Source organism: Stegodyphus dumicola, chromosome X2 (genome assembly GCF_044657685.1).
Source record: "Stegodyphus dumicola isolate Sdum_Otavi_A_Nest chromosome X2, ASM4465768v1".
In the NCBI taxonomy this organism is placed as follows: Eukaryota; Metazoa; Arthropoda; class Arachnida; order Araneae; family Eresidae; genus Stegodyphus; species Stegodyphus dumicola.
The window spans coordinates 57653005-57725093 of record NC_140781.1 but is presented as its reverse complement, the minus strand read 5'-3'; the positions used below and the strand labels follow the sequence as shown (position 1 = coordinate 57725093).

The 72089-nt window shown below is 33.3% G+C and overlaps 1 protein-coding gene across 4 annotated transcripts; it reads left to right on the top strand.

Annotated features, from left to right (window-relative positions):
• The first annotated feature begins 25694 nt into the window (after positions 1 to 25694).
• LOC118204335 (resistance to inhibitors of cholinesterase protein 3-like) lies at positions 25695 to 66564 on the top strand. Of its 4 annotated transcripts, XR_015038929.1 has the most exons (9): positions 25695 to 25900; positions 41359 to 41465; positions 43172 to 43297; positions 54503 to 54671; positions 60420 to 60518; positions 60619 to 60684; positions 63090 to 63208; positions 63344 to 63481; positions 66407 to 66564. XR_015038929.1 is itself a non-coding variant. In XM_085809143.1 (7 exons), exons 1-6 carry the CDS (start codon positions 25756 to 25758, stop codon positions 60642 to 60644), a joined length of 618 nt encoding a protein of 205 aa, XP_085665269.1. In that variant the 5' UTR covers positions 25695 to 25755; the 3' UTR covers positions 60645 to 60684; positions 66407 to 66564. The 4 variants fall into 4 exon arrangements, 2 of the variants coding, with proteins under 2 accessions (XP_085665269.1, XP_085665268.1); XR_015038928.1 differs by having other exon boundaries at positions 63090 to 63481; XM_085809143.1 differs by lacking the exons at positions 41359 to 41465; positions 63090 to 63208; positions 63344 to 63481 and adding an exon at positions 41845 to 41897.
• The last annotated feature ends 5525 nt before the right edge of the window (positions 66565 to 72089 follow it).

Genomic DNA, 72089 nt, shown 5'->3' with positions numbered 1-72089 from the left:
ATAAACAGCCTAAAGTTAAAATAAGCGTATTGGAATTTGTAGATAATTTTATTATACTCTTGTGATAGATAGAAAAGTATGCTAGGTTTTTCATTTCCTAATTAATAAACACTTATCGGTTTATTTGATTTTGCTAAAATATTTCATATTAAAAAGAATTCAACTGTAAGGTAATTATTATTATTACTCATTAACCAGTTATTTATGTTTTAGATCTTTACTATCACTCCTCGTTTCCGTTTCCCTACTAGAATGTAAATGAGGTATAAAGCGATATTATTTAAAAGAAGGTTTTAGATTGCTTAGATAGAGGATGTTCTGCCTGCTGAAGGCCAAGCTACTAGTTTGCTAAACGTTCCTGTCTACGGCGTTAGTTAGTCTTGCCGACAGTGCTTTTCACGCCAGTATATGGGCCAACTTTTGCGTTAAATATACCTGCGTAGCCTTTTGGCTAAGTTCTACTTAGTTTAAAATTTGAAATTCTTATTTTGATTCTTATTCTTATTTTGATTAAGTGCTGGCTGAGTTTGCAAGCACCAGGAGTGCCTTCTGTTCTACATTTTTTTTTTAAATTTTAGTAGAAAGGTCTATATACGCTCTTCTTTCGTGTTTGTAATACTTTCTCCAAGATTTAGCGATAAATCTCTATACAGACATAGTTAAGAGTTTAGTTAGTATGCATGATAGCAAAACGAAATTAAACTCTATAACACTTAATCCCAAAACAAGAAAGCCAAGAGCAGCAAACAGTTCATGCTTTTCGCTATTAAATTCTCATCCTTTTAAAGTAGACCAAGTTGTTTCTTCTCATTTACCTTTTTATCTTTTTTTCCCTTTCCCTTCCATTCCCCAATGCAAATTTTCAGTCTGCTATCTCACTGCGTTTACATTTTTAAAATGGTTCATTTACAAATTTCATGGAAAAGTGTACTTGTTTTAAGGAAAAAAAAAAAAAAACAGAGAGAGAAAGAGAAAGAAAGATTGAAAGATTTATATTAAATTAATCAATTATCATGATTGAAGTTTTTACTTTTCCGTAGTCTTCACCAGAATGCAAATTAGTTGTGTGTATTTAACCTGAGGAGTTTGAATGTTTAGATTAGACCTTTACTGGCAGCAGTATCTTACTATTATTTACTATCGCTTAGCTCTCCCTAAGTTGTATTCCGGCTTCAGTTACTTATTAGCCAACGTTCAAAAATACGCGCCATTAAATATCTGAGTCAGCTCATTTAGTCTATTTTACTTTAATTTAACTTTTTGTTATGCTAATTTTAATATCCACATGTTGCGAAAGTTCTTATTTTAACCTTCTTTAGAAATGAAAAAAGAAAAGTCATTTGTTTCAGGCGAAGCGATAACTATCTCTTTAGTAAGGTCTGTAGGACTTTGACACAAGCTTCTAGATACAATAAAACCACGCCAAGATTAATGTTAATATGTGAGAAATGTGATGTTACGTTTATATGCCTATTCAAGGTAATCAGAAAGAATAAAATGTTTAGAAATTTTGTAAAAATTTGTGTAACAGCGCTTGGTTTGCACGAAAATGAATCTAAAAAGGAGCACGAAAGAAGCTGGATGGATTTTGGCAGAAAATAAATATTTTGTTCAAACTTCCATCAATCACTGTGGGATAATGGCAGTAATGATGACAATCAAATAGCATTGGAAAGGAGACCGAGCAGCTTCTTCCTTTAACGGAAACACTAATTAATTAATTTAATGGGCTTCTTGCATGTGAAACAAGCCATTATCTCTTTTCTGACTAGGATCGTTACTGTCGATATGGTACTATCGGTGAAATCTTGAAAATTAAACATTTATCCCCTGAAAAAAAATTCCTCCTGTATAGGATTCATTTTCACACAACAGAAGAAATAATTCTCTAGTTTCTTGACTTTTCTAAGTTTTCGAAATATGTATGGATTTTTGTCCGTTGCATTCAGGTTGTGTCAGAAAAATTGCGCGAATGGCTATAGACCCATAGTTACAGTTTAACAAATGAATGAGATAAGGTACGGAAATTATAATTTAGTCCCTGTATGCAGTACATATTTATAAAATACTGGATAAAGTAAGCTTCCCTCTTCCCCTTCTCAAAAAATGACTAAGCTAAAATTTGTTGATTAAATATACCTTTTTTGCTAAAGAACACTTATGTATTTAATAATAAATAACTAAAATAGCTGCTCTTAATTATTTATATTTTAACTAGCAACCTAATAATACAATAAATTTTAAGTGTTATAACATTAGGCATCTGTCAAATGCTCGTAGTCCTACGAATAATGCTTCCCACCTATAAACTCTCGTGATAATCTCTTAAATCCCCAAAGCACAGAATATCCTCAGGACGACCTATTAAGTCCCAAAGTTCTGAAACATATGGAAGATACCCTGAAGTAGTGGATTTTGAGATGTCCTGAGGACTTCGTAAATGGACATCCGGAATATGCCTTCTTTAAGAAGTTAAGTCCATGGATATGCGAAGATATCCTAAAGATGTTGATTCTCAACTGTAATGAAGACTTCGTCAGTTAACATCTTGAGGATGCCCAGACTGTTTTTCCTGAAGAGACCATCGTCAAATATTTTGAAGATTGTGATTCTCCCTTCTTTAGCAATTTTGGTTTTCTCCGATTTACAGACTTGAAAATATACACGTTTTAAATTTCCATATATATTTTGTTTTAAGATTTGCATATTAAACGCTACTTAGAAATAATACTGATATTCGAGTTAAGCTTGTTATTTATTTATTAATTATCTGCTTTACTTTTCACATTTTTATTCATTTATTACTAAATAGAGGGAAAATATAATCAATTAATTTCTTTCTGTAATAGTTATTAAACATGATATATATTTTGTACAATAAATTGTTTAAATTATTTATATAATTAATTTCATATTACAAATTATTATAAACTTTGGACAAATTACAAATCAACTCAAAATTTGTCAACTTCTACAGATCTAGAAATATTTTAGGAATCTGAAAAAAAAAATGGAGAATTTTTTAAAAACACTTTTCTTGAAATTAAAGGCAAAAAAAAAAAAAAAATACTTGTCAATCCCATACACTGTTATTATCATTGAATTGCAATCATGCGACATTTTGAGATCTTCAATGTCCCAGTTCCCTCTTACTGGCTTATTTTCTAGATCTGGTTGTTCTACGCTTGTCATACCCTTGTCAAAAACTTTTCCACTGCAGTTCTCAGATGTATTTCTGTTTTGCATATCACAGTCTGAAGATTCAGTCCTTTCAGACTTTTCATCCACAGGAAGATCGGAAACAATTTGTTCATTACTCAGTAATTCATTCCCATAATGTATACAGTTCACCTCGGTATTTTCAGCCGCTGGTACATGCCCATCCACCTTCATTTCCTGGGAACTAGTTCCGATGTTTGCACCAGGGTCGCAAATAGAATCCGATCCTTTACGAGCAGAAGTATCCGGGTTTAGAATCAAGTCCTTGTCTACAAAATCTGCACTATGAGACGCAGACCCAGTTTGCGAAGTGGGTGAATTTTCTTGCAGTACTGGAGCGCACTGCTTAAGCTGCACATCAGCTTCTCCCATCTCTGCATCACATGCACTTTCAGATGGTTCAACACCTGCTGTCTGCGACTTCGTAACTTCACTATCAGTTTTCACGAACTTAACAGTCGCATTTTCATTTTCTTCCACTTCAGGCACTTGAGAATCAAAAGCTTCTTCCCTGTCTTTTATTTCTTCATGTTTTCGTTCTTTTTCTTTAATCCCGTTAGATGTTTCATCCTTAATTTCTTGATCTTTATCAGACAATTCCTTCTTTTCCCCATCCTTTACTTCCTTCTTTTCCCCATCCTTTGATTCTTGAGATGCCACTTCTCTCATTTTCACATCGTCTTTTATGACTCCAGTTTCTTCTGTAAGCTCCACTTTTACCTGTTGGAGTTGCTCTCGTTGCTCTTGGCCGACATTTATTTCTTCTCGCCGGGCTTCCTTCTCTTCCAGTCCGGCTTTCATCTCTTTCAGGGCGGCTTTGATTTCAGCTTTCATCTCCTGATATCCGGCTTTCATTTCAGCTCTCATCTCTTGATATCCGGCTTTCATCTCAGCCCTCATCTCGGCTAAGAAGTCCATCAAAATCTTCGTTTTCTCCGCCATGGCTTTTTTTTTCTTCAGGCGGGTCGCTGACATTCACTCGCAAATCCCACTTCTGACACCAGTTGTTGCGTTTTTCTCTTCCTGACACCAGTTGTTGCGTTTTTCTCTTCCTGACACCAGTTGTTACGTTATTTTCTTCCTTCACGTTCGTACGGAGTTTGTAGTTTTGAAGTGAATAACGACGACACTTGATGAAGTAGCGAAACACACTTTATTTAGCCATTATTAATCAGGACAGCTCCAATAACACTTTTTACAGTCGTTGAAAATCTACTATAAACACGCTGGAACAATCAGCGACACAGCCTTCACACAGTCAGGCAATAACGGTGGAGATAGCTTCCTGCAAAGCACCCGACTCTGCTTTCCGGAGTACAGATCCCGACTCTGCTTGGTCGTTCTCGGAACTCCACGTGCTCTCGAGACTCTCCACGCTACAACTCGCGATGCACTCGACGACACATGAGCACAGCTCCCGACTCTTCGGTTCCGACTCTCGACTCAATCGTTCCCGGAGCTCAACACGCTCTCTCGAAGGTGCACTAACCGCGATACACTAACAGACTCCTTCGGTGCACTCGACGACCCACACGGCACTCGCTGCCCGGCTGTCAACTCGATCGACTCCGCAGGGATTGACTCGCTAGATGAGACGCCAACTCGATACTGACTCTCTCGCACTCTATGCGAGGCGGAAACACACTCGTCACTAACTCTCCGAATACCAGCAGGGTTTATATAGCTTTTGACTGGTGTTCGAGAAACGTTCTGTGCTAAACCGGTAAGAATTCGTTCCTGAAGGTTCTCCAACCGTCCATGGTATATCGCCGATTTTGTCGCCAAATGGGCGATTTCTCACCAAATGTGGCAACTTTGCCTTCCCTTGCCATTTTATGGCAACCTTAAAACTGCTATGTGGGGAAGCCATCTTACCGCGCCTGTACATTTCGTAACAATATGATTCTTCTATCTGGTTTCCTTATTCTGCTGAGATTTTTTTTTTTGCCAGTAGTGTATGCATAATCTCTCAATTAAATGCAATATTTTATGAACTAAGCAAATCAAGGAATTACATTTACAGTTCTTATCACAGCAGTAAAAAATTTTTTATGAGAAACAGTTAATAATTTTTGAAAATATTTAATTTCACTTTTTTTCCAACATGCTGCAATTCATTATATGGAGTTAATTCAGCTCTTTAAATAATTCAACTAATTTTTTAAGTTGCTCATATTAGTATTTTCATTTCGTGCCTTTTTGGCTGATAACACGTAACAGTTCAACGTTCAGATAGCTCCAAGAGCACTTGAAAATCGGTCTGTTGTGTTTTCTCAGTCATTTGTTTTTATATGGATTCATTTTTGTTTCCGTGTTTTTCGTTGATTGCTACGTGTTATTTCGATGACGACAGTTCAGGATATATATGAATCTAATTTTTTATTTCATATTTCATAAACATTCAGTGATAATGTTTATGAAATCAAAGGAAAGACAGAACACAAATTCAATGAGTATTTGAATAAATAAGGAGCCCTTTTGAAGTTATTAAACAAAATATTTAGAATGTACTGTTTTCGTAGTCTTTTTTTTTTTTTTAATTTTTATGTATTCCAAATTATGTAACAAGGATATAAATAATTAGAAAATAATAAGATGGTTGATTTGTAAGATATCTTATGATGAATAGCCAGTTATTTTAAATGTTGATCTTTACTATAACTTTTCCTTTCCGTATTCCCATGCGTCAGTTCGCAAGAAGATATAGTTCCGTGTAATCCGAGATAGCCAAAGAGGTAATCATGAGCCCAAGACACTACCTGCACGATGAAATGCGTTGGAGGGCTGTCGGAATGTCGCAAGCTGGCGCAAAACAATGCGCTGTTGCGAGAGAGCTGAATGCGCGTGTGATCAATGGGCTGTGGTGGAATCGTTACTTGTATGGTACACAGCTATCTGGAGAGTGAAATCATTCCACATCTGCATTGGACTGCCAGATCGCCGGACTTCAATCCTATAGAGATGTGTGGGACATATTGGGAAGGCGGATAGCAGGTTGCAGAATGTAAATTAAATTAGAATGCGTTTCAGCTTAGGTTTTTTAATCTTTAGGAAAGAGCTTTTGGCAGTCGGATCTGCTGTTAGTATTTTCGCCAGTTCTATTTCAAAGTGATATTCCGGTTTTGGCATTCTGGCTAGCCGATGATTTAAACTTGCACCACGGTAAAATACACTCACTTCCAAAAGTTAAACACGAAGATATTAAATGCAAAAAATCAACAAATACTGCTTTGATTGCCACAAAATTCGGCAGGAAAGTAGCATATATATTTATGCATAAAACAAAATCAATAATTATATACAGAAATGAAAACAATATTAAATTTTTGTATATTATCAGATAATGACATATTGGAGACTTAAACAGAAATATGTATAAAGTGAAAATAAATAGCATAAAATGAAGAAAAGGACACTAATAGGGTATGTGACGCCCCCTCATCTGTATACAAAGTTTACACCTTGTGACCATGCTTTCAATTAGGTGGTCAACCACCGCAGAATTAAGCAACCGCCATTCTTCTTGTAGAGCAGTTTCCAGCTCAATAAGAGTGGCTGGAGGTGGGAAACGTCAAGATACAGCACGGCCGAGAGCATCCTAAAGATTTTCAATGGGATTAAAGTCTGGCGAATATGCTAGCCATGCCATACGTGCAATCCCTTCACTCTCCAGGTAGTCATCGACGATGTCAGCTCTATGGGAACGTGCGTTATCGTCAATTAAAACAAAAGCAGGGCCAACTGCTGCAGAGTACAATCTCACAATGCAGGGCCAACTGCTGCAGAGTGCAATCTCACAATGAGTTCTAGGACTTCATCTAGATACCCGACGGCCGTCAAAGAATCCCGTTTAAAGATGTGCAGGTCGGTGCGGTATCCTAATGAAATCCCTGGCCACACCATAATGCTTCCGCCTCGGAATGCGTGATGTTCGGTGATGTTTTGGGACTGATTGCGTGTTCGTTGTTCACGCACTATCTTTATACGCTTCTCATCTGGCTCCAGAGCAAATCTTGACTCATAAGTAAACATGACATTGCCCCATTCAGACACATTCCAATTGACATGTTCCTGGCACCACTGTAATCGTGCCCCTCATGATTGGAAGAATAGAGAAACACAAACTCGAGGTACCCGCCCGTACAGTCCATTCATATGTAATCTTCGGCGTACAGTAGCTGCAGATATCGCCTTACCAATGGACGCTGTAACCATAGATGTCACACGTGTGGAAGTCGCTCTGCGATTCCGCTGGGCTACAACAGCGATATATCGATCTTCCGCGGGGGTTGTAACCCTTGGGCGACCGGCTACGGGCCTTCGGACAACTGTCTGTGTGGTTTGGAATTGTTTCCATAAACGTGAAATTACAGAATGATGAACTCTGAGGAAAAGAGCGACATCTGTGATCGACTGTTCTGCTTCAATACGCCCCACAGCACGCCAGGGCTCAGAATCTTCCATTCGTCTTCTGGAAGTCATAGAAACACGTATGTCTTGATGTACAAAATGTACGTACGAAAGTTTTAAACACCTTCTATCAGTACTTACAATCAACTTCTGTACCCATTCATAAAGCTGGCTTCTTATAAGACTTCCTTTTTTGCATATTTCTTGACATAAAAGCACGATTGGCTGTTACCTAACATATTTGCATACTTCCATCTACCTCTGCAGCGAATTGCATCCTCTTCAATTTTGATTGGCTTCCGGATATTAGCATTTTTCTCTCCGTGCTTAACTTTTGGAGGGTGAGTGTACTTAGAGCCAGCTTATTTTTTAGGCTATCTTACGTGCAGTCTTAGACTACGGATCAACGTTTTAATATTAATTGACTGTTATTACTTAATTTTAAATAGCCATGAGTGGTAATGTCTGTAGCACACTTTGTGTCTTTATGTTCAAATTAGATTAAAATACAGAGACTCTTCGCACATTTTTTAGACGATTTTGCTTTGCTGAAAAAAAAAATTCTGCTTGGATTTTTCTTAACTGCAACTGTTCTTTTAAAAGTATAAATTATCAACTGCTACTTGACAGCTCTGTTTTCATGTAAAATGTCGCTTTTTAAGGAGCAATGGATGGAAATCTATTTTTGTGTTCTTTCCGAAGAAACTTATTCGTATCTAGTTATTAAAAAACACGTTGCGGAAATCATAGTTTTACGGTAGATAATGTTCTCAACAACAAAGGGGGAAAAAACATCAAAATTTAGTTTCAAGTCGAAAAATTGTTTCGAATACATATCCAAGGAGAAAACGAAATGTTTCGAATGTTGCAAAAGTAAGATCTTTGATATTTAAAGAAAATCTGCCAAGTCAAAGGACACTTACAAAATCATTAAAATGCTCAGTGTCAACTGTAAGCAAAGTGATTAATGCTGATTTGAATCTTTAAAAGGCGAAAAAACATAATGTTCATTGTCTTTTTCTACGACATTATGCCGAACGCAGAACGTGCTGCAGAATTCTCTATAAGAAACATCTGTCCGGACAAAATTGAAAAAATTTTGGCACAATAGACACATTTTCGTTGAATAAAAAAAAAAGATCCATTTATTATCATCAAGAAGAAGAAAAAATTATAAAATTTGGTTCAAGGAATCGAAAATAAATTTATGATTTTTTCTGGTTTTTCATATAACGACAAATTAAAAATGAAGAGAGTAGAGAAAAAATGTTAAGATCAACTCCACATATTATCAAAAAACATATTTTATACCCAATTTTCAAATATGAAATACCTTATCTTTATTCACAGTGCGATCAATCAGTAGAACTTCATCAAGGCAAAGCAAGCAGCGACACGTCAGTTAATTTCCTGGAACAAATAGAACAGAGAACGGGCATGAAAGCTATACCCTTCACTCATATCCCTACTAAATCTCCTCATCTATCATCAATGTATTTTTCCTCTTTTGGGCTTTTAAAAAGCGGGTTGTTCAAACGTCGACCTACAACCTCCTTAGACCTTTGAAAGCTGTTCGAGAGCAATGGGATAAAATGTCTCTTCCGATACTACAAAAGACCTTGCAGTCTTGGAAATTATGCTCTATAAAGACAGCGAAGAATGAGGGTTATCAGGCAGAACATTTAAAACATAAAAATTTTAGGTAAAATATTTTTGTGATTATAATGAAAATTGTCTAAAAAGTGTGTGAACAGCCTTAGTAAAAGGTTATTTTAAACCTTCTTCATCGCTTTATGACATTTAAGACATAACAATAACTTGCTATCATGTCTAGTAGGGTCTGTAGGACATAACTTTAGTTTTCATTTGCAAGAGTAACTCTACAGATTTTACAGTGAAAACTCGGTTTAAATGTTTAATTCGTTCTGGAATGCGCAACCAATGCAACTTTACCCATAAAAATTAATGTAAAATGGATTAATTTGTTCTTGTACTGTAAATGATTGTTTATTCAAACTCTGCAACACTACGGTGTACACAAGTTTTGAAGCTAAAAACCTACGGAAATTATTAAATATAAAATAAGAAAGATAAATGAAATAACAGATAAGATAGATGAAGGCATTTAAATTTTACTGTAACTGTAGGTAGAAAAGTAGGCGATATATATGGAAAATAATGAGGAAGATATTATTTGATTGAATGAGAAATTTCCTAACATAAAACCATCAGGTAACTAACTATCTTTTGGAGGCGCCTTGTTTTATCTTTTCTTTGCCTCTAAGTACCACTCGGATTTGTTTGATACTTGCTAGGACTCTATTTCAATCAAAATTTGTCGTGATTAATTGTTATCTGCGTTTTAAATAGTTTCTAAAGTGAGACATACCAATGTTATTGAAAATACTTATGCTGTAGCTTGCCACGCCACTTTTTTTATCTCGGTGAATATCGTTACGCGAAAACTTTGTATCTTGGCCCATTCTGCCCAAATTTTGTAGATCGGAGAACTAAGAAATTTTTTTTCCTTCCTGTTTTCCTGAAGAAATTTCTTTCCCAATCATCTTTCGTTGCTGCTTCTGAAGTTGTTGTTGTTCTTCCTCTTTGAGCTCATTCTTAGGGTCTTCTAGTAACATCTCCACGTCTTGATTGTTAACTTCCCAGCCCATGGTTTTGCCTAAAGTATAAATAAAAAGAAAGTCGTACATTCTCAGTGTCTCCTCCCGCACCTCCAATCTGGCTCTAATTTCCTTCATGCATAATTCATGATCCTGTAAGTCACTTGCTACAAGTCTTTGTTAATAAGAAGCGAGGTTACAGGCGAAAACGCGGCAAAAACATCGCGGAGAAAACAACGTAAAGCGAAAACGTCGTGTAACAAAACATCGTGAAAGAAAAGAAAGCAAAGAGAAAACATTACAGTTCTAACACATACTACAAAACATCGTGACCGAAAATAAAGCAATTCAAAAATTTCGAAGTTTAAAAACATCGTAGACGAAAATATCGTAGTAAATAATAAAGCACTTACAAACCTGCGATATTATCTTTATAAGTCATCGCATAAAGATAACATCGCAGACATGAGTTTTTCAGAAAAATAGTTGTAAATGCATATTCGGGTAATCATTTGCAAGCGCAAGAAGGAATGTTATTGTCGTTTGTCGTATCCATGATAAAGCCAATTCAAGCAGTGTCGGGGTCGAAGAAGACAGCCCTGGCAATCTGCAAAATTTTATCATCCTAGAGGTTCGGTCTCTTAAACTACAGAGTCATTATGTTTTTTTTTATGTGGGAGATGTGAAAAATGAACAATACCCTTTCCCGGAATGGAACCTGGACCTCTCGAATACGCGGAGTGTGCTACCATTGCACTCCGAAGACATGTGGAAAGGAGGGAGAAAATACCTTATATACTCCCCCTTTTAAAGGGCGACAGGGGATTAGGGAATCCATTTGCCAAATCCTGGTGGTGAAGAATCATCATCCACCATCTTTTTAGTTCAAGCGACATTAGAGTCATTAGATTCTTTTGAAGCAGGAGACGGGAGGGAAAATGAGCAATGCTCTCTCCCGGACTCGAACCTGGACCTCTCGAGTACGGGCAGTGTGTACTACCGTTACATCCCGAAGGCATACTGAAAGGAGAGAAAAAATACCTTATAAAACAAGACCCAAATTTTTAGCAATTAGGTAAGGATGGCCGGACAATCAAGAATGTGTGCAGTTGTCAGTTCTGTGTCCGGGCAGTTATCCCAGGTCCTGTAGGTTTTCTTACCCTCTCTTTCAATTGTCAATTCTCTGTGGTGGCCAGTTCTAAGTCTGACAATTTTGACAATGTTTTTAGTTACAAGTCGATTTCCATTAATGTTACGGAGCTGGTGCTTTATTGGAATTGAAAGTTCTTTCAATCTGTATTTGGCCATGGCATTTGCTTCTGAAAGGGTGACATTAACATTATTATTATGATGAAGAAGGAATGAGGAATATTTTAACTTTTATATTTTTGAATTAAGTAATAAATGTTTACTGCAATATTAAGCAGGAAACTTACCAAAGTAGAACACGACGTTGTAAACTGGTCCGAGAAGTTGCAATGTGGTCTTGGTAACTTTCACGACGTCTTTATAACGTTGCGAAGACGCAAAATATTTGCCGTTGCATCTTGGCAATTTGCCGACGTTGCTGAAACGTCATGATATGACCGCTTTTAAACATGGTCGTTTTAGCATTTTTTTAGTTCATAAGCATTATTTTTAGAATGAAAAGACACTAAATCTGACCTTTCAAGAATCTGAAGTCATCATAAAATTTACTTTGCAATGTTTCATTACTTTATTTCATCTAAATATATTAATCTAAGGTAGATTCATCTAATGAAATGTAAATTTAATATAAATACTTTTGATTTATTAAATCTAATTAGTACTAAAAATACGTGCTAAATAATTGTTTAAAATTTTGTTAAAATAATTAACACTTAAAATATTTGTTATAAATATTATAACAAAATATTTTAAAATGAAACTAATCTATAAAGTAAGTCCTTAAGTTATGCATTTTATATACTTTAAAAAATCATATTTCCGAAATCAATGCAAATCACATGTTAGCAATTATTTCACTACTGAAGTATGACTTTATTTCTTATTTTTGAAATAAGGACGAATTCACGGCTGTCCAGTATAGTATATGGCAGAAGGAGAAGCAGACCTGTACATTATTTACTGGATGTTTATATAAACGAACATTTCGAGATTTGCGTGCTTTCGCTAGCTGCCAAATTCGAACAACTGCGCAATTAATTCAGATTCTAGCAGTTCTTTCAAGTAATTTGGTAAAGATGCCATCTGTAAGGCGTTTGAAAAGACTTACTTCATGTTTGAAATTGAATCAAGCAATGACTGATATAAATAATATTGCTTATATTAAAAAGCAAATGTAATCAAAGAACGCATTGTGAATCTTCTCATTGTTCTGTATCTACTTCAGCGAGTGAAATTATCGTGAGAATGCTGAATTTGTGCTTATTTTGTATGTGAGTATCTGCTCTACAAGAAGTGCTAATCGTGAATCTAGTGTTCTTGAAATAGTGTCTCTGTGGTCTATAGTGGTCTGTGGATTATAGTGTTCGTGAAATAGTGTCTCTGTGGAAATAGTGTCTGTCTCCAATCACTGTGGTTTCAGCGGTGGAATATTTGGATTAACTTGCTAGCTTTGTGCTTCGGTTATGACGTCCTGTTGGCTTTCAGAATTAATTCTTATAAAATCAAAAATAACATACAACGGTAAGCCACTTTCTGGTTTTGCTGAAAATGCAATAAATACAGAAGCAACAACAGTTCAAGCTGTTATGGTATGTTCATTATTTTCAAAATACAAAGAAATTATTGGACTGGTTCCAGTACTTAATATGACTGCTGAAGAAGAATTAGATATATGTATAATATAAGCAATTAATTAATTATTAAAATTAATAATAAGGCACATTCTATAGTATATTTCCTCTTGTACAGTATGCAGAAAAGATTAATGATTTTAAACAGTGTATGGAATGTATGATCGAAAAACTAGTGTTAAGGAAACATTAGCATTTCTATAAAATATTGTAATCTATAAGTATGTGATATTAAATTGTGTAATATTTAAAAACACTAAATATTTCTTATTGACTGCAAATTGCAGTTTTATGACTTTTCGTTTGGTATCTATTCTTCCAAACACTGTGTAATTCGCGTTTTTTTTAAATATTGCCGTTATGTGTGTTTATTAGATTATATCAATAAATAAATGTTGGAAATCAGGTTTTATTTTTTATTAAATTTAAGTATATTCTATTTTCTTCGCTTACTTTTTATGTGCTTCTGATAACAAAGAAATTCATAATAAATAGAAACAAAAAGTTTCATCATGTGCTCTTTAACGAGGAGCTTACTTTAAGCTTACTGTCGTATACTATATTATTTAAATTATTTCTGTACAGTAACAAAAGGAAAGTTATTGATTATAAAAGGTGTATGAAATCATCATTGCAATCTACCAATATTCTAAAATGTATAAACTAAAAATAAGTAAATATATTAACATATGATCGAAAGAAATGGTGTTAAGAAACATCAGCATTACTAATAAATACTGCCATCTATAATTATTGTACTTTTAATTGCTTACTTTTTGAAAAACATACATTTTTTTATTAATTGGAAATTTTAGTTCTGTTACCTTCCTTCTGCTATTTATACTTTCAAACACTACTAGTTCATTGTATTTCTTAAATAGTGCTGTCATGTATGTTGTTGTTAGGTTATGATTTCATTTTAGATATGAATGTGGGAAGTTATTAGATTTAGGTATATTTTTGATCACATTTATTAACTACTTCATACTGTCTTTCATTTGCATAGCTTGGAGTTATAGAAGTTAATGGTTATATGTTTTACTGTGAAACGAGTTGAAACGAAATACTTGAGTTCAGGTAAAATACTGATTATGTTACCTTAAGAACCGCTTCCTAATTTATCACGACAGGGGCAACTTTCAATGTCTCTGAGATTTAACAGAAATAAATGTGATAATGCTATTATCAGAAACGCTCTGTTTTTTTTTTTTACCCACATATGTATCTTTACTTTTATTTATGTCTAATTGAGTTTTATTTACTTAAAACCTACTATTAATGTTATATATTTATAATAACCACTTTCATAATTATTCTCACTTAAGGGAAAAAATCTGATGTGTACACCACATGACATCCTTGTACGGAATATTAAATTATACGCATTTTTTCTTGCATTTCATTTAAACTTATTGGATTGAATTAAATCTACTTCGCCGACAGCGCATAAACCACAATAGAATAAATGCATTCTTAAAAATTCACTCTAGTATTTGTTTACCATAGCGACACTCTGGCGCTAGATTCACTTAATAGTATTAATAATTATATAACAGTTAACTTATAATTATATAACGGAAACTAAGTTAACTGTTATATAATCCAATAATTATATAACAGTTAACTTATATATTTCGCTCATATTATAACTCATAATGCAAAAAATTTATATCATTTAAAGAGTAGAATTATCTAATCGTTGCCACTTGTTCTATTCAAATACTATAATAAAGCTAGAATAATGTATAAAAGAAATTAAGTAAACAAAACAAAAAAGAAACAGTTTTTCACAGACGATTGAGTATTTCTCATTTAATTAACTCAGTTCTCACTTCGCGAGAAGGCAAAATTACATAAAAACTCAAAATATCTATATTAAAAATTACGAAGTAAATCTTAAACACTTATTTCCTCGAAAAAATTCCAGAAACAATTAAGCATGATTTAATTGGCAATAATAAATGAATGCGTTATCTTTGTTGTTGCGAAGCTAAGTTTCTCTAGATTGGCAAGAAATCCACTAGTCTCCTGTTTCAAATGTAAACATCAATGGCCGCCATAAAAAAAAAAAGGCTTAGCGGCACTTAGACAACTTTAAAATTGTTGATAATTCTAAAAATATTGCATACAGATTTACTAAAGGCATAAAAACCTTAACCGGAAGATAAAAACAACATAATACAATCATTTTTAAAGCAAAAAATATATAATTTACAAACGTATAAGAGTAAAGAAACTGAGATCACTGAGCAGGGTAACAGGGATATATATATAAAAATATTTATATACGTTTGGTGCGGCCGATTGCAACCAAAATACGAGGTGCACATCTACATGTTAAAGCAGTCCTATATACAAAATTTCAACGTTCTGAGGCTACTCGTTTGTGAGTTATTCGAGATACGCATGTACACACGTACGTACATACGTTCGTACAGACGCCACGAAAAATTCTCTTCAGAATTAATTTTAAAGCAGTTTTATAATTTTTTGATGGAAAAGAGTATTTTATTCTGTCCTTACGTACAGATATCACGCAAAAACATCGTTAAATTGCATTCGATAGCGGTCAAAATGGATATTTTCGTTGAAATATGCTGCCTGAAACTTTTCGCGATTACAATACTTCCTTTTTACTTCGTAGAAGGAAGTAAAAAATGATGAAATCTTAAATAATCGTAACTTAGAATTTAAGTTATTTAAAAAATACAGTTTAAAGTACTGAAAATAATTAAGGCTATTACTAATTATGCATATTTAGTCTAAGAAAAAATTGTATTATCTTCTGGTTTTCAGGAATTAATAAAATATTTAAACTTTAGATAAATACAAGAAGTAAAAAATTTTCAAAAAGAAGAAAAATATACTAATTATTAAGCTTATTTTTCTGCATAAATCAACATGTAGCACAAGGACATAATAACGACATTTTCATAACTGTTGCGAAAGGGTGGAATTTTGCGAACATTTAGGCATCTTTAAGACGTCGTGATACGATGTTTTCACAGCCAAAATATCACCTGCGAAAGACGCAATAACGACGTCTATGCGCAAAAACCTAATCTGCAAAGACGTAATAAAGACGTCTTTGCAACGGTTGCAAAACAGTGGATGTTCGCGGACATCTGGGCGTCTTAAAGACGACATATTGCAACATTTTTGCAACGACATCCGCGACGAGTTTGCAACGTCTTTACGACGTTGTGTGCTACTTGGGTAAGAACTTAAAAACTGGAAATGAGTAGAAAATTAATGCTACTTACAGCATTTATCAGAATTTTATATCATAATTAATTAAACAATTTTAATAGAGGTAACCACTCATCTTTCTTTTTCTAATCTTTTTTAGAGTACACTTTTTCATAAAAAATTACCGATAAAACTTTGCGAAAAAGATTAATCAATTTGTAGGGTTTATATTTATTTTAACTAACATTTATTTTAAGTTTAAACTATCTTTCCTGTCAAGCCTTACTTTCCCCTGGAACTGCCAATGCCAGAATATGTAAATTTTAGTAGAACGCGCAAGGATTCAAATTATCAGCGGAAGTATTATGATTTAAATAGAGAGGAAACGAGTTCGGTGTGTGATATTCTTACTTCACGAGCGCGGAGGTAGTTAGCGAGAAATTGAAGAACCCCGCGTTTCGGCCTATGTGCTTGGCGGGAAGTAGTGTTAATCGTTCAAGTGAGCTTCAAGTCTGCTGAATTAGCAGCGGTATTGTAAAACGCGGTGAGTTAGTTATTTTAGAGACCCTCGTATTTAGAATCTTGTCTTTAGTTTCTTTTCAGGTTATTATTTTTATTTGACCGCCAAGTAGGCGCAGTCTGTGAGCGTCAAGAGCACGCAATTGTAATTTATTACGTTGAATAAAAAGGGACTTAAACCCTTCACAAGATTCTGTGTTTTATACAGTTTTCACAGTCACTTCTTGGTTGCGTGCAAGTTGGAGGCGCGCAACGTTACAAATTAATGAGCTTTATTAATTAACTATATAAATTTAAAATTCTGTTAACTGCTATACCTAGTATTATTCTTCTATTCATTTTTCAGTTTTTGAATACTTAAAATCCTTTCTTATTTTTTCAGCAAAAATTTATTAGTTGATTCAAAATATGAAATATGGAAGAAAAATATTCCTCATTCCTTCTTGTGCTCACAAATCATTATGCGAAATTTTAAGGACTGAAAACGCATGCCTGCGATGTTATCGCGCATTATTTTTTACCACGATATCTTCGACGACGATGTTTTTAACCTGCGAAGTTTTCGGATTGCTTTATTTTCTCCCCCGATATTTTGTACGACTAAGTTTTCGCTTTGCGCTGTTTTCTCAGCGATGATTTCGATGGATACCATGGGTAAGCAACAGTTCCGAAATCTCTGTGTAATAGGCTACTTCAAAATACCTTTCAAACCTTGGACATTGGTTGCCTAACTGTTGCAAGAAATTGGAGATCGACGTTCTTCCCTCGAATGTCACAACGGGTTTCATGGATGCCCGCACGTTATCTACCAGTAAGCCAACCCTTCCATTATGTTTATAGAAGCCGGTAGGGGGTCTGCGATGTGGATGAGGCAAGCTCAAATGTCGCTTGACTTCAGGCCTTTGATTCGGATTTTTACGGACGCCACTTGTAAGATCATGTCTTCTTTGCTATCATGCAAGTTGTCTGATCTTAGTAGTAAGCCTGGCGAGGCGTGAAGAGTAATAACACAGGGAAAAGGTGTAAATATCCCTTTTTGTTCTAAAACTCTTTGACAAAAATGCACTTATTTCGTGCTCACAAAACACCGACTACTTGCGGTGAGATCTTAAGGCAAATTTAACAATAAATTCGAAAACGTAAAGAGTAGACTACACAATTTACTCAGGCTGACTCAACAACCTACTCGGCGACAGACTTAATAAACGGCCGGAATGTGTAGCCCCAACTAAGATTATAGCTGGAAGACATATCAGCAACGTGCGCTAACTAGCGAAATCCCGTTCTGTCTGACATTCGCGTTTCGCCTGTTTAAATACTTTCTTTGCCTAACTTAATTTGCATCCTAGCGAGGAAATGCGAAGGGAAATAAGAAGTTCAGAAAAGACACTCAAATAAAAATAATTGGTTGTTCATTACTAAGGGAAACCCTATAAGCTCAATAAACCAATGTTTTATACAGGTACTTCAAGATAAATAGACGTTTCCATGATAAGAAATTAATTTGCTCCGCCATGTTTAGTGCATAAAAAAATTTAAATATTGCTACGATTTACTTCAACAATTATTATTGAAAATTTTAAATGCACATTAACCTCCAACTGGTGCCATAAGTCTCTTACTGAACAAACGGTATAGGGGTTATTTTGACACAACATTTCATTCAATTGCATAAACAATTAAAAACATAGTTTCTGAATTCTTTTTATTACCTTCTTTTCTGCCATTTTTTCATTAATCAGTAACTAATTTTAAATATAGTGTTTATGTACCGTCATTAAATCAACGCTTTCCATATTTAAGGACAAATATTCTTTTTGTCTGTCAATTTTTATTAATTTTAAGAAATGGGCCTAAACAAATTTATTCATTTAAAATCAACTCTATATAAATACAGTTCAAAAGAAGTATTAAATTAAATTACTATCATTTTATTTTCTACTCGATCTTAAAAGTGCTTATTTCTCGACTTTTAACCCTTTCCGGCACGCTACCTTTTAAAGTCGGAGTTTTGATTTAAAAAAAAAAATAAAAGTGGGCAGTCTAATTATGCTTAGAGGATTACGCAAGTAAAATTTTGTGAAGATAGCACTTATCGTTTTAATTCTGTGCGTGTGCCCAAAGTGGCACACTGATTGAATACAGCTTCGAAAAGAGTGCTGAAACGAGCATTGTTGTCAATGAACTGACCGATGAGATGCGGAGAAACAAAGAATACAGACTCTCAGTTGTCCTAGATTATCGGTGAACCCGGTCTGGGCACACCTAGAGTTCGCCGTTTAATTTTAGGCAAGATTTCAAGGAAAAAATTTTAAACTAATATAGAACAAGGAGTTTAGCATACAGCCAAAAAATAACATAGAAATTTCTTTTCAAACAATTTCTTTTATACCCTAAAACAAATCTGGAAGATTTCTTTGAAAAATGAGGGTCTTATAAAACTAAGCATGGCTAAAATATATGGACTGGTTTGTGTTGAGCTGTCATCTACTATAAATAAAGAAGGTTCAGAGAAGGGTTAAATACATTCCACGCGTACGAAGCTCGTCTGTAAAGGAAAAACAATATATTAGAAGTTCACAGATTTTGCATTCTATAACAGATTTCTTAAATCCTCAGATGGGAAGCACATCTTTGAAAATTTCTTTAAATTTTCTAATTAGTTTTATTATTTTATTCTTTCTCAAAATTCATTTAATTTAAAATCTCATTTCAGTACTCAAAACGACAATCTACGCTTTGCTTTTTAAGCATTATCCAGACATTTGTTTTGTAAAATTAAATTAAGAATTTAAAAAACCTTTCGTAAATGAGCGAAATAAAATATGTTTTCTTTAGTCTAGGAATATAGGTTGTACAAAGGGGGGGGCGATTACTACAAGACAATTCTTCAGTGGGTTGCTTATACCTATTTTTCAGAAGAATCCTTTTTTCTTGTCAAAAGATTCATCTCAATATTAATTTTTAATTCCTTTATTATAATCAACACGCATCTTATATCATTTATCTGCCGACCAGTAACGGGTGTCTAAATTCAACGAAATACCGATATTTCTACGCATGGTTCTAGTACCAACTGTTGAATAAGGGGGGGGTGAAATTTTAAGATTAAATTTAAAATAGGATTGTGAGATTATTTCTAGCCTTTGGAGTCTTATATTTGATCAAAAGACGTATATAAGAGATTTATTAGATTCAGTGGCATTAAAGGATAAATATGCAATGGAGTTCATGCCGGGGAATGTTCATATCAGTCTGGCCCAGAGCTCCCAGATGGCAGTCCTTCCGACTGACCGTTGGCTACGGAATTCATTTGCTCAATAATAGGATAGCTAGTTGTTGGAAAAAAAGAAAAAACGATCTGCGTAATTGGTTGTGGTGCTTTTCTCAACAACAGTCAACAAGAAACTGCTTTGAAATTGCGAATCATACAACCTAGATTATTTACCCTGATAAGCAAAGAGACCAAATTTCTGAAGAAATGTTAAACAACAAAAATACGTCTAAGAAACTCAAAAGATTGCGCAGGTTAAAATTCTTTAGTGGATTTTTTAAATGCAGAAAATGTATTGATATCTATGACAATATGGATTGAAAAAAAAAACGATTTCATTCAACGAACTTAGGAAAATTCAAAATCATAACTTTAATAAGTAATAACATTCTTCAGGAGATGGCATACAAAAGTGGCCGAAATCTTTCAGAAGCGAGACCTTCCTAGAATGGAATGAATAAGCAAATGCTATGGGGGCCACTAGGTTCTACGTTTCTCTATAAGCCACGATTATCATGTGGATAAATACGACGTGCTCCGGTTGTCTCAAGTGGTGTCTCTGCGGAGTCATTACGATAAAAACTCTGTAACTGTAGTCTGACTAACTGATATATTATCGCCGCGAATACCGCACAATTAGGAATACCGCACAAATTACGGGACTACAGTTCCGAGCCGCAAGTTTGTCAGGCTCGGAACTGTAGTCCCGTAAAGCGCCATTCACACTGGAGTTTATCTGAGCTAACGGAGTCAGTTTCGTGTGTCGACTAGCTCCGCTACACCTGCAGTTCAGATTCTTCAACTCGCTGCCCTATGGGGAAAATTGGTTTTAGAGATGGGTCGACTGTGTCAGTTGTCTCCGTTAGCTGAGATAAACCCCAATCTGAACGGCCCTGAGATGGTTGTCCGTATCCGTACAAGAATAGCCGATATAACTCGCATAGCGCGGCGTTTCCGGCGCGTGATAATAAATCCCAGTGGGCACATGACAGTAAAGAAGTCCAGACGGGCAAACTAAATGTCAAAAATGAGAGGAAAGGGAGGTAACTATGCATCATAAGCCAAAACAAAGAAAAAAATCCAACATGTGGAAACGACCGCAAAGAGTAGTGAGAAAGTGAAACTGGACTGCATGTTTGTGTTGAGCGTAAAATAAAAACAAATGCAAATCCTGACAGTCATAAAACTGAAATACGAACTTCCATCTGAAAATTATGCACGCATGCATGTATTAGAAAATATATCTGTTATACAAATACGATATACATATGAATATATACAAATAATATTAAACACAATACAAATAATAGGAAACACAATAAAAAATTAGCATAAATAGAAATTGCGTGAAGTGACAGTACAAATATAATGCTAAGTAGGGAAACTTGAGTCACTGGTGAGGTGGGCCGCGAGCGGTCTTATATTTGATTCTTCTGCAAGAATAACGTAGTCGAGAATATTTAGAAATATAATCATTATTATGTTCTGATTACGTTATGTTCACAATTTCTGAAAAAAGTCGTTCATCTTATGTAGGTACTCTACGACAGTTTCAATTTGCAGATCCTTATGAAGTGCGTTATTAGAAACAAGGAAGTGAGCATTTGTCATTACTCTAAGTAACGTATTCTGGATGATCTGCAGTTTCTTAAGATCCTTTTTTCGGACTGAAGCCCAGGCTGGCCATGCATATGCAAATATGGGCCTAATGATGGCAATATAAATGTGTCTTTTACAGCGCAGATCCAATTTAGAGTTTATATTAAGCAACGTTGTCAATCTTTGAATAACTCCCAGAGTTTTTCCTCGTACGTACTTTATATGTTCTTGAAGTTTTCAGTGTACTTAATTCCAAGGTAAGTCACTTTGGTGACTATTGAAACTTCAATGCTGAAGAGTTTTAGTTTAGTGGACGGAGGCGTTCTAGAATTTTGCTCTTGCTTGTGATAAATTAATGCTGATAAGTTTTAGCTACTATGAATAGTTAAGACTTATCAGCATTAATTGCAACTCTCCATTTTGTGCACCAATGCTCAAGGTGCGGCATGAAACTCTGGAGCTTAACTGCGAGATCCTGACTAGCCGACTTCACAGCAACCGCTGTGATGTCGTCGTAGCACCCAAGGAAGAAATTATGATCTGTGCTTGTTTTAGGTATGCCTGCCACATAGAATAGATAGATAATGGGCCCTAAATTCGAACCTTGAGGTACACCTGCATGAATCATCTTACTCTCGGTGGAGACTTTTCCAATATTGACAAAGAATCTATGTCCCATAAAGAACAAGTCTAGAAGAAGTATGAGATGTTTACTAAAGTTAAGACTGATGAGCTTGAAAATTAGCCACTCATGCCAGGCGCGATCGAAAGCTGAATGGGTTATGTGATGAAGGGAGGCAAAATGGGAGTGGGAGTGACTGTTGTCACGTGAACTTCTGTCAGCTGTCTGATTGGTTCATAAAGTCCTAAAAGGAGATGAACTGCATACGAAACAAAACTCAAATAAAATAAAGGAATAAATATACAAGTTGGACAAAATGGTTAAGTCTTGGATTATTTACAGTATGTACTGTCCAGAATGTTATAATTTCGTTCTGCAGGGTATTCACAGGGTATTAAATAGTTCAATAAAAAGTAATAAATATGCAAGTATGACATAATAGTTATGTCCTGAATTATTTGCAGTATGTACAGTCCAGAAGGTTTTAATTTCGTGCTGTAGGTTATTAACAGAATATTAAATAGTCCAATCTGTGGAAATCGTTGTCGATAAGTAGAGGAACTACAAGTCAGGTTATAAGATCTAGTCCATTTAGTCTACATAAACTAATCTATATCTTACTAATGAACCTGGCGAATTCTCGCCCAGGCGTGAAGTAATACCAGCACAGAAGAAGGGTGAAAATAACTCTTTATTATTTCCAACTATGAATAAAAAAGGCACGTTTTTCGTGCTTTACAGTAACACCGACAACTTGCTGTGGAACTTAACACTATTACACAAATCAATTCAAGTCTAAAAAGATTAGTGCTGGATTAGCACGTTAAGTTACGGCTACCTTAGACTGACTCGACAAACCTAACGGGCGTGACAATTATTCAAAATGGCTAAGGAGCGTATGAGCGTAAAAGCAAGATCAGAAACGAAACGTGTGCTGGCTAGCAAAAACACTCTTCGAATAAACTTCAAAATTCACCTGTTTAAATACTCACTTAACTTTAAATTTAAATCTTGGCAAGGAAATGCGAGGGTAATTTGAGGAGTTCAGGAAAGATAACAAAAATTTGAATAATTGGTTAAATAACTTCTGAGAACCCCTACAAGGTGACCTTGAAGAAGCTAAGAGATAGGAAGATGCGGTATATATGCAATAAGTCTATTTGTAGGCAATGTGGAAATGGGAAGGTTTACAGAGCCTTCCATTAATTTAGAATGGGTGAGCAAAAATGGAGTGAGATTAATTGCAGAAGAAATTTTCTATCGTGAAAGTGAAATTATTAAGGCAATGAAACAAAAACAAGAAACAAATTAAAAGTACAGTTGATAAAAAATTAAGAGAAATTAATTTAGAATAAAAATAAAGTTTACTCATTAAATTATAAAAGCAAAACAGTGGCGTAGCTAGAGGGGGGCATCTGTCCCCGGGCGCAGAATCCAAGGGGCGCCAAACTGATGTTACGACATTTTAGAATTAAATGTTTTCCATCCTTGGCAAGCAGTAGGGGGCGCGAAATTTTCAGTTGTCCCTGGGCGCTGAAAACCCTAGCTACGACTCTGAAGCAAAAACAAGTTAATTAAGTGTTTTTAAAAACGCGCAGGTCATCTAGTGTTATTTGATTCATTTTAGTTATATAATCTAGAGTAGGAATACTTTAGTTCCTTTTATGAATATTATTGTAGAATTTCTTAGCTAATTTTGTCATATAGTTTTTAATTTATGACACTTTGAACTCCTTGTGTATTGCGTTGTTACCAAGGGACCACATTCGTAATCTCCCTCAGTGTAGCCTTTTGCATATTTTGAAATTTATCAATATATATCTGATTGGCAAATTCCCATACAAGACAGACATGAGAAATTATAGGTCGTAACATGGTCTTATAAATGAGTAACTTTTAACTTTTATTTTCTATAGATAGAAAGGAGTTCTAGGAAATTAAGGGGTTATTTAGCACCTCGGAACTTGAAAGTTACGCGTGCATTGTGGAGCTTCCATTTCAACTTTCGGTCAAGAGTAATACCAATGTATTTAATGTGCTTAGCTCACAGGATTGCAATATCATACATATCGATGTTCTGCTCGATCTTTCTTCTTCTCGCGAGTAGACCTGTTTCCGATTTTTACACATTAATGAGGATTTTCCATTTCTGAAGCCGTAACTCTAGTGCATGAATATAGATTTGAATTGACTGAATGGCTGTATACAGGGGTGCATTTTTTGCAAGCATCTTAGTGTCATCTGCTAACATAGCTAGTGTCGTCTATGGGGTTTGTAGCGATCTCGTGAGCCACTCAACTTTCGCAAATTTAAAAGTGTTGGAATTCTTGAACCCAGCGCAAGGGAGCCCTTTTGCGGTAGTGGGAGAGAATTCGCATTAAAATAGACCCAGGATCGAATCCCACTCGTGCGTGGCAGCACTTTTCACAGTTGTTAATAGATGGCGACACGAGCAAAAACTACCGGGTCTCAAGCACCACGTGCTCGCTAAAGGTTTGTGGTATGTCGTTCGCCTAAATTATGAAATATATCGGTCCAAGTAAAGAACTATGGGGCACACCTGCTTGGATATGCCGTCTTGTGAGGTATATGCTTTTATAATGAACGATATAACTTCTATCATGGAGACAGAATCTGGAGATGTTTATGATGCATTTTGGGAAACCAACGTGATTAGTTTCTAAAACAGTCAATTAAACCAAACATGATCGAAAGCTTTCGATATATCGAAAGAAAAAAAAAAAAAGAACTCCACTGCTTTTTGGTGTCTTTCAAATCTTCAGCCGTTAGTCTGTAACACCGTAGAGCTGATGCTTTTTTTTGGAAGCCATGCTGCTGTGACACAATGATCTTGTTATAATCCAGAAATGCAATAATTCTTTCCAGCATAACAGCTTCTGCAATCTTGCTCAAAGTTGAAAGCAGGCTTACTAGTAGATATGATGCAAGATCAGCTAGAGGTTTTCCAGGCTTAGGAATAGGAGTAATGAGTGCGATCTTCCATTTCTCAGAGAATTACCTCAGCTGCAACATGGAATTCATGATATTTGTGAATCTGAAAAGCCTCAAGTGTCCGTCTGGCGAATCATCTTATTGTGGATCCTATCAACTTCCATTTTGTTGCTGATCCTATTTTGATTTTGTTTTCTCGGCACGAGTAACTTCATATGGTTTAATAAGAGGAATGTTGTTTGTGTATGTTTGTGAAAAATATTGTGTGTTTGTATAATTAACTGTGCATACTATGTCTGCATTTGAAATATTTTTGGTGCAAAACTAACAAGCGTAGTTCTAACTATTTCTTTTTTAAAAAAAACAATAATCGCTTGTAGCTGAAAACCAATTTGCACGCGAGCTATATTCCAAGTATTGTAGGTTGCGCCTGTAGAAGACTTTCTCTGCAGTAGTAAAGCCCGGTCAGATTCCAGCAGTGCTCGAATTCTGATTCGTTACAGCTCTGCCTTTCGCCATTCCTTATTCCCATACGAAAGAGGCTACGGTAAACAAGTGTTTTCGCTTACCGGCATGGCTGTCGTAGATAGCGGGTCGAAGCGAAATTTGACAGTATTAGCTGTTGTAGTAGCCTGTTTTGCTGTATTATGGCCTAAAGTATTTTATCCTATGATTTATTCGATACTCATGCCATCGGGCAATGAGGAAGATATTCCAGGTATTAGATTTTGTATGTCTATTCTGACTTCATTATTCGTTGTTATAAAAGTTTACACATTCGCACCCAACACGGACAAAATATATCGGAGCAGTTGCGTACAAAATAATGGAAGGAAAACAAGTCAGGTTCTTATTAATCAGTTTTTACTTGATTTCTTAACGTTATGCTTCTGTTGATGAAGATAATTTTTTGCAGTATGCTGTTGTTACTGGAGTGTTTCTGGTTTAAACTTAAAATTTAATAATTTCAGATTTTGTATGTTTGTCATAATTTTCTGTGAAATAATTGATGGAACAGAAGGTCTGCTTACCTTCCATTCATCTGTAGTTATAATCGAAAAACAGGATATTCCCAAAATAGTAGCTACATTCTTTGTTTTTAAATACAGATCTTGGAGGTATACTTCTCACTCCATCATTTCTCAAAATAATTTAAGAAATTTTTCAAATAGTTGCAACACAAAGAAGAGGAGAGTTATGTAAGTGCAAAATATAATTATTTAAATGATCCCTTTAAGGAATTTTATGCTTATTTATTAAATTTAAAGAATAAGATGTGTTTCAAAGAATTGTATGCTTATTTGAATATAGCAAAGCACAAGGGAAGAGAGAAGTAATTTTTTTTTTGAAAATTTTCTGAATAAATCTGGCTAACATTTACATTACAAGGGAAGAAAACTCAAAACAATACATGCAGTTCTATATACATTCACCTGGTTTTAAACTTCTGTGTCCAGTAGTTTTATCAATTCAACCTCTGATATGCCCCCATAAAGAAAAGAAGAATAAGTAAAATTTTCATTATACTTTAGTAAGGTAAATTCAGAGATTTTTGCATTATTTATGCAAAATCTTATGAAATATTGGGAACTAGTTTTGTGAAGCTCTACATAAAGTTAATAAGTTCTGTTTAACTCAGTACGAAATTGTTTAAACTGACAACTTGGCAAAACCCCTTTATGAAGCATTTTTAATCTGACAAACTAGTTCTTAAAATTGAATTGTAATTTTTATTTAAGCAGTTTATCACTATTTAGATTAGTAGCTCTGTTTAGATGATTAACCAGCGTTTGATTTATGCAAGGGCAAATAGGACACTTCAGAAGGGACCTCTTTTCTGTAATTTAATTATTTAAAATTTGTAAGAATTTTTGGTACTATTTGGTTTTGAGGGCCGTAAAAAATCGTTGAACTATTCTTGATGCCAGAGTTGCCAAAAATAATTGTGGCAACCCTAATGGAAGAAAGGAAGTATAATAGTAAATAAATATCTAAGATTGATGTTTTAATTTAGTTTAAAAGTTAATTTCATTTAATACTTTTTTATTATTATAATTTATATAAAAAAAGGCTAAACATGACTGAATGGAAGCATAAGAGTAAATAACTATTTCAGATCATTATTATAATTTATATAAAAATTGCTAAATATAACTGAATGGATGGATGCCTGCATCGCTATTTCACTACCGAGTTATCACTAAAGCATAATTTCATCTCGTTGGTTGTTCAAACGTAATTTTCTATAATGAATGATGCCTTTTCTTTGAAAATATTCTCTGTAAAATGCAGAACTGCCCACTTATTTGTTTGCTGCTTTTTACAAAGGTAAAAACAATTGCATTTTTGTCAATTTTCTTTTACTTTTAAAGTGAAAATAGGTTGATGTGTACATAGATAAAGTCAAGGGTGTGCACAGTGCCATTTTTATGCAATTCTGGGATTTTTTTTAAGTGAAAATAGGTCGATGTGTACGTGGATACTGAGTATGTGCAAGCGCTTCAAGCAGTGGGTGATTCTGCACTTACCCAAAATTCTATTGCAGACTTTTTGTCATGGGCAATTTCCAAATTGGTAAAGTCATAGAATATCAAAAAAGGATTTAAAAATTAAACTAGTATTTGAATGACGTCATAAGAAATATAGAACTATATAAACTTACGCAATCTAAAATCAGCGCATACACTAGATTTGGCGCTTTTGTGCATACAATTTCACTGCAATTTTTTTATGGTCCTCAAAACGAAATGGTACCAAATTTTTTAGGTTATTCTCATTTCTCAGTTTCATCTAAGAAAACAAAAACATGATTTAAAATTTATTAACTGATGTTCTAAATAATATATAATAAACTGAAATTAAGAAAACGGTAAAAATTTACTCTATGGTACCACTTAGAGAATTGTTTCTTTTTTGACTCCAAGATCAGCGGCAGGAAGGATCGGCACCAATTTCGAGATGGCCGCTACACAAAACCAAAATAAGTCGAAGACTTACACAAACTCAGTGCCCATGTACACATTGACCTATTTTAACTTGCAAAATATCAGAGAAATGCACAAACTAAACATTGCGCACTGCCTTAACTTTGTCCATGTGTACATCCCTATACGTTTTCACTTAAACAGAATCAGGAAGCTAAAACAAAGTTAAAACTATCATGGTAACCAGAGAAAAAAAATTGCTGCTGTCTTAACATACAGAGATGAACAAATAACCAAAAATACACAATCAGAGAGGAATAAATAACTAAAAATACATATTTCCTAACATAAAAACATTAAACAACAAATCTTTTAACAAAAATTAACACACAGGGATAAATAAATAAATGAAACATCAATTTTTTAAAATGCTTTTTTTTTCACGTGCATGCGTTTAGGCTTCCCACCACCATCTCCTCCATCCTCCAGGTAAGCAATTCAATTAAATTTTTCATCAATTCGCCTCATTGATATCTGACCAGCTTTCATGGAAAAATCAGATGTCTTTCGTCCATCATCCAACTCATACAAAAACCTCAAATTCACAATTTCATCATAATCCAACCCATCAACATTCATCCTCTTAGTCACGTCAGACATACTCAAATGATGGTACCCACAGTAAAGTAATAGCAAGTTCAAAATTACAAGACCATACCACACACATCGATTGAAAAGAATGGTAAGAAGCAAAACCACTCCATATGAAAGAGTTACTATTACAAAAAATAGCCAAAATCTAAATTTATCACAACACGTTTGGCGATATTCACAGAAATAACCCCTTTTTAATGACAAAAACTAAAAAGAAAAACATGAATATTTAGATTATTTCATGAAATACTTTATAGAATGCATGCAAGTGAAACATATTGTGATGAAAAAGATTCATGTAAGGAGGTCTGTAAGCAGCTTTTCTCCATGTTCCAGTTTTTTAATTTGTCTCTGCAGCGAATGAGATTTTGATGAAATTTGGCATAAATGTGCATTTATAATAGTGAGAGATGTGCCATTCAAAAATTATTTTATGTAAAATTGATTATCAGTAATGCTCAAATTGCAAAGATGTCCAAAATCCATGTTATGATTTAAACCTGAAAACTAGTCTAATATGGGGTATGGTCTCCTCTCACAGCTACACAGGTTGAACAGTGGGATGGCATACTGGACAGGAGAGGTTGATAAGTCCTTGTGAAAGTCAATCGAACTCTTGCAGCAAGGTAGTTTTGAACTCTCGGATAGCGAGATGAAATTGTCTTCCCAAGAGCATCCCAGACATGCTTTACATGATTAAAGACAGAAGATCTTGCTGGCCCAATCTCTGCTATGAATGTCTCTACTTTCTAGATAATCATCAACCAGTTAAGCTGTATGTGGACAAGCTTTGTTGGCCATTAACAAGAAACCAGAACCATCTGCACTCCTGAAAAGTTGAATATAGGGTTCTAAGATCTCTCCTATGTACCTCATTGTATTGGGCCAGTCCATAATTCCGTGTGCATTTTTTGGTAAATTTTTAAATAATATTGAAAAAAACACAATTTAACATTTTAATCAATTATATATTTTCCTCCATTATCTACAATGTCTCGCCATCTTACAGGCAGCTGTTTTATGCCATTGCTGTAGAAAGACTCTGGTTTTTATGTAAAAAAAACTTGAAAGTTCATTGTGTACATCCTGTTTAGAATTTAATTTTTTTCCAGTAAAAAATTTTGTAAGGCACGAAATAAGTGAAAAATCACTCGTGGCAATATTTGGGGAGTAAGCAGGATGTGGCAAAAGCTCCCAGTTAAATTCACTAATTTTTTGCAGCATTGTTCGAGCCGTATGCAGTGTAGCATTATCGTGATGAAACAACACTTTCTTGATATTCACTAATCATGGACGTTTTTTGATCAATTCTGAGTTTAAATGGCAAAGTTATTTACTATAAATTTCTGAATTAATCGTTTGATTTGGTTCTAACAGTTCAAAACGTCCTGAACGGGGTTCATCATCAATGCTGCTTTTTCCAACTTTAAATTTTTTAAACCATTTCTGGGCAGTCTTTACACTAATAGTGTGTTCACCATGTACACTATTAATTTTTATCGCTGCAAACCTGGCAGATTCACCTGAGGAAATTTTAAAATGTAGCACAGCGCGTCTGTACTGATTATCTATATTCATCTTCTATGGGTACTAAAATGTGTTTAATATTTATGAAAGTTGGTGAGGAACTGAATAATATGTTAGTCAAACGATGACAAGTTTCAACAGGTTCAAAATCGTATTGTTTTAGTAAATGTGTCATAGTGAATTCCACGCATACTCTTAATGCGCACGAACTTGTAGACTGACCCAATAGTTGGAGAGCTTTTCTTAAATGTGTGTTGGGGTGTATGGCAATCTAATGTGATGGCTGCCCAAACTGTTACACCTCCACCACCTTAATGATCTTTTTTCTTGATGAGGGAGGGACCATATCATGTTCCAGGCTCTCTCCAGGTATATTTATGCCACCGAGGATCAGTGTTTAAACAGAACTCGGATCTTGAAAAGCATGGTGCTACACTGAAAATCTGGTCCAAGGCATACATTGTCTGCACTATGCTAAATGCTGTCATGTGTGCTGCAGTAAATGAGACACAAACAGCAGCTCTTTTGGCATCTTATCTCATGAAGCCTTCAGGTAACTGTGAATCATGAAACTCGGCCTCCATTGGAAGCATACTGCTTATATGAGACGTGTGAAGTGTTGTGTAGGAGTCCTCTGTCACCACATTGAATGTGCCAAATAATGGTCCTCATTAGTCGTAGATCCCACGTGACCTTTTCCAGGTTTCCTTCAATATGGATCCAGTGTCCTAAAACTGTTTCCACAACTTGCAGAGGATACTGGGCTCTGTAGTCCCCCACGCTTGTATTTGGCCTGCCTCCAATCTGCCATCTGTTCATCTTATCCATATGTTTGAGGCTATTTATTGTACCTGATACCTTATAAAATTTATCCAGCTCTTGTGAGAAACATGGCAAATAATGTGAAGGAGTATGAGCCCACAAATTGGCGAGAACCCCTCATATGCTCCACTATATCCCCTTCATGATTTTAGCTCAGCAGATGCATACGCTTACATACTAGAATATTTGCATAATTCTTCGGTGGCATAATTAGTACCTTTGGTTCAATACCTTTCGTAAAAATAAGCAGAATTTGCAAATTCTCTTAATATTGCACGCAAGTGTACTTGCATTTGATTTGTGAATTTTCCTAGCAGTTCCGATTTTTCTCTAGTTCAAAATTTAATTAATATTTGTTTAGCACATTGCTTTTGATTTACCAAACATTTATTCAGGTTTTTTTACTCGAAAATTTAGTTATTTTAGCAGATTGTTGATTTTTTCTTACTAAGAATTCTCTTTATTATTCTTTTAAAATGTTTATAATTGTTATTTTGGGATTATGCTGGAGCAGGTTATGGCTTGATGATTAAATTTAAAAATTTGTTTTGTTACACTTTTAAAGCACTTTGAGTATTTTAATTTTATCTGAATTATTTTAATTGGCATTTTCTTTTTTTTAAATTTTTTTTTAGCCATCATCTTCATATAATTCAGAAACGTGGCTCCATTGAAAACTCTTCACCTGTCCTTTGAAAATGACCAAGGAGTTTTCAGCAGTTTTTTTATATTTTACACCAGTTTTATTAATTTCATTGAATTGTTTTTGTTTCAGTTTTGAATATTTAATTTTAATTTTCATGTGTGTATTTTGTGTTAAAAAGGATTGCTCACCTTTGATCTAATTTTGATTTAATTATTAAATCTTGACTTATCTTGATTTTTTATTTAATTATTAGGTTAATCTTTGAATTATGGTAACTCGGCGATTTTTTGGCAAAAATTTGGCGACCAACCCTGCTACAGCAACCTACTAGTTTTTGTTTGGACGCCATTTTGTTTTCACGAAGTAAAGGCATTTTTTCCCCCCTTCCCTTTCAACATTTTTTTCCAACAATCTGCTAGCCAAATTACGCTTATGCTAGAAATTTTATGGAACAAAAGTGCTTAATCATGACGAAGATTAGGTGCGAAATTGGAAGAAAGTGCAGAATCGCGTTTTTAAGAATTGCACATACATGGTATCCATGTACACGTCGACCTATTTTCACTTTAAAAAAATCGCAGAATTGCACAAAAATGGCATCTCTTGACTTTATCCATGTACACTGCTAAAGTCCTAGCTAGTAACCTTTATCGTCTTACCAAAATGTCGCCAAACTACCTGTTACCATATTCCAAAGATTAGCCAATTATTATATATATATATGTTACCGTGAAAGACCGAAATTGGAGAATGTCGACTTTCACCGGAGAATATCAACATTCACCAAATACGTCGGTGAAAGACCGAATATTTCACTACATTCTTGTATATTCGGACCCTCACCGGTGTACGTCGATAATCACAGATGTGCTCTTGTGAAAGTCGAAAAGAGAAGTCATAAAGTGCCATAATAGTTTAAGTTGTTGCAATAAATAAGATTTGAATCACGTAATTTAGTAAGTTTTTTATTACTGTTATTTTATTTTCTCATTTAGAACGTACTGTATAATTAAGTAAGTTTTTAACTTCTATTATTTTCCTTTCTCATTTTGGCCCACCAGCGGCTGAGCGGTAAAGACGCTGAACACTGGTAGTTCGGTCCGAGGTTCGAATCCCGCGAACGGGCGGGCTGCATGGGCGTTTTTGTGCTTTTCCCCATGTGTAACGTGTATACAAGCCAGTTTCCCTTAGAAAGTCCTCCACGAAGGCATCCCCCCTTTAGGCAGATAGCCCTCGTGTGCTTTGCCAAAATTAAATAATCCTTAATCCTTTCTCATTTTGAATGTATTGTGTGTTTTAGGTTCTCATGTTCAAGTTTCAAGTGCGTTTATTCGCGACTGAATTACGGAGAAGAAAATATAATATTGTTATGTGTTCAAAATTCACCATTAGTATATGGTAAATGTCGATATTGACCGGTGTAAGTCGAAAATAAGAGTATTTGGAAAATATTTCGGACGTACACCAAGAGACTATGTGAATGTTGACATTCACCAGATTTTGGTGTTTTACTGTAACATACATATATATATATATATGTGTAAATAAAGACATAAAGTAAGAAATTTAGAACTAATGTATCACTAGACAAAAATTTTAAATCTTATAAATGCAACAAAGAATTTAATAAATGTAAAAACCAAAACATTTAAACAATCAATACCCCAATTAAAAAAAAAATTCTCAAAGAAATTAAAAAGAAGAAAACAGAAGAGTAATTCAATCAACTTCAGTGCCACTTCATCAGGGGAAAGGAATACTGAAATCAATTGAAATCTCTCTTCTACAAAAATCCTTGCTTTTCTATGATGAACCATTTCAGTGTATTTTAATTATAATAGTTCACCCGAAAATTCTGGCTCTTTCCCAAAGCAAGGATAAAAATTCAATTAGAACTTGTACTTTAAACAAAGAGAATTATATTTTGTTTAAGGAATTGAAAATAAAAGTGATTAATTAAAATACTTTATTGAAAAAATAAATCAAAATTTTACCTTTAAACATAAATCACATAATCCAAACTATTTTAAGCTTTAGTGAAATTATAAATTTAGGTGAAAAAACTGAATTAAAACTCACAATAAGTAATTAAAAACTTTGAGCATTTTCATGGGACTTTAATGGCAGCAAGTAATATTGTGACTGTAGTGATTTACAGTTTTGCCGTTTTGGCTTCATTGGCAAAAATAAAAAAATCTTGGCGAGAACGTAATCGCTCAGTAGGCTAAAATTTGGAACATAAGATGGAATTTTGAAACCAAAAGAAAAACTTTTAAATGTATAATGATTTTTTTTAAATTTTGACAAATTAAAAAATTACAATATTAACAGAGAGAAATTAAAGTAAATTTTAACTCTTTTAAAACAAAAATGGGAATAACGAGCCATGAAAATACTAGACATATTTATTTTGTTTTTAAAAAAATTGTTTTGTAATTTTTTACAGTACAAAGTCCATAATCCGGACTCGTCAACGATTCCAGATTAAGGGTTTTTCCGGATTATGGATCATCAATTTAAATCTGGTAGAATGGCATACAGAAATTGTAAAATTAAAAATATGAAACCGTAACTTATGAAATAAAGAACATTTAAAAAAAAAAAAAAAAAAAAGCTTAATATTTATTTGTTTACTTTATTAAACATTTCTTTCAATGTAATTTGTTTAAGTTGCTTCATTTTTTGTGCTAAAAGCGCATGTGTAAACATTAAACGAAACGCGCATGCATAAAGCATACAAAAAAAAAAGTTTGTGGCTTTGAGATCCGGATTATAGATCATTCCGGATAATGGACGTCCGGATTACAGACTTTGTACTGTATATATATATATATATATATATATATATATATTTATAAAATTTCTTGTGAAAGTTTATAAAGTTTCTTTAAGAATATCTCTCTGTATATATATTTTATTATTGTGCAAAAGAGCAGCTACAGTGAAATACAGGGCAATTCCCGCAGTTCTTTTTAAAATATGCCCACCAGCGGCTGAGTAGTAAAGTTGCCGAGTACCAGTAGTTCAACCCAGGCAAAAATCTTGTTAAATAGAGTGGCTGCATGGGAATTTTGAGGGTTTTGGCAGCTAGCTGTTATGCAAATTGCTATGATCCAAATAACCTAACCTTTTAAATATATTTCTTAGGATTTTGTTGTATTTATAATATGATATGGAATCTAAAATAGTTTGAAAATATGTTATTTTTTAAAAAGCATGTTACCAAATGCTTTAATATTAGAATTACGGCAACGGTCATATTGACCGTATCTCCATTTTACTTAAACATAACTTTTTTAATTCTTTATGACTTTGGTATTTTTTTTTACTTTTCCTGAAAACTTACGAATATTATATATTTTTGTCCATCTTAAGTAATTATTTTTGCCAATATTATTGTTTGTACCTAAAACTATGGCTGTTGGTCATTTTGACCGTATCCAGAAAATTGTATATTGCTTGTTATTTTTTGTGACCTTTTTCAGCTATTTCTGGTTTGCTGATAGATAAACAAGTGTACTTTTGATAAGAAAGATCGCATATTTCACAGAAGTGGGTGGAAGGGGAGGGGGAATAAAAATACCTGTTTGGAATTTTCGTGTGCCACATGTTTGCGTATTTCCCTTGTGTTAGAAAGGTTATTTTTCAGTAGACACAAATGTACTTTACTTCATTTGGATAGTTTTGTTGTTCTGACCTGTTTACCATGTTGCATAGAAGCATTGGTAGAAAATATATAACGAAGGAAGAGATGCAGAGTTTCTTAAGGTCTTTCTGATTATAATCCTGCTACAGAAATTCTGACTCTATTTTTTCTAGCTACTCGTGAAGTTTTGTGTGATTTCTTTTTCTTTTTTACGATCGCTATCCACCGCACAAAAACAGGTTTGAGTATGTTCCTATTTTGTATCATTTTTACATTAAAATCCAGCTAGATTATTATTCTACAATAGCCTCAAAATGCTGTGGGCATGCTGTATTTAATATTTAAACCTTCATGTGATGTCATTATTTAATTTTATGGTACAGTTCCATAATTGGAACTGTGCGAAACCACAGCAAAAATATGTGCACAAAAGTGCCAAATCTATCAGACATGCCCTTTTAATCACAAACTGCTTCTGAAGTTAGATTTCTGTAAATGCGTGCAAGTTTAGATAGTTATGAGTTTTCAAGTTGCCTACTGGAAAGAATCCTGTAATGAGAAGAAAAGATTAAAAACACAAAACTGGTTTGGAAGATCGAGTAGTCCCTTCCTTACAGCCATGAGGTTCATCTGCTTTTGGTGTCAGACGATATCTGTCAATTTTTTATGAAATCCAACTGATGATAGAATATTACATGTGTGAGGCCTGTGCCACAGGTTTATTTGTTTGGCCTACATTGAAAATCGTGACATGTGACAAGATTATTGAGTTAAATGAAAACCTTTTCATTTGAAGAAAGAACAGTGTTGGGTGTTTTCAGTCACAGTGGGTTTTTGGCAGGTTGTGCAGAGAATCAAATTGATGTTTTTTAGTCACTGTTCCAAAAATTGACAAAAACCTTTTTTGAATATCACAACAGAAAATACTACTAGTATTGATTCTGGTTGCTGGAAAGGATATCAGTTGGATGAACTGTGATATACCTGAAAGTGCTATCATACACAGAGAGTAGAGCTGCTATTAAGCAGTGCTAAATGGTATAATAAATAGCATCAGAGCAGTGCTTGACAGCACCTCGATTGTTATTTGTTCAAATTTATAGGGAGATATTCACCCCCCCAAAAAAAAACTGAAATTTTCCCTGCAGTTTTGGAAAAGCTCATAAATTTTATGCCTTCCGTTTAATTTCATTTATGTTTAGCCAGTTTATTTTTTTATTATTATTTATTTATTTTATGAATTGTTATAAAAAAGTCTTCCCCCCTCCCTCCATTTATAGGCATTGACCACTTTTAAGGCCAGAAGTGGCGGTCTCTTTAATATTGAGGCACCTAATAGGTGGGCCACCGTTGCGTCCTATGAAGGAATCGGCAAATTACATCTATGCTTTCTGTGAGATTCGAATCTGGGTCCTTCAGTCAGTCACTAACCACTTTTTCATCTGGGTGGTGTAATCAAGGAAAAGTAATACATGAAATTTACCTTTCATTTAAATTAAAATAATATTCTTAAATAGCCATTTACTATTAAGTTCCTTTCCTTGCGTTATGGTTACTGTATTATTTTCATCATCCAATGATGCCAATAATAGTTTGGTAATTGTTTACTGTCTCAATAACAGAAGTATGCCGTTTTATATATGCTGCTAAAATTGTCCATCTTACTATTGTGTTAGCATTACTATATTCATGTAAATTTATTTATAATAGTTGCGTCAATTTGTACACTGTTTATTCTGGCCAAACATTAGATTTTTTTCATTAATATTATACTGAAATTAGAAGTGTTAATAATCATCCAAGTGCCTTGAGTGAAACAAAGAGTTGGATATTTTTCATTTTAAATCAAAAGCTAGAAACTATAGTTCTTAGAAATAGAGGAACATGTTAAACATTGAGCTTAACTGAAAACTAGTAGATCTCTTGGGTACTTATGGAAAATCCTTTCGACCACTTTTGCCTATTAAAGAAAAGATGTCAAACTACATGAATTTTTGTCAAAAATGGAAGTCTTCAAACACACTGGGTTTGGTGTAACCTTGATTACATGTGTTAGTTATTATTCTTGAATAAAGAATCCTTTCTTTTCCCTCTGTCGTGCATTTTCGAAAAAAAAAAAATGGTTAAAATTTGGGACCTGCCTACTACAGAAGAACATGCGGTTGAATATTTCCAAAGTTATGGAATCTTACCGGCCTCAAAAAAATGTGTTAATGGCCACGAAATGGTGCCTAGCAAAAATAATTGCTTTTACAGTATATCTCCTTATTAAAAAATAATGGGAATTTTTAACGAAAAATTAAATATGCATAAAGGATAGTATAATAAATTTGGAAAAAAAAATAAGACTAGAACGTTTTTTATTGTATTTGTAATTTTTTTTTTTTTTTTTGGCACGATTGACGCCATCTCTTGTGGTTGATGAGATTTTCTCGTAAGTACCAATCTCTTGCATCTAATAGTTTATTGAATTATGAATTCGTATTTCTTGAAAAAATTTAATAGTGATAATCCAGTACCATTCATGTAAGAAAACAGGAGCCCTTTTGGTTTATAGTTTATAATATAGCATAAATATTGCTTTTCTATGCACTAGAAAAGCAATAAGTTTGTAATTAAGACACAATAACACGCCGAACAAACACCAATTTGCGGTTTTGCAGCTGAGGATGGTGGTTCGGTAAAACCATCAAAACTAGTCCTGTGGAAATTTTGTGGATGAGGCGCTGATTTTTGTTGTTTGTCTTCTGAATAAGTTTGTACTCATTTTCTTCTGTTGAACTGGAACTGAACGTCTTCAATTCATCATCTTATGTATCTTTATTAATGCTTATGTGTGACTGAGACCAGTTTAGCATTCTTATATGTAAGTACTTCTCATAGTTTTATTTTTATCCCTTAAATTCAATCAAGAATATCCATATTTTAAGCAGAATTAACCTAGTAATGTTTTCAAACTTCTCAGTAATTTTCATATTAAATAAATTTTTTATGAAAGGATGCATTGGTAAATTCATAAGTTGTAACATTATTGCTTTTTATTGTTACCAGGTCATACAGCATATGGTAAAATACTTTATAACTGACTACCTTGCAATTTTACAATCACTGTATCAATTGGGAAAATTTATTGCATTTTATTTGGTAAAGAATCCAACAAATAGCAACTTAAATCTACTTAAAACATCAGTATTTTTCAAAAAATTTTTAAATATATGGAACCGAGCTCATTTTTGGCCCTTTAAAGTAATATATTTACTTTGTAAACTATAATTTCTTTGGAATTCGATACAATTTAAATTTGTTATGCATATATGTAGAATAATTTAGAAAGAATGAATTTTGCACATTGGTGTAAAATAGGTATGTGTACTAGAGGAATCGATCGGTTATCTATTGATAATAGCAGATGTCTTCAGTGAATGGGGCAGGAGTTAAAAAATATAGATAGATTGGTAACAACAAGGTTTGGCTAATTTTTGGATTATGGTAACTTGGCGAAACTTTGGCGACCAACCCTGCTACAGCAACCTGCTAGTTTTGTTTTGGACGCTATTTTGTTTTCACGAAAGTAAAGGCATGTTTTTTTTTTCCTCAACATTTTTTCCAACAATCTGCTAGCCGAATTATGCTTATACTAGAACTTTTATGGAACAAAAGTGTTTAATCATGACGAAGATAAAGTGCGAAATTGGGAGAAAGTGCAGAATCGCCCAATGCTTGCCGCGATTTTAAGAATTGCACATACGCGTTATCCATGTACACGTCGACCTATTTTCACTTAAAAAAACATCCCAGAATTGCACAAAAATGGCATTGCGCACACTCTTGACTTTATCCATGTACACTGCTAAAGTCCTAGCTAGTAACCTTTATCGCCTTACCAAAATGTCGTCAAACTACCTGTTACCATATTCCAAAGATTAGCCCAGGGTTTAAATTCAACTGGAGCTTAGCTCCAGTAGTTCTCAGATTTTTTATCAAATAGTAATCCCTGTTTGGAGACAATTGGATATTTTGTTGCATAACAAGGATTTTCAGATTACTGCACTAATACTCTGACCTTTGCATTAAAAGACCATATGAGAGAAATGTCTTGAATCTCTCATATTGTCTGGTTGTATGTTTTGACTTAAGGTTAACAATCGGAAATTTGCAAATTTTGGGAATACAAGTAAATCTATGTTATTTCTGATTTCCTTAGGTAATCACTAAAAATAATGTGCACATTGGGCAGAAAATATTCCTACCAGGTGAACTGCTTATGGAAATTAATTTTTTGGCACACTTTGCGGCTGCATAATAATCTTCCAGCTCTTAGTCTAGTGCTGCATTGATGCTATGTTAATTACTCTTTTAAAATGCTCAATTTAGTATAATATTTCAGACTTCATGCAACTATCATGAGTACTTTTCTCTAAATACTGGCATTATTATCAAAAAAACTTCACAGTGACTATGAAATGACTGTGATTGTTTACTTTTGAAAGATTGTATCACATCAGCTACATGCAACCTCATGGCTGTAAGTTTTAAAAAAAATAGTAAGCAAAAACATTGTCTATCTTGACAAAAGAGCTTGTCTATGCATGTTTAAATGTATATTGCTTACTGCAAAAATGGATAGGCAAATTTTGAAAATTGGCACTCATATTAACTGGGCTAGGAAGGTGTACATCTTGAAATGATTTTTTTTTTCCCAAAATTTAATTTAGTCATTATTATTATCATTTAATTTTGAAACCATAAACTTTTATTACATTCCAAATTTTTGCACATACATTTTCTTAATGAGCAGAATAATAATCCTAGAATTTTGCTGTTTGCACATTGGATAGAATGGGAGAAACATTATTCCAATTCTCTAACGTAATTGATTTGAATTTGGGAGTTTTCTAAAAATTATCCATTATATTTTTAATTTCAACACCTAAAAATGTATTTGTACTAAACGTTTTTAACTTTTATGAGCTTTAAAACAAATTCTTTGCCCTATTTTTTAAAGTGAGAATAATAAAAAAAAGTATTTAATTAGGTGATTTTTCTACATTTTTTTTTTTTTTTTTTTTTTCCAAATATGAAGCATTATGCTGTAGAATCATTAGGTTTTTCTGAAGCAGGAGATGGAAAAAATGTGCAGTGCCCTCTCCGGGACTTAAACCCTGGATCTCTCAAATACGCATCGATTATGCTTCCAATAACACCACAAAGGCATACAGAAAGGAGGGATAAAATACCTTATAATGTTTTGAACGAGCAGGAAATTACTTTTCCGTATTGCAACCTGATGGCGTTGATATTCACATTATAAGACATCATATATTCACTTTTTCTTTCTAATTGTAAGAAAGCATTTCCAAGATGGTAAGGACTTTATGTGTATCTGCCATTTTCTTCTGACATTGGTTCTTTTGTAAGTTTGGTGCATTTGTACGGCAGCTGCATTCTGTGTATTCATTTTAACTTTTGGAGTTGTTGATAAATATTTTAATATTAATTCTTATATATATTAATTTATGTTTATATTGGTATTTATATTTTTTAATACATTGTGAGTAAATAATTTGCAATACATTCCAATAATTTGATCACATTTAAACAGTGAAATAGGTTTTGGCACAAATTAACTATATGCAAAAGCTATTTCAAAAGTCTGTTATCTTAATTGTAAGATAATGTTATACAGGATATGCATAACATTATCTTCTATCTAATATTATTATTAAGAGAATTACATTATATTCTCCTAATCTAATCTCTTCTTGAATATTTTTACTTTTGATTTAATATGCATAGGAGTTGAATCACAGTGAAAACAATATAAAATGTTATTTATTATTTTTAAATTGCATATATTTTTTTAAATATTATAGCTCTGTTTTTGATATTTTTGTAGTGGTAATTGGAAAAAAAGTATATGGTTGTAACAGTATTTTTTATTTCGCTTTTTTAATTAGAAATTCAAGATAGTATCAAAAAGCTTCATAAGATGTTGCATCCACAGATGAGAGAAGCAATGGGTGAAGCTCGACCATTCGACAAAGAGCAAAAGGATAAAAATAGGGTTTATTTCCTTTTTTTTTTTTTTTTTCTTAACTATCTAAATGATTCCTCTCTTTTTTATGTTTAGAAACATATTAGCATCGTTATGAAAATTTTTTGAAGCATAAAGATACATTCATAAATTAATACTTAATATAATAATTGAATATGTTTATCATTAATGAATATGATTTCAAGCATGAAATGTAGTAGAATGATTCATGGTCGTTTTTAAAATGCTGAAACTATTTAGCTGTTAGATTTTCTGTTATATATTAAGAATTTAAATTTACTTTTGAAAAGCATATTTTTTATAAGTCTTCAAATTTAAGAGGCTTATATGTCTTCATTAAGTGCATGCTTTATTTTATTGTATTTTGATATCTGGTTCTCTTTTGTAGTTCTCTCAAAAAGGCATGTTATGTCTATGTTCTTAAATGCTATGCATCTAATGGTATATTTATTTTCATTTTTATTCTTTTATTGCTTATTATTGGTGCATTAAATCACAGAAATATTATGTATTAAAAATGATTTTTTAAAGACAAGCATATTGTTAAGTATTTTAAATATTTGTAACACTACTTTATCTGTGATTTATTTTCTATTAATAGTTTATTTTTGAAAAAAAAGTCAGTATTCTGATGTTAGATGTTGCTTTTATACATTTTAAAAGTTAATCCCTCCCATTTTTGCTCCTGTAATTATATGTTATTATATCTGAACCAAGAAAATTAAATGTGGTTGTAGAATTAGCTAAAAAGTGTTTTATTACCAGTAATTAATTATAAATGAGTTTATAATTAATTACATCTTTAGAAAAAGAAAGGATTATTTTTTTTTAATCTTGTATTTTATTTCTCCTTCCAAATTATAATCAGCTCTTTCACTTAAGAAGCTCTATAGAAGAATAATGCTCTCTCTACCCACTGACAAATGTTGCAAAATTTCTATCTATCAATTTTAACTCCAATTTCTCTTTTCATCTTAAAAATATAATGACTTTGCAAATCTTAATTCATGTGTTACATTTAGCTACCTGGTTGATCCTGCCAGTAATCATATGCTTGTTTCAAAGATTAAGCAATGCATGTCTAAGTACATGCTGTATTAAATATGTTACATTTTATGGAACCTATGTAAGGTATTAATTTTTCTTTAAATATGTTCAATCCTGGTATTTTATTAAAAAAAAATCTAGGCACAGAGAATGTTAAGGGCATATTTATATATTAATAAGGAAGGTAATTGCGTATTAATTTGAAAACATCCAAATTTAATCCTTTACTATTTCAATTCAAAAGCTCTTTGCTTGTTTTGTTCCTTTTGATAGAAAGAGCTTACTTTTAATTCTTATTTGAAGCTATTTTACTTTATATTTTTATCATAAATCTAGTCTGGCTTTTTTGGGGGGATGTACAGTGAATTTTGGGGGGGGGTGTACAGTGTTTTTTGGATGATGATAATGTACAGTGAATAAGTCAATCTGGAGTTCTGTATCTTTCTCATGATTATTCATTTTTTTAAATAAATGTACATATTTTCTGTATTTTACATGTAATCGAATGTAAATAGTAAAAATGAAAATAAGGACCTGAGGACACTGAAATGAGAGGAATGCAGAATTCTTTAATGTATAACATAAAACTATTCTTTAATTTATTCTTTAATGTCTATAATGTGTAACATTGCTTTCTTTATTGATCCAACCTTTTATGTTTTTTGCAGATTTTCCTTCATCCTTTCATGAGGCATTCTGCTAAGCCTCAGTCAAAAGGTGCTGGTGCTGTAAATTTGGTGGTCCCAGTATATACGATTGCAATAATATTGTTTTTTATGTATTCATTGTTCAAAGTAAGTGTAGCCTACATGTTTTAGTTTTTGTGTTTGCTATTTTAATTCATCACACAATACATACATGGTGATATTATAATATATATAGAGAGAGAGAGGTTATGTGTCTTAAATATCTGGAAACATTTTATGTCTGTTTGGTTCAGCATCTCTAATCTGATATTTGAGTATTTTACTGCAAGTAAAAAATCTGCATAATATTTCAGAAATTTAATTTTCTTTAAGTTTTATTCTAACAGGGTTCATAGCGGTCCTTATAAGTGCTTATAAGTCCTTATATTTGAAAATAAAATATAAAGGCCCTTAAAGGTGCTTACTTTTTCTTTAAAGCCCTTATTTTTTTGTTTTTTAGTGCTTATTTTTTGCTTTTAGAGCTTTTTTTTTAATGAATGCGCTATTTTTCCCCCCGTACCAAAGCCGAAACTAAATAAACAACTTTTCTTCCTAATATGGAATGTCAGATGGTGAGTCATACTCCCGGAAATAGCTTTTCCCCCTTTCTCTGCATTAACATAACCTTTGGTGTGCACAAAGAGTACAGACAGGTGCCCGTCCTTCTATTGGTCAAAGAATTGCGAAAGCAGTGAAAATTCCGCTACATTCGGCATTCTTTTCCTCCCACCCAAATACTATACACGTTTGAATTTCTTTCAAGATCTTAAAAATTTGCATTTTCGTTTCGCTTGGTCAGTTCATGTTCATGTTTATTATGATCGTTATGCTTATATTATGAGCATATGTATGAATGTTTATAATAACATAGTTGCAGTAACTGCTGAAGTATAGTAAACTTACAAAAATGGTTCTGTTTTAACACAGATTAGCTTTCTAAGGAATAATATTCGGAATGGCTTAAATAAAGGGAAAGTAATCGAATAGTCAAAATAATTTAATTTTTTTGGCCAATATATTATACAGTACGAAGGTTGAGAGGTCTCGCTTTTCTCCGCAAAATCTTGAATATTGAAACCGTTACAGTTCGCTGCAAAACAAGCAACGGACTTTTTTTTTTTTTTTTTTTTTTTGTCACTTTGGATTGAATAGGACTAAAAGTTCTGCTGTCTACCAACCCAAGCGAAGAATGATTCTATTCCGAAAATTTAACGCCATCTTTTGAAAATTAGAATGAAAAATACCCCAGTTATTTAGTTCTTTATTCTCCCAATACCGGCAGTTGTTGATTCCGATTGCGTAATATCACATAGGGAAGAATTACGGCGCACATATTGTGCAATAATGTTTGCAGAGATAATTAATTTTGATGTTCAGTCCGAGATTTGTTTATGAACACTTAAAAGAGTTTTACTGTGCTTGCTAAGCAGAATATTTTTTACTTTCGTTGGTTTATTTTTATATGATGCACATATTGAAATGTCAAAAGCATTTATTTAGCAAAAAAATCTAAAGAGCGGCTACAGTATACCCCCCTTCCGCTCCTTCAAGTTACGCTCGACTGTCCGAATATTCGCCAATTTCCAAGTGTGCGGGTTAGTTAACCTTTTACTGTTAAAGATGACTGCATACTGCATGAAGCCAATTTCTGTCTTCTGATTTCAGAAATGTTCCTCTTTTTTACTTAAATTACTTTGCTTGCAATATCTGTTAAAAGAAAACTGATATACAATGAAAATTTAGAAATTGTTCAGAATTTAGATTTAAATTATTTAAATATCAATATGAGTGGAAAAATAAATTGTATTTATTATTAGGTTCCAAGCGAATACAATAAATATACCTTATTATTATTTATTTTCTCTATTTTGAACTGAAATTTCATCATTAAATCTTGTAATATAGTTTAGTTCTTCATAGTTTTTTTATTCTCTCATTGTAAACAAGTTCTGTAAATTGAACTATTATTTAAATCTAAAAACAGAAAAAAAGTAATTTATTTTGTATGGTTGAGGTAATGCTTGTTGTCTCTTAATAAGTACTTCATTTCTCATATTTTAAATTACAAGTCTAATTTTTAAGGTTATGCAGTTGTGTATGATGTAATTAGACAGGTGCTTATTTTTTTTCTTAAAATGTGCTTGAACAGTGCTTATAGGTGCTTATTTTTTTTAACTAAAATGTGGCTATGAACCCTGTCTAAGGTTTGTCCTAACTCTAATTGTAATTGTGAGAATATATTAAGTAGTTTCAAAAGTGTGTTGCATTGTAAAGTAGTGCAAACTTTTAATAGGAATATGGTAATTAATTCCCGCAATATTTAGGTGGTAGTATGGAACATTGTTAATAACAAACTGTCCATAGCAAATTGCTGTGAACTTATGCACCATCCCAATAATAAACTTTTTACCCTTTTTACCCTGTGAGACAAAATTTTCAGAATTTATGTGATAATTATGTCTGTCTGCGCAGTTTCATTGGTGGATTAATTATAATGCACATTTAAAAATTAACTCACACACAGTTATAACTGACATAAAATATTCTATGTCAATGGCCATAACCACATTTAAACACAAATATAAAAGTACAGGAGCTTTCAGACAATCCATCTGCTTCATTAGCAGGACTGAAATGGATGCCTTCAACATGACTGTCATCTTTTACCAGTTTCCACAGGATTGCTGTTCTCAGATTTGTAGTCCAGTTGTACGAAAGACTGCAGAGAAGATCTGTGTCACAACATGGCTTAGTTGTGATTTCAGTTGCTTAATTTCAGGGCTGTTTTTGTGCTGAGGTTTGGTAATGATTTTGTCTTTGTCCCATTCAGTTATTGGTTGTAGATGCTCAGTGAAATAATTGACTAAATATGAACTGTTTTCATTGATGAACGGGTTGCTAGAGCTTGCAGATATCTTTTTTATGTTTTGCAGTTCTTGTGGATAGTTTTTTTGGATGTTAATATACTGAGTTTCTGTGTGTGTATCTTTATGTGAATTGTGGTAGTATACTGGGAATGGTGTGCTTTGACTTGTGATTTTTAAGCGTTGAGATTTATTTAACCCAGACTTTGTGATAATTAAAGTCCCCCTGGGTTGGTTGAGGGGAGTCATGCCCTCTCAGATAACCTCTGAAGGTTAGGCCATTTTACACCATGTAAGGCAGCATTGAGTTAGCCAGGTCTGGGAGCCCCTTCCTCTGGTGAACTGAACTGAACCCCTGAAGCAGTGGTGACTCCACTATTTGTGCACATGAGCATGTGAGCCACCAAAGAAATAAATTTATTAACAAAGAAAATAAAATATTATTTTTATAGATTTTTGTCATTTTATAGGGTGAGTTTCTCCCCTCTTTTTAAATATTTAGCTTGCATATTGTATTGTAGGTTACTACACCACAGAGCTCTTGGTTTTTCTTTTGTTGCAGGTGTGATTGAAGAAATGCTGTTAAAAACCAATTTAAGGTGTCGGAGGAGCCACTGACACAATTTCATTCGCACACATGCGAGAACTCGCATAATCTTCAGTTATCTCTTCCAAATTCTCCCTTGGTATGCTTCATTTAGTTGGTTAATTCATTTTTCCATTTTCTGACCTTTTTCTTTATCATTTATCGATGTATATTTTTTACGAACTAGCATAAACAGGTATGGCACTTAAAATTGTTGTTTCAGAACTAATCAATTACATTTTTAAACATTGCCTTTGTAAAGAAAAATTTAAATTACTCAGGCCAACACCTTTGATGAACCTTATTCAGGTGACAGAATGTAAGACTATAGATTTCAAAAGGGAATTTAAGCCTGATTTATATGAGAAAGTTCATGGATTTGTGGATGTGAATCAACTGACAGGCTATTTGGTTTTCCATGTCTCCTGTTTCCAAAGCAGGATGGTGATTCAAGTTGGGTGAGTTATGATGTTACTGATTTATGACATCTAACTCAGAAAATAAAAAAGCATGAATGCTCACAGTCATATTTAAACTTTATCTTAGAATTTAATTTGCTAGGAAAGGTGGATATTTACCAACAACTTAACAGTGCACTTTGTTCAAATATTAAAAGTTGCAATGAGGAGATTTCCAAAAAACCTTATGTTTTTAAAAAATATTGATTGCATTCTGTTGTGTGGTACATTTGAGTTTGCACTTGGAGGACATGATGAATGTGATGATTCATTAAATGCAAGAATTTTCAGAAGTCTTATCAACTTCTGAGCAGAACTTGGTTCGTCTCTTAAAGACCATCTCACTAATGTCACTATTTTTAGAGGAATACCAAAAGGAATTCAGAATAATTTATTAAATTGCATGTTCTCTATTAATCAGATCCATGTAAAAAATGAGATTTCGAAAGCGGGTTTTATTTCTGTAATAGCAAATGAAACTACTGATGTGACATCCATTTTCTAATTGATTGTCGTTTTTCGATATGTTGTAAGTAACATATGACAATTTAAGATGTTTTTAGGAATTTGCAAATCTACTTTGCCGTGGTACAAAATGTGTCACTGAATTTTTTTTAAATGGCTATTTTAAGCTTTGGCCACTGCTAAGGTTAGAAGCAGTGGTCATTTTATTATGGAGGACCAAAAAGGCAACCACTGTTGCCTCCTATGAAGGGACACAATTTACATCCATTCCTTCACCGAGGTTCAAACCTGTGCCCTTCAGTTCAGCAGTCATATTAACTAACCACTTTTCTGTCTGGGCATAGTTGAATGATAGTTTGTAAAAAGTAGTAAACTAAACTTAAAAATGAATATTGCAGTGCTATCATAAAGTAATCATAAATATGTATAAATATATAATATCATAAATATATATCATAAAGTATCAGTAAGCTTGATGAGTGGTCATCATGCGGTGTTCAAGCTTTGATTCGATATACCTACTAGAATGCATAATTTGTGCATTGCTACACACACCAACACACTTTGATTGTTGGGCAAGCGACTAGTTAGGATCAGCCAGTTCGAGCATTTTTTCCGATCTTAGTGATATTCCTAAATTTTTCAGTAACTCTCCACTGAGAATTTGCTGTTCTAAAGGAAACAGAGAAAAGGATATCTTATGGTTCAGCTACTAGATGGAATTTTAAAAGTTGAATCATCAATACAGTGTATGAATGTATGCAATAGTCAATATAGTATATGGAAAAAATAGAGTGTTATGCCACATGTCGATGTGCTGTACGACCAGCTTTGGAAAATACTTAACTCGTTAGAAAGCAAGTAAATGTTTTCCAGTAGTCGTTAGAAAAAGAAAGGAAGAGAACGGACATAGTGACAGAGGAGATACTGGAATCATATGAAAGTTAAGAAAAAAGAAGAGGGAATATTCATATAAATAAAACTCTAGGAGCTAAAGATATATGTGATATTATCATGAATCAAGTGAAAGAGAGATTTTGTTTTATCTGTCACTACTAAGCTCTTTCTCTCCTTAAAGCTACAAAGCTCCAGTAGTACAAGAAAAAGTTTCCAACTCACAAGTAAACCTTCTCTCCTTTGATACCAGTTTTCGGAAACCCATATATTTTCTCAAAGCTTGTGTCATAAGTAGGAAAATCTTAGGGGCAGAGGGACAAGTGTTTAGGAGTTATAGGACTCACAGTGTCAGTAAAATGTTGGAAACATGACACCAAATGTCACTAAAATGCTCATTTCACGTATTTGTATGAACTAATAATATGGTAAGAAGGTGGAGATCTCAATATAAAGGGGAAAACAACTCATTGAAAAGACACAATATAGGTTGGGATGTTGAAAATGTGACTTGTTATTGACTTCAAACAAAATCTATTACAAGAGACAACCAATGTGCAATTCATCAAATAAGCATTGAGATGGGCAGAAAGACAGTTAACATTGGTCACATTTTACAAAAGCGATATCCTCACACTTTGCACACTCATTTGCCAATGAATCAAAGCAGTAATCCATTGGCACAATCCACATTCTAGGTTCATCGTCCAAGTATTCACCCTTATAAAAAGCATACTTAATCAAGTTCTTGAAACAATGAGTGCTGAACTGATATAGTGAAAAGTCTGCAGGGCCAGAAAACTATCCTGATGCCAAATGTGCTCCTGTGTCTCGATAATGATTGTGCCCATTATGTAACGAACAAAAGATTTGTAGTGTCTGAAGAAATGAATATCTAGAGGCTGGATATCTCCCATTCATCCTTCAGGTACCAGTTCTTTCTGTAGGACTTTACCATCAGGTACTTCGGAAGCAGACAATGCATGAAAATACAAGAATATGTCCACTGTACACACTTTAATGATACTTTATGGGTCCTATAGCTCCTAAACGCTTGTTCTTCTGCCCCTAAGACTTCACAGTTTTTCTACTTGTGACATAAGATTTCAGAAGTTATATGGGTGTCTGGGAAACCAGTATTAAAGGAGAGAAGGTTTACTTGTCAGATTATTGATTAAACAAGTGATGTTTATTCCATGTTAAAGAGGGATTATCTGAAAAAACCTATAAGTAATTTACAGAAGATCAGATTTCAGAAATATAACTGGTGCCATTAGTCCTCTGCAATTTATTTTAGGAACCAATTTACAGACTATGGTTTTGGAGACCTACAGACTGTTGCTAATTGTTTTTACTCCTTCAATAATCATTGTGTAAGCTGGGGGATGTTTCTCAACTCTAAAATGGATTAGGACATTTTTAAGAAGCACTATGAGCAAGGACTGACCATGCTTTAAATTTTAAAAGTCAAGATAAATAACATCTAAATTCATTGAAAGCATTTTTGATTTGTTTGCCTGAAAAAAAAAAAAGGCAGGTGTGTGGATTTAATTGACAAAAATTGTACTTGACTATTTTTTAATCGAGGTTCAAAGATATATTGCAAGCAATGTTATGATTTTATGACATTCCATTGTACAAAATAGTAAAATGTTATAATTTTATCACCTATGATAACTTGTTTTCTTTTAGTTGCATTGTTTTCCTTTAACTTGTAAAAACACAAATGCATTTTAACTTAGGTCATATCTGCATACTTAATTTCCAAAATTTTCATGATTTCATCTTGTTTTGTAAACTTCTGTTTAAATAACCCACCACCCGCCACTGCCCTAAAGTATCTGTTGTGATGACATCTGATTTATAATGTTGTAACAATTTCTATGTAGATAGGGCTGGGGTTAAGACAAGTTTGTAACATAATCTTTTAAACATGGAGCAGATGCATAGGGCGATTGAGTAGTAGGGAAAAGTTCTGATAAATTTACTATTTGATGCTTGATTCAGTAAAAACTTCACTTTTTGAAAAATGACTGTAAAAGATTGCTTATTGATTTCCTTGGTGAGTTTTTCTGCAAAATCTGAGGATGTTTATTGTGTTCAGCAATACGTGGTATGTAATTATATTGAGTTTATGATAACTGCAGTGTGGAACAGAAATCCTTGACATGTTTCAAGCAAAAAGAAAAGGCAACTATTTTGTGTGAATGAAAGAGAGTTGCATGGTGTTATTGCTGGGTTGCCAGTTGGTATGGAATAGATTGTAGTCCGAAGAGAGTTCCTATTTAGATCAAGAAATTGAATGCTATTATTGACTTTTCTGTTAATGGTAATCTGCAAGTTGGGGAAATTTTCTGAAATAGAGGATAATGAAGCTTTGAGTTCATCATCTGAATGTTTCCATAGCACAAAAATATCATTTACATACCTCATCCGAAAAGTAGGTTTCTTGGGGAGCTTGGAGAAAGCAAGATTTTCCATATGTTGAGTGTTGATTTCAACCTAGATACGTGACGTTGATGCTCCCATAAAGAGACTTTACTGTTTGTAGGTTTATCCATTGGCTTATGTACTTAAGTGAACTTATGTAAGGCATGAAAAGCTTTAGTAAAGGTTTTTGCCAAAGTGGTTTGAAATTCAAATAAAGGAATAGGTAGAAACAAAGATTTGACATTGATGGTAAGCATGGCAACATCAGGGCTTGTTGCTTTCGGAATTTGTGCAAGAAATTTGCTTATAGGCTGCACACTTGATATACTGCCCTTCATGAAAGAGGAGGAAAGTTTGGCAAGCTTGTATTCAAATTTACTGAATGGTGAATCTTCTGTTTATTAAAGGTCTGGCTGTATAATTTTCTTTGCAATTTTTGATTTCTATAAAAGGTTTTGGTATACTTTAGTCAGGATCAGGCTTAATGTCACCATATGGTATTTTATGTTGAGATACTCAGCTATTTTGTAAAATGTGTTCCATATATTTGGTGTTGGCCATATCTTCAACAATGCATTTTGTACCTCATATTTGTCTGATAAAGAAAATTCTATCTTTGGGGTACAAAATTTGTTGTTGGAGATGGTCTGATCATTTGGGACAGTCAACATTGATTAGATGGCTGTGAATGAATGGCATTTATTCAGACTTCATTAGTGGAAGAACGGCTACGAGTTGTGGCAAGAGAATCAAAATAGAGTACGAAAACTAAGATCCAGAATTGTGTGATCTTTGCAGAATCAACATTTACAACATGGTCAATACTTGTTTTTTTAATTAAACATTTCTTTCGATTTAAGTTGTTTAAGCTGCTTCGCTTTTTGTGCTGATACCTTTCACTTTAATTTTACATGCAAACGTAGTTTCTTATTCAGTTATAAAGCTTCATTGTTCAAATCATGTAGTTGCTTTGTTGTGAATTCCTTCTTAACCAAATTCTTTTCATTCTCAAAAACCTCTTTGTTACTTTCTTCATTATCAGTAGTTACATTTTGTGGATTAAAATCCTGCTACAGATTTCCATTATCTGTTAACTGACTGATAATGGAAGCATTGCAATAGAAATCTTCTGTTATAGCATCATCAATTTATTATCACTTCTCTGTGTATTTCATCACAAAATCCATTAATTAGAAATTTTGCCTTCTATAACATCCAAAATCTATGCCAAAACCAAGGTTGTTATTTTGCCTAATTTTGAAATTGCACATTCTTTGCCCTAACTGCGAGAGCACTATAAAAGGCAGGTACCAGGTATGCTTTTGCGTTGCAGATCCTGCTACAGCTCCGCAGTTAGAAACTCTTGGAATAAAAATTCAAACTAATTTTGATAAGAACTGTAATCATAATAATACCCTGCAAAAAAAAAAAAAAAAAAAAAAAAAAAAAAAAAACAATAAGCTGGATCAGATTAGAAAGGTAAGGAAGACTACAATTTGCTATGTTAACTGAACTCAAGTCCTACTTTCTCTCTTTCCCACTGCTACACCACTAGCAACAAAAAAGTATGAACGACATGCCTCTCTGGCCAACTATGTTTTGGAGCTTCACTAATTGTTTAAAGTCAAACAGAATAAAAGATTGATTCCCCAATACCCTATTTTACAAGACATCTGCTTTGTTTAGTTTTATAGTCTCAATAAAAAGTAGGCACAAAATTTCGCATATTCTTTCTAGTGAAAGTGAAGCCCTTTGGACTATGTAATAACATTGACTTTGAGCTACCAAACAGCTTTTAATGGACTTCATGTAATAGAATTAACATAAGTTACCTTTCCATGCTTGTTTCTTTAATTTTTCCTGCCAGTGTAATTTATTATTATCATTCCTGGAATCACCAAAAACTGATTCCAGAAATAACAATAATTTGAAATATGGGCTGTTTATTTGAAATTAAATATGAGGAAAAGTTAGATTGTTTTCAGTATATTATCATTTATATATTTCCTTATTTGCTTTCTCAGATATTGTTGCAGGAAATTAATATGCAAAAGAAAGTAGTCTTTTTATTTAAAATATTACTTTAACATATATACAGTTTTGTATGCATTTGAATGATTTTTAATAGTATAAAACAACAATGCTCTTATCACTAGTTCTCAACTTTGTAATAAAAAGACTGATTACAAAAAATGCTGTATGGACAAAGGTTGAAATGACTTTTATTGAATTGCAAACAACTATCTATATAGTATTAAAAATTCAGTATTCATTATCTTCAGCCATGCTGAATGGTTGAAACCACAGAATGCTGAGATTTTGACCCAGGTTCTGTCCAAAGCAAAGTTCTAGCCAAAGCTACCTGTATGTTTGTTTTTCGCAGTTATCCGCCACATGTAATACAAATACAAGCCAGTTTCCTCAAATTCCTCCACAAAGGCATCCTTTTCCTTAGGCAGATAGTACTGGTGAGCTTTGCTATACTTAGCTTAACCTCATTTGCTTGGAATTAATGCAGTGCAGTCTTAACATCCTTTTTAATTCTGATAAACTAAAATTTGTAGTCTTCTATTAACATGTATGTTACTGTTATAGAGCATATATGTAGATTAAGGAATTTCATCTAATGATTGTGTGAAAAGTCATACAAAATTCGTTTTTACCAAGAGACTTGATTATATGTTATTTCTTTTATGCAAAACAATCATTACAGAATGTGGATATAAAGTAAATTCATGTATGGAAATGAGTTCCATAGTAATTTTTTAAGAGTTTTTCTTTTCTTCTGAGGAAAATTCTTTAAGGATGTTCTTTTGTCTTATAGAAGTGTTTCTGGCAAGTGTAAAAAAAGCGACCGTTTGTCTTGACAGGAGTCTATGTCTCTCTCTGTTTTACAGTCACCCAAGCTGACATATTGATCATACCAATAGTCATTGATATAATTAAAGATTAAAAATTCAAAATCCTTTCACTTTTCTTGTTTTTCATAGATAATAAGATATTTAAAATATTAATAGATGTCTTCTATGTTAATACTAAATTATACAAAGACAACAAGAGAGGATATATTACAAGAGTCTTTGCAGCATGAAGGCACTCTAAGTAAATGGTGAGCTGAAAGCCCTCAGAATAGGTTGGTGATAGGGAAAGAGGAATGGGAGACCCTCAGACCTGTTCCCCCCAGGGTGCTCTCCTTCAAAATTGGGGCCGAACTGAGCGAAGTCATATTGTCACCTGTATGGCGCTCAAGGCTCTAGCCGACAGGCGCAGTCTTGCTCTCCAGCCACGATTAATTTCGTGGAGTTGTTCTGATGTTACTGTCAAAATATGAGATAAGCCACAACAGCAACAATAAACTTTCTTTTTATTTCATACATTCAGGACCAAATCTTAAGAGTTAATGTAAATTAAATTAATATAATTAAATTAAATTAATATAATTAAACTAAATTAATGTAATTAAATGTAAATTAATGTAAATTTAATTTCCTTTTGAGAAGAATTTTTATTTTAGTACATGTGATTATGATTTATTGTGAGTAGTTTTTTTATGTGTTTAAATAGTTGTCATTCTTTCCTTTCCCTTTGTATTGTAATGAATTTTCATTGTTTATAGATGATGTTGAAGAAAAACAATGAAACATGTCATTCTACTTCTGTGAAACCATGTAAAGCAAACGCTATACATAAATTTGCAGAGGTAGAAGAACATTTGGAGAAAAGAAAAGTAAATGCCCCTGAAAGGAAAACACATCGTGTTCTTGAACAGTATGGAAAGGAGAAAGGTATTAAAACTGGTCATGTGGGTTTAGATTATTTTTGTCATTTTCCTATTAAGTACATCTTGTACTATTCTTTTGTTTTCTTTAAGTCCTGGTTGGATTAGGCACATTTGCTTTTAAGCAGTTTATTCGCTTTAGACCAGTTTGAAATGCTTGCTTTTACTTCATTCAAATAAACTGGGATAAAAGATCAAATAAACTCAGTTAAGTAAATACAGAAAAAAGCTAAATACGTGATTAAGCTGAGAAATATTATAAATTGAGATAAATAAATAAATAATGATAACAATAAATTGATGGTTTGATGATAGAAACTAAAATAAATATACTGATAATACGACAATCTGATAAATAATAAGCTCATGATAATGATGATGCATTGATAAATAAACCGAGATAAATAATATAAACAAACTGGGGTAAACAAATGAATAAACTTGGATAAACTGTTGAAATTAGGCCCACCAGTTGCCAAGTAGTAAAGGCCCCGAAAACTGGTAGTTCGGTCCGAGGTTCGACAAACAGGCTGGCTGCATGGGCATTTTCGTGATTTTTCCCATGTGTAACGTGTATGCCAACTAGTTTCCTTTAGAAGGTCCTCTTCGAAGGCATCCCTCCCTTAGCCCTCGAGGCATTGCCATAACCACAAAAACCAACCACTGTTGAACTGAATATTTTAACTTTTTGTGTTTTCTTTGCTCAAATATAAATCTTTAATGAAATTCTAATTTTTTGTTTGACTGCTCTGAATACTTTACAATCTGTGTTGATTTCATGTATGTATGTTTGTAAATTATATCACATAGATAGTTAATACAACCTTATACACTCTACAGTAAAAGGAGCATAAATGCACCTTTAAATTAAACCATCAAGATTCTTTAGATATACTTTACTTAGGTGTACTTTATATTTAAATTAATGGATTACTTTAAATGGGAGAGTTGCACTCATGCGACTCTTCTCTAATAAGTTTGCTGTACTTCTTTTTGGTTGCCCAAATCTTAGCTTCTGTTCGTGCATGTATTCCTCCACTCTTCAAAAACGGTGTTCCTGCAAACCATTCAGAAGCTAAAATAGTATATAGTAGTTAACTATTACTGTATGTATGCTGCTTTACAGCTGCTAAGAGATGAGAAAAATTTTACTCTAACTAATGATGTTCATTTTCCTAAGAAATTAAAACATACTGTATCTACAACAGGTGAACTGTAATATCTTTATCAAATTGAAATGGTGTAAATGTCAGACCAGGAAAAAATGCAACAAAAACTGTCAGTTACTGTAAAGCAGAATAGCAAAAACTCTACATCACAGTAATCACAGAAAATGCCATGAATTGCAACAGGCTTTGCATCTTGGGCTTGAGTACACAATTTGGTTTGATCAGAAAATTGTACAGAAATTCTGTTTTGCTATTTTTTCCCATTCTACAAGACAGTCTCAATTTCATACCCAATTTGGGGTTCATGATTTTCTTGTAATAGTGAAAAGATGAATTTAGAACAGTGTAACTGATCAAGAAATAATGATTTTGTTCTACATAATTTTGGTCCATTGTATAACCAGCCTTTGGTGTATTCCTGTCTTGAACTCTTAGTATGGCATTATAAATAAATTTGGAATAAATTTATTATATAGTTTAAACAGATTTTATATTTTATACAGCCACATAGCCTCTTGGCATGGGAGCACACATCATAGCCCAGGTTCGATTCCCTGAAAAGGCATGGACGTTTGTAAATTTATATTGTTTTTGTAGCATGACAGCACTTGAAATACTACTACTGAGCAACTGGTTATTCTGTAGTACTACTTGACGCGACTCTTCTGGGGGTTGAGATGGGCTGTGCTGAGTCTTGGTCGATGATGAAGGGTCAGGCTAAGAATTTTTTGCGGATAATTAGAGAAATAAGTGACATCTGGATTATCAACTGGATTTAAAGTTCCTGAAACTTTGGATGAAAATAGGATTGTTAGTCTGACCTTCTTTCGAAGCATTAAATTAAAAATCTCATTTTTTTTCATCTGCCAAAAAAAAATGGTCAAATCAAAATTCTCATCAAATCTAATTGTGTTTCATCCACATTAAAAATAAGATCATTAGGATTTCACTACAAATACAGAACTTTAGATGCAACCTCAATAGCGATTTTAATTCATCCCAGACCTTAATGCAAATGATGCAGTGATGGTTCAAGTATTCATTGTTCATAAAAGCTATATATATATACCATATTTGACAGCATGTAAGACACACCCTTATTTAGAAGGCCACACGCAAGGGAAAAAAGTCTCAATAGTCCGCGCAATACCACAATGACTTAAAATGTAGTTTCTTTTAGTTCTCACGTTTCGTAACAGCCAAATAAACAATCATTGAATGCAATTACCAAACATATTTTTATTAGGGAAAATTAACAAATGGCGAGCTATTTTGAACATGATATGTAAATGTCAATAATGAATAAATGAATGAACGGCGAGCAATCAAACATAATACAAAACAAAGCAGAAACTACAAAAAACACAGATTCAAGGAAAACGTTGCCTATCATGAAATTAGACTTTAAACACTTTCAAAACCATAAAAATCCTTTTCACTATCATCATCGAAAACGAGAATATCGTCATCGCTATTGTTTCCGTCATCGCTAGTATCACCTTCGAATAATGCATCGTCTTCTGTTCCATCAAGAGCATTACTGATTTCGCACTTCTTAAAGTACTTAACAATTACTTCAGCCTTTACATCCTCCCAAGATCTTTTTACCCACTCGCACACTTGTGAAATAAAGGGCCGCTTCATTCTACCTGAGGGTGTCAGGGCATGATGTGGCTCTCCTATCCACTTGTTCCATTGTTCTCGCACTTTTTCCTTAAATGGCTTATTCACCGATATATCTGAAGGGCTGCAATTAGCTAGTCAGTCCACCAGGAATGACAGCTATCTGGGTTTTTAATTCTCTTGCTTTATTCTTTATGGTTTCAGTTCTATGGGCGCTAAACTGATCCAAAACCAAAAGAGAGGCTTTTCTTAAGAGTCCATCAGGTTGCCTCGCCCATACATTCTGTAACCGCAGTTTCATTCCAGCTTCGTCCATCCAGCCTTTCGGATGAACATGAACAATTACACCCGTTGGAAGTTTTTCTTTCGGATGAGTTTTTTTCGTTTTGAATATGAAAAACGGCGCTAGTTTTGTACCATCAGCACAACATGTTAGAACTAACGTTTTTTTTTTCATGACCTGTGGTTTTTATGGTTATTGATTTAGACCCTTTAATACTCACAGTCTTGTTGGATGGTTCATCAAATGTGAGTGAAATTTCATCCATATTTCCTATTTGACCAAGCTCAAAAGAAGTTTTCTTGCGTGCATTTATAACAAACCTATGAAATGCTAGTATTTTTTCTTCATAATCTGCTGACATTTTCTGTGCAATAGTTGTTTTTGTGCGCATTGATAAGCCTTGCCTTTTCATGAACCTGTAGCACCAGCCCTCAGACCCTGAAAAGTTCCGATTCCCATACTGCAAGTCGTTTGGCCTCATTTATTATCATTTTGGTTGAAACACTTATCCCAGATTTCCTCTTATCGATCACCCACATTTTATGGCATTTTCAAGTTCAGGCCAAGATGGAGCTGGGCATCGAAGGTTATGTTTTTGTTCTTTAGGAGTCTTCAGTTGATCTTCCTGCAGTCGCCAAGTACGTATAATTTTTTCGGTAGGTGGTGAACCGAAATGCCTTGCTGCTGCTCTGTTTCCATGCACTTTGGCATAGTTTAACACTCCTAGTTTATACTGAATTGTATAGCTTAATCTCTTGTTTCCTGTAGTCATATTTGCGAGGGTATTTTTTTTACACAAATAGTTTTAAGCACCGATACCGACATGTTTATACAGAGTAGCACCGATACCGACACCTGTGTCGACTGAGTCAAAGAAAGTCTACGTAAAGAAGGAAAGGCTCCAGAAACGTAATGTGACCGTCGAACCTCGAGCTTTGGCGCTTTTGGGCAACAGCTATTTCATGCATGTGCAAAATAATCATGACAGATGTTGAAAAAGTTATGTGTTTCTAGACCTTTATCCGGGCTAAAAATAGCATTCAGTATTGAAAGTTAACCTGTCTCCTTCACGTATAAGACGCAGGTAACGTTTTTGAGACCAAATTTAGGAAAAAAAAGTGCGTCTTATATACCGTCAAATACGGTATATATATTTTTGTACTTCTTAAATTGTTAATTTTCTCTCCTTCATTTTTTACTTAATTTTCAAATTATCAGACATTTTAATTAGCAAAGCTTGATCTATCTAAAAATGGGAGTTAAATGTATACCAAATATAGCTGCAGCATTTTTAATGTTATGGTCAAGAAAAATATGTATATTTTATTCTGGTGGAAGGAGGTATAAAGTATTGAATTCAAAATTTTTTAGGTTACATAATGTGAATGCTAAGAATGAATTTTTACAAATGACCATATAGTTTTCTGCTTGTTTTGGCAGTATTTATTATTACCAATGTGCTATTGTAAATTTATGTGTAAGTTTCCATGTGCTTTGTTCTCAATCAATTGACAAGTCAGCCAGTAAAACAAATAATTTTTTTAGAAAACAACAAAATTAATTTTTTGTTATACCCTTTTTAGTAATTTGTTAAATTAGCAATTGATTAATTCATAGAGAATTTAATTTTTAAAAATTATTATGTTAACTGAATATACTTGTTTAAAGAGTATTGTATGGAATACAGTTTTATGTGTCACATTTTATGTGTTTGTGTGTTTACTGAATTTTATGTGTACGAACATGTCATCAACTGCATATGTTTTACTGACTTGCCATCTTTTTATATCCTTTTGCTGAATTAATCGTTGACCATGTGTGTACTGAAGCTCGTATTCATTTAAATGAAACAGAATATGGCTGAGGTGGAGAAGAACATTATAGTTCTGGTAAACAAAATATATGGAATAGTTAATCACGTTTATTGAAAGCAATTTTGAGATATGAAAGAATTAAAAATTGATATTTAACTCTTTGCACTGAAGGCCTTTTTCACTCGGACAAACCAGCAACTCAAGACAATTTCAGCTATATTATTAGCAAAGAGCTAATATAGCTTTAATTTTTGTAAAGCTTAAAGCTATATTTTGCCTTTTTCCCAAGCGAATGCTATGCTAAGACTAACTAAACTAAGTTAAGATTTGGCTAAGAGTGCAAGCCAACCGTAGCCCATGAAAGTACTTCAGATAACAATAGCTTATCTCACATCTTAAATAAACAGATCGAGTTCCAAAACACTGTAGTGCTGGTACAGTACACATCAAGTGGACACTTCAAATCAGCCGGGTGCCGCTCAAGTGCAAAGGGTTAATTACAGGTAAAAGAAATACAGAATTTTTAGAAGAAAACTATTGAACATACTGTTGGTAGACCTGTATTAATCAAGTCTCAATTCAGTTTTCATATTCTTCATTTAACTGTCAGCATGTGATTTATTAAATCTAATTCAAAATAGTAAACTGAGATTGCTAAAACATTTGATGCAGTCATTGTCCAGCTCCTAGTTGTCAAAAATTTCCGAGCAGTTTCATTGTTGATGTTCTGACCACTTTGTAGAAAATATAACTGTGTTGTTTCTTTTCATTTTTATTGTTTAATATTACTGTGTTATTTTAATAATGAAATAATCCATTTGTTTGTGACTTTTAATAAGTTTTTTTTTTTTTTTTTCATCTATTAGTTTTAACTGCATTGAAAACAATCATTTTGGAAATGGAAGATTTTAAAGGAAACTTTAGTGAAATGGATGTGAGACCTACGTCAGTACCAGATGCTCTTGGTAATGAGTTGAATGGTTTTCAACATTTTGAACTGTTGAAACGTTTCATTGAAAATGTTTTAATTTGTCGAAATGTAACAACTCCGTTTCGCATTTTTAGGTAGCACTTTTGATAGTAGTGCATAGCTTCTGTCAATCATAGATTAGGATTACATGTTTATTCTAGGTAAAGTATACCTTTTGTTTTGTTTGTTGTTATGTAAAATATTGTAATTTATTTATTACTGTCATTATTTCTTTCATTTATGTATCATAGACATGTTTATTCTAGGTAAAGTATACCTTTTGTTTTGTTTGTTGTTATGTAAAATATTGTAATTTATTTATTACTGTCATTATTTCTTTCATTTATGTATCATAGAATGCAAACCTGCAACTGCACAGAATCATTTAAAATGTTTAATAATAAAATTATTAAATTTTGTGCAATTAAGGCATTAGTAAATGACTGCTTTGGAGAATATGTCTTGAATTCATAGACATCTGAATGCATATTAACAATTTTAGCTGATTTAATGTTTTAATATTAAAAACTGAAGGGATTAATGAGTTTTGTGACTGTATTGAAGGGCATAATTGAATAATGCTAATAAATTATATGCAAATAAAATATTAAATCACATATTTGTAATTAGTTCAGCTTTAAGTGTGCTAATTACAAAGAAGTTCTGAATTTTACAAAAAATGTTACTGAAGTTATTCTAGCAAAGTAAAAAAAAAGGGCCCAGTTTCTTGCCTTTAATATGTAAATGTTACCTCATATATTTTGTTTTAAATGCCATATTATAGTATTGCTGTCTGTCACTAAATGATTTTGTGTAAACTTTCATTCATAATCCCCCTCTAAAAAAGGGATATGATTTTAATGTCATCCTTAGGCTTGTTCATTGAAAAAAAAAATTGGAGATAAGAAAACTGTGTGCCATGAACATTGTACAGAAATTTATTTTGAAAAAAAAAATGAATTATCTATCACTATTGGTAAAAGTTCACACTGATCTATATTCATTACAGCTTCGGGAACGACCAATAGTTTCCGACCATTCTCCAGGTCTTTCTGGTCTTAAAATAACAGTCTGTTGCCTATTAAATAGTTGCTCTAAAGAACAACTTTGAGAGTTTAAATATCTAGTTAAATGGGTGATTTTAAATCATTACTTTCTCTTTGTAAGTGAGAAATTAGTCGTATCTAATGAAAGAAATAGATCATTTACCTCTGTGTTGGGGAGGAACAATAGCAGAACCAGTTTCGCTTTCTGGGAGCAGAGTTTGTGGCAAAAGTATAATTGCCTTATTAGCAGAGGGCAGAATTTCCCCTGTGGCTATACACCTGTCATCCTCATTGGTTTCATTGTATTTTTGTACATTTTCAGGTTTGGTATCAAGAATTTCACGGTTTCTTTGATATCAACCCCAGTACATCGATTCTTGACAAAAGCTTCCTTCATTTTGATTTTCTGCTAATTTTTCAGCAGTCTGGTTCCCAAGTAAATAGTGTTGGGTGTCCAAACGTTTTTGAATGATTTCAGCCTGAAATTTCAATTTGCTTCTTCTCAATTCTATCCTGTTCTTTTTTTCCCATCTCAAGCCTCACTGAAGTGATGTTTTCCAAGAGACATTTCTCAAGCTCCTTCTAGTAAACTTTGTTAATCATAATCTGCTGCTTTAGATCATTATCCTAAGCTTAGCTCTGACCTTTTTCCTTAACTTTACTACTTTACTCCTTAACTAGAATCATCTTTTCTAGCTTTTGCTCAGAACTTGAATTCATATAAATTAAATTACACAAATAACAGAATAATTTAATTTGCTGCCTCAATATAAAAATTCAAGGTACTTGACCTACTTTCCTAGATCTGAAGACTTGACACACTGGTTTGAGCTTGGAATATGAAGATGTTAATCATAACCTAAGATTTTTGTGGATATGGGTGCTTCAAACACATTATAGCAGTTATTAAAACACAAGCACTTTTATCACAAAACAATACTTTACTCTCTCAATAACACATTACTTTTTGGACACTAGTGGTTCTATAAACTTAAAGATGCTGCTGATGTTTTTAGCCTGATGGTCCACTTCTTAAACAGGTGAAATTTTTACACAGAAAATGTTCACAGGCACAGAAGGTCCCACAAAACTTAATGTACTGATGGTCTTCAGATAGTGAGTCCTACAAAACTTAAGCTAAATTCTGGAGCCTGACTGTCCAAATTCTCTGCAGAGTAAAATGCAAGAGTTCTCATTTGATGATCAAACTAAAATTGCCTCCATGGAATACTATCATACTGCTGCCACCAAGATATTAAAGCTGTAATGCTACCAAACTCCTGGGATGGAAGACATTAAGACAGGTTGTCTTTTTAGATTTATTTTAAAACTTAACAAGTGATAAAAGTTTTAACTTAAGAAGTTTAAAACTTAACAAGGATATAATAAGGTCTGAATTAGTATAAAAAAAACATACTGGCATTATTTTTACAGGATGAAAAACAAAATTTCCCAGATGCAAGATGTGCTTTACTTCAACGATATCTTTTGTACAACTCCTCATTCTTCTTTTGTTGCAGAACAAGAAGGCAGATACTCTGCAGGAGTGCAGTCCAAAGGAAAAAAAAAACCTCCTTCAAGCACTTTCACTTGGACCACCCTTGAGCTAGCTGGAAATGCTGGTGTTTTCCCCATGAGTGTAGGAAACTTGCTAATTGTGAAGATATGTTATTTGTCATAATATTATTGGACAGGATATCCATGTTATATACACAAATGTTGTCAGATGTAATTGATAAATTATTGATTGCTTGTGATTGCTTGTCTTTCCCAGATGCTTGAAAAGAAGGCTTTCTGACAGTCTAAGTCATAGAACATAAGTAAGAATGAAGAAATATGGTTTCTGTACTCTTTAACTGTTGTTTCCAAATCACCCAATTTTGAGCGTGGAAAAAATATGATGGGTCTCCAGGTGCTTTGAATTTTTGTTCTGTTGAATAATTTCATGTATATATTTATAATTACAGTGAAGTCTTGGTTTACATAATTAATTCCAAGTATATTAATCATCTGAAATATTTGTAAACAAAATCTGTTTCTCCCACAGTAATTGCTGTAAAATAGATTAATTCATTCTTGAACCACAGGTGACTAGTTATTTAAGTTTTACATCACTGCTTTGTGTACAGTTTCATAAACAGAAACCAGTAAAAATCATTAAATCTAGACAAAAATATAAGCATAAAATTGAAAGGATAAAACAGATGAAAATTTAATTATACTGTACCTTTACAATAGCGAGTGAACGACGCAAGTGGAAAGTAGTGACGGAAAGAGAAAGGTTCGTTTTGGTTTATTTAACTGCAGTAAAGCACTCGAGGGCTATCTGCCAAAGGGGGGATGCTTACATGGAGAATCTTTTCTATGAAAACTGGCTTGTATCCTCATGCACCCGTGCAGTCAGCCTGTTTGCCTGTTATCAAACCCAGGTAAAATTACCAGTCTTCAACATCTTTATCGCTCAGGAAAGAAAAAGGAAAAGATTATTAGGAATAAGTTAGGAATTCTGATTTTCATCAAAATTGGATATGCCTGTAACTTGTTACTGCTTTATCCAGGGTGTATCAGTAAGAAAACATCTTGCTGTCTTTTGCAAAACTCTACTGGGATCATCTTTTCTTTCATCTTCATTTTAAGGAAACTTTCACAATCATTAATTTAGAAGTTGAACAACAAAAATCAGCGTTATATTTTCAAATTTTCACGGTAGATGCAATTCTCTTCCATTTCTTGACATTCTGATCAAACGTAACACATCCAACTTCAGTACTACGGTTTACCTTCCACCACACTTCATGTTATATGACTAAACAAAAGTTAGCTTCATTTTATTCCTATGTTTCCCATGCTCTTCAAGTTCGCTCCTCCAAACTATGTCTTGATGAAGAACTAAATTATTTAAAAGCAGTAGCTATTGACAGGGCTTTTCACCCAACATTATGAAACAAGCAGTTAAAAGAATTCTCATCTCAGCACACCAAAAGGCACACTCTTACTTTAGGAAATTATAAAAATTCTGTTGTCATTTCCTTCTTTCCATCAATTAGCTATAAAGTTGCATGTATTTTACAGAAATTTAACTTTCGGGTCATTTATTCTCTCATCAATAAAATTCCGAATATAAATTCCTGGGGTATTTACAGGATTCCTTGCGAGTGTGATTTAATTTACATTGGTCAAACTACGCCTTAAAATTTCATGTTAAGAAACATGAGGCATATGTTAGAAAAAAGGAAACACAGAAGTCTTCTGTTGCCCAGCATTGTTGTTCTGAAAATCACACTTTAAATCTTTATGCTGCCAAAATTATTCAAAAAAACATCTTCCATTGGTGAACTGGATTTTCTAGAGGCATTTTACATTCAAAAAATATTTCTGTTCTAGTTAACGACCCTAATTCCAATCCATCTTTACCTTCAACCTTTAAAGAAATTATGTTTTAGATCTGGTTTCATCAGCAGATGGCTCCAGTAGCTTGACTCCTGTCCAGGCTTTCTTACCTTATCTCGTTCATTTGCAGCTGAGGATGATGGTTCGGTAAAAACCAGCGAAACTAGTTCTGTGAAAATTTGAAAATATAATGCTGATTTTTGTTGTTTGACTTTGGTGTTCGGTGTATTGCATTTTGCATTAAAAGCTAGTGATTACCAGACAATAAATTTCTTTCCAGACACCTATCCTTTCCTTTTTTTCAATGGTTTGTGAAAATCTGTGTCTGACAAATTCTTTTGACCTGTTCTTGAACCTGTGGCTGTGCTAAAATGTTGAAATTTTTGAATGTTTGAAAATAAAGCATTTTTCCCAATAAGAATAGTTTACTTTTGGATGTGCTTTATTTGGCTTGTCATTTTTAGCCATTTCAGTTGTTTTTAATTGTTGTAATAATTGTTTGGAATTATTGTACATGTCGATCATTTTGCATTTGATTTGGCTTATGCTTCTCATGTGTACTAATCCATATTCACACATATCTTACATATATTGAAATTCTGATCTGTTCTATTCACACACATTTAAGTTTTCATTATATTTTGTATGATGCCATAAAGAGGATCTTAAGCAAAAACCTCTTAACTAATTTGTTAAAATTTTGGATGAATAGTTAAAATATCTACAGTTTGTCTTTTCAAAGTTCATATTTCATCTTTAAATAAATTATTTTTCAATTCAATATGCTGGAGAATCGTCCTAATTGAATGCTTTTTGTTAATTTTGAATGAAAATCTTTGATACAATTTAAGAAACAGTGTTGTTATTCAGTGTTTTCACCATCTGAAATTTCACATTTTCTGTAGATATTAATCATTTCTGAAATGGCTTCCTTTTATATTCCTGATGATGCTGTATAACAAAATTTAAGTATTGCTTCAAAATAAATTTCTTTCCATTCGCAAAGAAATCACCCAGGTTTCATTCATATATATATAAATATTGAATATAGTTTTACTTCCCCCCTTTTTCTAGAATTTATTATTTTGTATAATGCCTGAAATTGCTAACTTAAAAACAAAATTTAGTTTTGCTGCAGTAAAGCAACTTTTCATTGTTGAAGTATACACTAATCTCTGTTTATTGTTGTTATTATTATTATTATTATTATTATTCATTGGCTTCTGCATCATAAAAGTTTAAATAATATGCTCCTGGATTTTTACTTTAATAATGAAAGTATTTGTTTTTAATCCCCTAAAACTGTAATACTTTCAAAACTTTCTTTTTAATCTCAAACTGAAAGTGATTTGTTTTATAACCATATAATATTAATATTCATATTTTAATAATTATGAAATCTATGTATCTTATAATAAATACTGATTTCATTGTTGCTGTTTTTTAGTTTCCATGCTGAGGAACTCTTATGCTAAAGAATGTGAAAAACTGCCATATTCCATATTATATTGTTATGTTTTATTGATATCTGCTATTTGGTTATAAGGTTGTTAAAGGCCTTCTTGTTATATATACAGTTGTAAATAAATTTTTATGACAAATTTACTGATATTTATTTATTCATTTCATTTTATAAAAATGCAATACTTCATTCTAAGCCATGTTTCTTTTTACCTTTTGCTATTCATGGCCATTTAACCCTTTCCAGCATGCTACCCTTTAATGTTGGAATTTTGATAGAAAAAAAAAGAAAGGTAGACAGTCTAATCAGGACTGGAAGAGTACAGAGGTAAAATTTTGTGAAGATAGCACTTATTTTAATTCTATGGGTGTGCCCGCTACAGAAGTTTAGAGCTTTGAAAAGAGTGCTGAAACAAGCATTGCTGGGAAGTGTGTAAAAGAGTAAGAGATTTTGCATACGATTATAAAACACTAGACTCTGAATACCGTAGCAGATTTAGCATTACCCAGGATGTGCCACGGAGAGGCCTGCTAATCTACATCCCCCCCTCAAAAGCTCTTTGTTATATGATGATTACGTGCATATAAATGAAGAAAAGCAACTTGAGTATATGATAGTTACATTATTCAGAGTTGCCACGCTACCTGGAAAATCGGGAAAACCGAAAAAAGTCAGGGAATTTAAATGTTTTAGTCAAAATTTGTAAAAGTCGGGGAATGTCATACAGCGATCCCCCAAAAAGCGAGTTTAGCTCCAGTGTTGGAAACTATCACTTTGTTGGCGAGTTATGTATCGGATGAGCGTCATTCGGGCAGCTGGTGTAGAGCCAATTTTTGCAGCTCCAAATCAGATTGTCTTTTAGAAAGGCAAAGCAAATTTGGTTTCCAGTAACCGCGAGAATCCTAAGACTCGCATGTTTTCGAGATTATGTTGAACTAAAGAAAATACCTTCCCATTCTCGTATACAACAAAATCGGTTTAATCCTAATATACGGTACCATGGAGGCTAGAATAGCCCCCATGTACTCTGTTCTAATGTAAGAATGTCTATGTAAAGAAAGAAAGGTTCCATAGACGTAATGTAAATCAGTTTGCTAGAAAGCGGAGGGAAAAACTTGCCAAGGGGATTTGGCGACGGAACCTGGCGGCTAGAATTTCCCCCCTCTGCGATGTGTACAAAAAATTGTAGAGCATGTGTTAAGAAGAAACGTTCTTCGACTTTCGTGATAATTTATACTCGGATTTTCAAATTTTTTTTTGCTCAAAATAGCTAATCTATTAGTTAATTTACTCGCTCAAAAATTTTTTCTTTGCCCTTAAAGTTTAAGGAACTTTAAAACGATATTCGGTTTATGTACTCTTGATAAACTTGACCTTCGAATTTCACGAGCTTCGGCAACAGATATTTCACGCATACAGAGCAATTTCCCTCTACGTTGGGACGGTGCCATTTCTGTTGCAGAGAAGTTTTTTTATCTTAACAATACATATTCTTTTTATTCTGACCTCCATGTATGGTACATACGGGATTTGGTGACATTATGATAAGCAGTAACAACAGTTACTTCTTTCTATCTCTTAGTCTCTGTTTAAGAAGGTGTTGGGCAGTAAACCGGTCATTTTGGTGTTGACAGCAGTTTTCAAAATTGTACCAAGGCTGTAGCAAAGACTAGGATTTTATCGCAAAATCTTAAACTTTTTTTTTTTTTTTTTTTTCATTTTAATAAATGCCTTACTTTTAATTTTGCAGTAAAATAAAAAAATAGTAATCAGTCATCTAGGCTAACTTTTAATATGACTATATTCGCCAAAATATCATTATTGTAATTCAATTTTTAAGTAACTAACTTCATCTTAATGTTTTTATATCATTTAATTTTCTTCTTTCCTCTAAATTTATTTATTATTAGTTAATAATACTTTAAAATTTCAGGGAAATTTCTCTGGCATAATTCTGAAACAATCTAGCAGTATGATGACATACTATCATGAAATTTAATGCACATATTTTTGTTTATGTATGCTGCTAAATAAATATAAAATTCCTGAATTTATTTAAAAATATTTTATAGATTTATTTCTTTCGTTTAGCTGCAAAATGTCTGTAAAAAACTCATTTCTTAATCCAGATTGGGCAGATTCTAATCTCAATCTTCAGTGGAGAAAACAAATATTATAGCTATACTAGTAATGCTTTCAGGATTATATATATAATAAGTCTGATGCAATTGGCAAATTTTTGTGTTTTCAAGTGGTACCATAATTAATTTATCTCTCAGTGCAGCCAACACGCACTATGCAGATAGACTGGAATTTTCTCAAAACGCACTTGGAAAACCTGGAAAAGTCAGGGAATTTCATTATCCTCTTTAAGTGGCAACCCTGATTATTTACATTTCAGATTTACACTTTCATCTGTTTTGGTACTTTTCAAAGAAAGTGACACCACATTTAAAAAAGCACAACCCAACATTGCATGTTTTGCACAAGTACTGGGATCCGTATCAGATTCAATATGTGAAGGCAATTTGTGTAGCACTTTCAGTGCTTCAGAAATGGTAAGCCCTCTCCGATCATTTGGAAAATAATCAAAAATCCGAAAAAAATAAACTAATATTATATTTACAATTAGAAATTACAAGCTATAAAATTAAATAAACTTCTACAGTTCAAAACTATCGAAACATAGCACTAACAAAACTTCTTTGTGCAAAAGCAAAATGAAAAACCAAACAGCTAACTGATAAAATTACTCCTGACCTTCAGAACATCACCCCAACAATTTCTTAGTTGATAACCAAACCTCCCCTCCAGAAAAAGCGAAAAGAAGAAAGAAAAAAAACAGGAAATGAAATACAGATGTCTACCCACCTTTCTATTATGAATGAGCTGCAGAGAAATCAAGATACAGTTGTTGGTCATGTCCTAGTCTCTCAGTGATCCCACTCTGGGCACACCTGATGGTCGTCGTTCGATTTTACGTAAGATGTCAAGGTAAAAATTTAAAACTAATATGGAATAAGGAGATTAGCATGCAGCCCAGTAAATAACATAGAAATTTCTTTTCAAACAATTCCTTTTATATCCTAAAGACTTAAAAACTATCCTTTTACATCCTAAAGACTAAAAAAGCTGGAAGCTTTCTTTGAAAAAAAGAGGGTCTTTAAAATATTGGAATTGCAAAATTGTTTATGTAGTGAATTATGATTGGCTCATTTAGCATATTTAGCTGATATTTTTGGAAAATTATATGAATCGAATTTAGGATTACAAGGCCAAAATGTTAATTTGTTTACCATTTAAGATAAAACAAATGCAATGATAAAAAATACGTGAGCTATTAATCAAAGAATTGTATAATAATATTTTAAGCTTTATAGTTTTAGGAAATTTTCTAATCGAAAATTATTTTGAAATAAAAGAAGAAATAGGATCCAATATTAAAAGTCGTTGTTTTTCATTGATAAATAATTTCAACTTGTATTTTCCCGAGATTCTTTCTTTCATAATCTTTAACCCAGAGTATCACCTGCAACAGAATATTTGGCATCGAATCTAAATAATAAGATATTCTGCATATTTTGTTCTGAGAAGCAAATCGTGGAACTGTAAAAGAACTCCTAAATTAACATTACAAGGAAAAAAGTACTGTTGAAAAGAACGTTGTTGTTTTCTGTGTTTAAGAGATGGACATGGGGTGAAAACGTGCCGTCCGAAAATGAATTGCCAATTGTGTGGGAAAAAGCCATTTACTTTTGTGCAGAACTTTGCCACAAGAATATAATTCTTCCACGGTTAACAAAAGCAATGAACTGTACAAAGCAATGATAAAGTATGATGAAATCCAACGTGTATAAATCTTCCAACGTTTTTTCACAGATTTTAACGGGTATAGGGGGTACACTCGACCCTCCTGGCCACGGAGTGTCCTCATGATCAGGGGAAAAAGTGTGACCCCCAAAAGGAAATTAACAAATACAAATAAGGAACAACATATAACAAACACTCACGAACATACAAACAAAAATTAACACTAAGGGCAACATCGGATCACAATTTCAATTACATTTCAATTTGCATTGATAAATTTGAGGATGTGCAAAATGTAAAAGAGGTTTGATATCAAAATTATTACTATATATAGCATTGTCAATTTTATAAAGCTTCCTCGGATCATCAAAGACAGGACAGTCCTCCACGAAGTGTTTCGCGTCGCCGATGATATTGCAAAAAATACAGAGTCCATTATTTTGTAAATTGAATCTCTTTAAATAATAGGGAAATCTCCTATGGCCCGTGAGAATTTGGTTTAAATCAATGCTATTAAAAATAGCCATTTGGGTAGAAATTCTGATAGTTTTCATGTATCCTTTATTTTTTGGTGAATCTTCCCACCGGAGTTTCCATTTATCAATATAAAATTTCTTCATATGTGTGATTGGCCATCTGTTTCGATCCTGAAATTTCAATAAAGGGGAGATCCGTATCTGAGGCTGCCTCTTTGGCCAGACAGTCGGCCCTTTCGTTTCCTATATCCAGCTTTGATCCAGTTCAGTTTTACATCTAAGTAACCATTCAAAGTTTGTAAACAATTTTTGATTTTCAAGATAATAGGATTGGCGGTGTCTGGGCGGCAGAGAACATTGAAGCAGCGGCAAACAGTCTGTGTAAATATTAATTACATTAAATTATTAAAAAAATAACAGTTCTTAATTAATTATTAGTTTAATAATTAACAGACCTTAACAGTGTTAGTGAGGGGGAAAATATTAAACGCGAAGCTCGAACAGTAATAAATTCTGGCTCTCAAACAATCGTATATTCTCAAAACAACGGCGGAAGAAATGAAGTACGACTCCAAACAGAAAGAAAATCCTACGGCATGCCTTGTTTGGTGGCTCCAATACGTTGACCTACCAGCATGATGTGTTCACGATGTACTTGTCAAATTTAACGGAGGACTATAGTTGCCATTTTGAAGGACTTGGACAAGTAGTGATTTGTGACACAATATTAGCTAATAAGCGAAGGTCACACTTTAAAGAACTTAGACAGCATGGCATTCATCTAACAGAAGGTTTGGATGGTCCAATTGGAGTTCTGATTGGAGCAGACATTGCCGGAAAGTTAATCACAGAAAACCATCTGCAACTAAAGAGTGCACTTACGCAATTGAAATAAAGTTGGTTTGGACGGACATTGGTCGCACAAATAATAAGAGTTCAAGTTTATTAATTGCTTGAATGCTCACAACTAGTACTTACATTTCAGAATTGTGGACTTTAGATTCTTTGGGTATTATTTGTCTTTCCGAAAAGAAAACAGTGATTGAATTACAAGAGACAGCGATACAACATATCTTGGACACAGTTTAAGATAGAAAATGAAAGGTGTTTAGTGTACAAGGTGTTTGAAGAGTGGTTAGAGGAAAATATTATAGAAGAAGTGCCCAAAGATGAATTGCGACTACAAGGTGTTTGAAGAGTGGTTAGAGGAAAATATTATAGAAGAAGTGCCCGAAGATGAATTGCGACTCTCTGCACATTAATTTCTCCCACCACCCTGTTTCAAAGTAGAATGGTACAACCAAAATCCGACCCTTTATTGATACTTTGGCAAAGCGGAAAGGTACACCGATTCTCAATGATGGTTTAGAGCGGAGAGTAAA

What these genes read in the sequence shown, in the direction of transcription:
- LOC118204335 (XM_085809142.1), top strand. Translation starts at nt 25,756, where the DNA reads ATGGCTGTCGTAGATAGCGGGTCGAAGCGAAATTTGACAGTATTAGCT. An exon ending in ACAGTATGGAAAGGAGAAAG is followed by an intron (nt 54,672 to 60,419) that starts GTATTAAAACTG and finishes TTCATCTATTAG; the next exon opens with TTTTAACTGCATTGAAAACA. An exon ending in GTCAGTACCAGATGCTCTTG is followed by an intron (nt 60,519 to 60,618) that starts GTAATGAGTTGA and finishes TCGCATTTTTAG; the next exon opens with GTAGCACTTTTGATAGTAGT.